Source organism: Acomys minous (genome assembly GCF_964271855.1).
Source record: "Acomys minous genome assembly, chromosome: 9".
Lineage (NCBI taxonomy): Eukaryota > Metazoa > Chordata > Mammalia > Rodentia > Muridae > Acomys > Acomys minous.
Genome location: NC_140490.1, coordinates 41,677,930 through 41,750,018, shown reverse-complemented (window position 1 = coordinate 41,750,018; position 72,089 = coordinate 41,677,930). Strand labels below are relative to the sequence as shown.

Below are 72,089 nucleotides of genomic sequence, written 5' to 3'. Positions count from 1 at the left end.
AACGGAGGCACTTCGTCAGTTGAGGTTCCCTCTTCCCAGTCAAGTTGATGACTAAGGTTATGTATCACAAATACCTTTACCATCTCCTCTCCCCGAGGCAGTGCCCTGGTCTGGTGTCTGTTGCTGCTGTGATACATACAGAGACCAAAAGTGACTCAGGAAGGGAAGGGTTTATTTTAGCGTAAGTCACAGCCCCTCACTGAGGGAAGCTGGGACAGGAACCTGGAGGCAGGAACCTGGAGGCAGGAACCTGGAGGCAGGAACCAAAGCAGTAACCATGGAGCCGCACTGCATGCTAGCTTGCTCTCTTGCTCTCACCTACTTTTCCTACACAGCCTGGGCCCATCCGCCCATGGGTGGCACCACCCACATTTGGAAAGTCCCTTGCTCATGCACACACAGCTAATAAGGAGCAGAGGTAGGCAGAGAGACAGGCCGTGAGTCTCCAAAGCTAAGCGGTGTGACTTCTCCTCTGTGGTTAGTGGTTCATGCTTTGGCACTGGACAACGTTCCTCATTCCTTCTTAACTCAAAGAGCCTTTGGTGTGATCTGTCTGTCTACTTCCGGTTTGGCAGGAGGACTGTGTGAACGTTTTTGCTCTGTGCTGCCATGGGAAGAATTCAGAAAGGTGGCATTTACGGCTCCATCCCTGTCCTTATTGCAGGAAGCTTCTCTCTGCTCTTGCTCCTCACCAAGCTCAGAGGCCTAGGACAGCTGGACACCCTGCTTTTTGGGCATAGTTCCTGGACCAAGGTACACACAATGACTCCACCGGACAGCCTTGAAGAGCTGCATGGTGGTGAGAGCCTTGAGGTGACCGACCCCAGAAATGAGGATCCTGGAGAAGGCCTAGTGTTGCTGGAGTCTTGTCCATTTCTGACAGGTTCTTTCACTTGCCCAAGCCTCAGTTTCCCCAGATGTAAGCTGCATCTCATCATTCCTCCTTCCTGGAGTTGTTGATGGACTTTGGAACTGTACATTAAAGTTCTCTTAGAAGGTAATGGCCCATCGTTTCTCTCTCTCTCTCTCTCTCTTCTCTCTCTCTCTCTCTCTCTCTCTCTCTCTCTCTCTCTCTCTCTCTCCCCCTCTCTCTCTCTCCTGCTGCTAAGCTTTCTTCCTCACTTTCTGACCTTCAGTGTCTCCACCTATAAAAAAAAAATAAATCACAAGTCTCCACCCCCATCATCATAAAGTATAAATGAAAGTGTCACATAAACTCTGAGGTACCGGGCACATCAATCAGACCTGAGTCACAGAGAAGCTTTTGGATGCACAGAAAGCATTTAATTTTCCTGCCAGAGAGGACCTGCTCCATCCTCTGCTTGCAGCTCTAAGGGGTCAGAGGCCGAGGCATGTGGTGATTGCTTGGCAAGAAAAGAAAAAAGACGAATGAAGAAAATTCAAACACACCTTTCTTGAACAGCATATCAAGAGAGAAATGGTTTCAGCTGAACTTGTCCGAAGAAATTACTGACAATTACAGGGTGAGGAAATTGAGTGGCGGATGTATTTTTAGAATATATTTGTATGCCAGGTTTTGCTCCTGCTTTGTATATTTTTGTGGAATTAGACACAGGAGTTTTTTTTGCTTTTGTTTTGTTTTGTTTTTTTAACCAGATCCCCTTTCCCTCAGTCAGCTCTTGTGCATGTTAGCAAAAGAGCCATATACATTGCCCCAGAGGATGTAAACTGTTCCCTCCCTCAAGCATTCATCTGAGGGGGCTGTGAGATGACACATCTAGAGAGAGGGTTATTGTTGAACAGGAAAGTACCTAAATTCAGCAAAGGGAACTCTTCCATTCTTTCTTATAACTGCCCCCATACATCAAAGCCAGAACCTAAGTTGTTGTGTGCTACGATTCTGTCTTGACAGGCTATTTAGGCCAGTATGCCTGTCCTCTGAAGCTGGACTATGCTTCTTAAACCCCTACGTGGTAGCATGTGACCTGGCATTTCCTCACCTCGTACCAGACATCGTGTCTTCCTTGAAGACAGGAACATTGTCCCTTGGTGTGAGGACTGTCTTGGGGCAAGTGCTTAGATAATGGGTTAACCAGTGAAGTGCAAGTGGACAACATGGGTGCTGTAACAACTGGGGGCAGGAGACTGCTGTAAAGGAGGGCAGATGGGGAGGGGCACCCGAACATTCTCTGGGAAGCCACTGTCTACTCTACTTGTCTGTTGCCGTGATAAAAACCATGACCAAAGGCAACCTGAAGAGGAAAGGCTTTATCTCATCTGACAGCTTACAGTCCATCATCGAGGGAAGGCAAGAAGCTGAAAGGAGGTGAGGCAGAGATCACAGTGGAATGTGTCTTACTGGCTTGCCCCTCATGGCTTGCTCAGCTTGCGTTCCTATATAATCGAGGGCCATGGCTGGGCAACTCCCATGTCGACCATATCAAGAAAATGCCCCACACGTAAGACCATGTGGCATCAGATGGGGTGGGCCTGATTCCCTCTTCCCAGGTGACTCTAGTTTGTGTCCAGTTGACAAAAACTAACCGCACAGCCCGCAACAGCTGTCTGAGGCACAGTCTGGGGGGTTGATGTCTTTGTGTGTCAAGTCAGCAAGAACAAGCGAAGGAGTCACCAGACCCGTTTCCAAAATCTCTGAAGTTGTGCCCACAACGGCTTTGAGCATCTGACCTCGTGGGTGAGTTTCTTAGTTCTCCTGGTTTCCTGGTGTCTTGGCTCCGAACCTCAATTTCCATCAGTTTTTTCCTAGAAGAAGTAAAATCTCGTGTCTCCTTAATACAGCTGTGTTTTAAAGACTGGATCCCACTCCTTCGTGGTGGCTGTGATAAAAACATTGAAGTCACCTCCAACCTCTGCATCCATTTGGTTACACAGATGACTGTTTAAAGCTCAAGTGTCCCCTGCCTGTGGGGGCGCTTACTCATGAAGGGCCTTCTGCCTGTGGGGGTGCTTACTCATGAAGGGCCTTCTGCCTGTGGGGGCGCTTACTCATCAACAGAGAAGCAGGACAGCATTTTCCAGCGGCCGGATTGAGCAGGATTTCCGATGTATTTACCTTTTTTGTGTAAAGAGACCTCATTAACCATTTTGCTTATAAGAATGAGAATCTAGGAGCCACCGCCCAAATCCACACACTAGCATTAGTAAGTGTGAAAAGACTTGAACAGATGATTTTTAAGACAAAAGAGGAATATGCTTGTCTTTTGTCATCAGAAGTAAAAAAAAACAAAAACAAAAACAAAGGACAGGAGTAGATGCGCGTTGGATGGCCAAATCAGTTCCATCTGTGGTGGCGGGGGTGCGCATGGCAGAAGGTGGATGATGGACTCTTCTGTGAATTGATAGGGTCCTGGAGTTTGTGCTTTTAAAAATTGCATGTGTGACTTAGGTGTGGATTTCTAAATGAGAAGCCCTTACCTATATATACATGCACGCGAATACACTATGCTAAATATATAACAATGCAAGGAATTCATTCTGAGATCCCAAGATAGCTGGGAGAGTTGAACTGGGCTCTGTACCCCAAAGCTATCTAGGTGTCTCTGTCATACTAAATTTAAAGACACACAGACAAGGTTTGGATCTTATTGAGAGAGACATACACAAATGAAAAAATGGCAACAGGGGATCCAGCCTTGGTTACCTAACTAAGTGCCCTGGGGAGGAAGCACACATGGATTTGGAATAATCAGAGGAAGGAATTTGAACTAAGTCTTGAGTGAGAAATATAAGCTTGCCACTTAGGTCAGGGAAAGGCAGCAGACTCAGGCTGGAGGAAGGAGTTCGGGTGCAGATTTGAGCATACACGTCATCTCAGCATTGGTACCCATTTCTGGAGCCTTAATGTTCTCATTGATAAAATGGAACTTAGAAGCTTATTCTCATGAGATGGCAAATCACTGAGAGGTGACCCGAACACGAGGACTTTGACTTAGTCAATACATGAATTCATTGGTGGCGTTATCATCTGATGACGTCATTGATAAGTGGGAAGCCTGTCTGGTAGAAGGAGGAGGTCATTGGGGGCATGCCCGTGAAGGGTGTGTCTTGTCCCTGACCTCTTGCCCATTAAGAGGTGAGCAGCTCTACTCGATGCCTCTCTGTCATTCCACTTTGCCTCACTACAGGCCTCTAAACAATGGAGGCAGACCAACATGTTCTAGAACAATAAGCCCAAATAAACATATTCTCCTGGAATTTGTTTTTCTAAGGAATTTTGTCATGAACTGAAAAGCTAACTTGTGCAGTGTCTCAGGGGTAATTATGAAGCTTAAATAACTGTTACATATGAAATACTTCGTTCAAGTTCTGATGCACAGTCAGTCCAAGGTACCCATCGAACAGTCATGTGTGGTAACTGCTAATAACTGCTCTGCAAAGTGCTCAGGGCACTGAGGCCAATCCTGGCCATTCCGATCCCTCCTCCCCTTGACGTTGAGCCTGGCCCATGGTGGGGGATTGCCTTTCAAATCCAACCCACGCAGTTACGGTGAGAACGCAGTGTGGGGACGAGGTCAGAACTTGACCACTCAGGCCAGCATGTCCCACAGGAGGTGGCCATCACTTGGTCCAGCCCAGCTTTATTTGGCAGAGGGCCGTACCATCATGAGCAATAAGCTGACACGATTTCCTTCTGAGGGAGAATCAGGCCCATTTGCACAAGGGACGTATGCACTATATTACAGAACAGGGGGATGGTATGGGGTGGCATGAGTGTGAACTTACTTACACAGGGCTCACTCATACAAATAGGCATTTCGGTGATGCTCATGAGTGACCACACATGCTGGAGGTAGGTGGCGCTGAAGGCAAGACTGGATACCGTCCAGCATCTCCCCACTCCAGGCCTGAGTATTACGTTTGACCTTCATGAGGCCTAATCAGAGCCTGGAAAGGTCAAGGACAGACAGTCCTTGTCCCCTGGGCCAAACTTCACTGAGGGGGTAGGTGGTAACGCTGACTTAGTGCCTGCAGCCGGTTCCTCTAACCTGGAAACATTGCAATGAGCAAGGAAGTAACCTGCCCAAGGTCAGGGTCATCTTGGAACTGGGTGTCAAGGTTTGGCCTGTCTCTCTGGCAGATGTCGGTAGAGCTCACTGTGGTAGGGAGGGTTGTGGTGGAGCCCTCGGGCTACGGGTACCTACACACACATTTCCAACTATTGAAAGTTCTGGGGAGCAACTCACCCTCACTGAGCCTAGGAAAGGGACAGTGAAATCATGGCTGTGTGTGTGGTGTATGTGTTCGTGGTTGTGTGCGCCTGTGTGTGCGCGCGCGCTCTCTCGTGTGTGTGTGTGTGTGTGTGTGTGTGTGTGTGTGTATGTTGAAAGGAGCACCAGGCAAGGAACTTCTACACCTGTGCTTTGAGTCTTCACGTACACGTACACTGGTGCCTCCTCTTTGTTTCCTTGGCTTCAAGGGCGGCAGATTCATAATTTAATGTGTCAGTCACTGTGGGAAGGGAGACTTGAACTCTGAGTTTTTAAGCCCAGCCACGGACCTGTGTGCAGTGCAGGGCCAGGCAGCGCGTGGGGTGGGTTGTTTTGTTTAAAAGGAAGTGTCTTCTTGGGGCTTTCCTTAACTGCATTCCATTTCCTGGAGTAGCTCCCCTGGAAGCAGCTGCCCCCGCCCTTCGCTCTGGAAGCTTCATTCTCATGTCTAATTGCCTTTCTTCTCTGTCATTTTCCAAATTAGACAAGAAGTAAGCATATTTAAAAACCCGATGTTTTTGTTTTTTTGTTTTTGTCTAGTTACTTGAAAGGAAAGAGGCTAAACTTTGGGAGAGGGGACAGCAGTCCTGGGTAAGGACGTTGTCTGCCCCGGGGTGCTGGGGGACAGTGGGGAGAGGTGGCTGAGGTTGCAAGGTTGCACTGTGGGAGTGATGGAGACCATCCTAGGCTGGAAGCAGGAGAGTTCAGTATTCATCAGCAAATCCTCACTGTGTGAAAAGTCAGGTCTAAATCTTGTTTAAAAAAAAAAAAATCTCCCCTCCGGGTCCTAATGGAAGCTGACACCAAGAGGTTCGCTCAAGCTCCTATCTTCTCATTCTCAAACTGGCCGGAGTGTAAAAAAGCGCTCGCTGCACGTTTAATATCTCTAATATGCGGCTGCCTCTTAGCCTCAGGAGAAGGACAGGTATTCATTTTCATAGATTACTTTTTAACCATTTTTTTTTCTTTAGAGTGGGGGTGGTGGTGGTGGTGGTGGTGAAAGAAAACAGAGACAGAACAGATGCCTCCAGCCCTTTGATCAACTTCCCTGCAGACAACCAGGCTGCCCGCTAGCACCTCTTTAACTACAGCTTGCCAGGAAGAGAATGAGTAGCTTTAGCTCTGCAATTACAGCGCCTGCTGAAGGCCTGTCATCGCAGCCAGGGGGACCTGAGCCCAGCAGCGCAGCTGCCCCAGAATTACAACTGCTGGGCACAAAGTTAAATACCCCCTGGGCTGTGCAGCTTCATAGGCCCAGAAGTTCAAGCCAGTCTTCCCCCACCCCCCACCTCCTACCCCCAGGCACTATAAATATGAAAAGCTGAAAGCGTGTATGCAGGCCTGGCCAGGCAGACCGGGCAGAAGGGAACAGGAGACAGCGGCCTTATCTCCTGCCTGGCAGTAGGAGACTGCAACTGTGGCAAAAGTTGTGGAAAGAGAAGACGGAAGGGGATGCTTGGCACGTCAGCTGACTGTGCTTATGTGGGGCAGTAGGATAGATTTGGGTCAAGTGGGAAAAGAGACAATGGTCATATGACCCTGCCTTAGGCAGTTTACCCACCGACGTCTACAGCAGATACTGTATTATCCATGTGCCTTGAGGCCTCAGTCTTTGACTCTGCCCCACCTTCCTTTGCTTGTGGATGGGCACTTGTGATATCCTCAAAGCACCCTGGCTCCTGCTGCTGGCTCTGTGTAAACGCTGGTCTTTCTGCTCAGAGCCCTCTCCTTGGCTGTTTTTCAGGGGGCTCTCTCCTTCCAGGGATCTCTCTCTCTCTCTCAGCCGCTCTAGGAGGAGGACGCTGTGGCTGTAGCATTGTCATGAGCTCCTTAGAGCTTTGAGGTTTTGGTCATGCCGCCCACCCAGGGCTGGACACTGTGGCTGATACAGGCAGAACTTGGAAACGCTTTGGTTAAATTAACCAGACAAATGTTAAGTTTATAGAAGAGGAAATGGAAGCTCACAGACATTCAGTGGATGGGGTACCAAAAGTGAGACTGAGGGCCAGGTAGCCTGAGTACAAAGTCAGTCTTTCTAAAAGATAATGCTACACGTGTGAGAGATAAGGCGGTACACTTCTCAACTAGACACTGCGTGTCTAAGACTGTACCTGGACTCTTGGGGCTGGGACATGGGAAAATACAGCACTGGATGCAGAAATCTCCAGGGGCATCCATAAAACTTGAATACCAAGCTTCCAGAACCAAAGCGAATGCCAGACTCACAGTGAACACAATATCAGGTTCAAAAATACAGACAGGATTTGCTCTACTAAAACTGTGCTTCAGGGTCAAATAGGATGCCCACTGGCTTTGAATTGCTAGGACTTTAGCGCCCCGCCCCCCCTCTCTCTGCCCGTTTCTCAGCTGCACCCTGGGCACAAACTAGAGGCTTATAAGGCTTATTGTAGGCCCATTTGTTAGAGCAGAGACTCAAGTCCTGGCTGGTCTGTCAGTGGCTTCTGGTACATGGTATAGGGAGCCATGGGGGGTGGTTCCTGCCCTCTGTAACCACGCTGCTGGGGCAGGTGTGTGGATGAGCCCTGAGTCCTGCCCCAAGGCCGCCCTCCTGTCCTCTGGCAGCATCTGGCTTGAGTTCCACAGGCGACTCCCGAAGAATGCACAGAGAGGAGCTGGTGACGAAGATCAATTGCAGACATGACACGACATTGGTATTTTTTGGCTCCATGGGGCCGGGATGGTTGAGGGGACCTCTCATGACTTTCCATGGCTTTAGCGATGACAGCTCCCAGTAAAGTCACAGATGGCTCCAGCCAGTCCCCCTGGGGTATGGGCTCTCCATTCATGTGGCTTTTACATTTATTTCTCTCGGCTCATCAGCAGAGATCCTTTTATTTTAAGAACAATGAGAGGGGACAGCTGGAGAACTGCTGCACTTATTTGCTGAAATTCTTTTGACGTTTGCTCATTGCTTCGTAATTACATCTCTGACTCCGTCTTCTCCCACAAATTAGGGCGATAGCTCAGTTCCAGTCCTTCACTGGCTTCTTCATTTGTTGATTCACTTAAATAAGTGGTTGCTTGTGCCCGAGGAGACGAGAAGGGACTGACATTAGCTCAGTGTGCAATGTCAGCCACTCCTCTGCTGACCAGAGTGGGCCCAGTGTGTGCCTAACGCCTACTATGTATATGCATCAAACAGGAACCCAAGTGTGCACCGCACACCTATTGTGCACCAGGCCTTGGCCCAAGCTCTGGATTTGCTATAGACTTTTGGACCCGCCAGTGGTACAATAACAGCATGGAGGCCTTCAGCTCTTTATTACATCCAATAGGCAAGTGAGGAAGGATGAATAGTTAAGAAATAAAAGACCAGTGACGGGCCATAGAAGCAACAATACTAACATCTGGCTAGTACTCAGCTCTCTGCTGGCTTAGCAATCAACAATTGAATATAAAGAGACACATCTTTACACAATGTACCCCGACACTTACCTAGTCCTGAGAGCTGATGTCAGGTTGTGGAGCACCGAGATTAAACATTAAGTAATCGAAAGTCGGCAACATCACCGTTGAAAAGAGCCAGGGCCAAAGATGCCTTTCTCCCTGGGCACAGTGCAAAGGACAGAGGAGCCTTTCCCAGGAAACATGCTTAGCTTGGCATGGTGAATAGTAGAAACAGGTAGTGTGCATCTGGTATTAAAAGCAGCATCGCCAGTCTGAGAAACTGAACCACGTTCAGGTGGCTGGAGCAGAGAATCCTGGCATTCCATGAATCAAAACTGGGAAGGTGTATCGAGGTGAGATCATGTGGGATTTCATGGCCCACAGCAAAGGGTCAAATCCTGACATTCTCAGTCCGTCTGCAGTCCTTAGTTCTGTTGTTGTTACTACTTTTCAAATGAAGAAACTAAAATTCAGAGAGGTTTATTACTTATCCAGACAGCATTAATGAATGCTTGCTATGTGTTCAAATTGAGGCTGTATCTATTGAGTGGATGGGCTGGGCCTGCGGGTGTGGAACTCCTATGGAAATGACAAAGGCAAGGTCCACCTGGGTCCTCTTGTTCCAAAGTCTTTGCTCTTTGCTGACATCATACATCCAGGACTCAGAGGTGTCCAGGGTTCTCCTCAAGTGCTCAGAGTCTAGCTGGAATTGCCTTTGGGGTTTGTTCATGGGACCCAGACAAGTATCCTAGAACCTACCCCCCAAGATCTTGCTCCCATCCTTAAATCCTTAAATAGGGGAACTGAGAAATGAGGGCTAGAAGTGTGGCCCTGGCCAGGAACGTGATGGAGGAAAGTTCTTTGGTCTCGTCACTGCTGGGGCAACCTCAGATCCATTCTGTTGTCTCAGTCTCATCTTTGTGGATTAAAAATGGTCAAAGAGGTGGCAGAAAGACACCTTGGACCTTCATTCTTGCTCAGCTGCTGGCTATGAGAAACCTAAGGTGAGACAGGCAAAGATGCACCATGGAGTCCATAGGCTCATGAAAAAATAGCCTATTGTCTGTCCTACTGCCTCTTTGTTGTTGATTTTTTTTGTTGTTATTGTTGTTGTCCTCCTCTGCCTCCTCTTCCTCCTCTTCTTCCTCTTCCTCTTTCTCCTCCTCCTTTTCCTTCTTCTTCTTCTTTTCTTTTTTGAAGGAAGGTAGGAGGTTGAGGGAGACAAGACCTCACTTTGTAGCTCAGGCTACCCTTGAACTAAATAGCCCAGGCTGGTCTTGAAGTGAAGGGGATCCTCCTAGATTTGCCTCCAAAGTACTGGGGTCCCAGGCATGCACCATCATTTTTAGCTGAACTACTGAATTTTATGGTACTCAGTTTTGAGGTGTTGCTGTTCAATAGCTGAAACTCCACTGAGCGTACCCCAAGAGGAATGTGAGGAGTGACCCACAGAGAAGGTTCTTTAAAAGAGAGCATGTGAACAGCAAGCAAGCATATGAAGAAATGCTCAAAAGAGCTAGTCATCACGAAATGCCCTCAAAACCACAGCGACCTGTCACCTCATTCCTCTTAGCTAGCTAGCACATGTCCTTGGTACTTCTGTGTCACTGTGACAGACTACCTGATGGAACACTTTAGGGAGGAGACGTTAGCCAGGGTTGGCATTCCAGAGAGGATGCCATCCATGACATCAAGGAAGCAGGGTGGAGTTCCTGGTGGCAGGAGTGTGTCGCAGATGAGGGACCAGAGAGGTCACTCAGAACCAGGAGTGAACACAACTTCCAAAGGCCCGCACCCAGTGACCTGCTGACACCGGCCAGGCCTTTCTCTCCAGCAAGTTCCACAGTCTTCAAAATACTGGCCCAAGCTGGCTGCTGAGCTTACAAAACTCAAACTCGTGAGGGATGTTGCAGATCCAAAGCATAGCTGCTATTTCCAAAACAAATCTTAGGGACTTGGGCTAAGTACTGGTGAGGATATGAAAGAGTGTGTGGGAACGGAGAGAGCCAGCCACTGTGGAAAGCGATATGAAAGTTCTTCAAATACTAAAAATAGAGCTATAAAAGGACCTAGTTATCTCACTGCTGGTTGCACGCCAAAGGAACTGAGCCAAGACTCTGAGTTATCTGGGTCCCCTGATCACTACAGTACTATTCCTAAAAGGCAAGGTCTGGACACAGCCTAATTGCTCACTGATGTATGAATGAAAGAAGGAGAGGTACGTGCGGCGTAATATTATCCTGCCTTAAAAAGTAAAGAATTCTCACCACTTGCAGCAACATGGATAGGCACGGGAGACAGTCTATTCAGTTAGATAAGAGGCAGACCAATCGCTACGTCCGTAGGGGATCTGTAACATAAGTCGCACTCTTAGAAGTAGATGGAGTGGTAGTTGCCATCTGCTGAGGGGAGGAAAATGGTTTCCTTTTTGTTGCTTGTCTTTGCTACTAGATCCCAGGGTAGTTTGGATGAGAAATGTCTCCTGTAGGCTCGGGTGGTTGAATGTTTGGTGCTCAGTTAGTGATGCTGTTTGGGGAGGCTCGGGAGGTGCAGCTGAGCTGAGCTGTATACCACTGCATCTCCAGCATCTCCAGTTCGCTCTCCTTGCTTCCCTTCGCAGGTGATGACGTGAGCTCTCTCTCAGCATCCCATTCCCTGCCATCATGCATGCTGGCTGCTGCCTGCTGCCATGGGTCCCACCATGATGGACTTTCATCCCTCTGGAACTGTGAGCCCAAGGAAACTCATGCTTGTGATATTTTATCACCGTCAAGTAACTGATAACACTCCCAGGCTCTGCCCCGTGTCCCACATGGTACCAACTTCCACCACTCTCGGATGAGACTGATCCTCCTCTTGCTCCGTAGGTAAGAGGTTAACTCAGGACTGGTGTGAGGGAGATGGGTATTTCCCAGGATGCAGTGATTGGCTCATAGGAGAGCACAAAGCTTGTCCCGAGGCGGACAGAGCTCAATCTCAGGGCTCAGAGGGTCAGGAAAGAAAAAGGTGGGCTTTCCCCCGCTACACCTGAGACTCAAAAGGAGGTGAGCCTGCAGCTGCTATGTGATATCTCATTCTCACATAGAGAAAGACTCTTAGAAAATGGAGCCTGTGTCAAAGAAAGCTGAGACACAGCATGGAGAAAGTGGAGACGTCATCTGACGGCTGGATGTTGCTACAATGGGAAACATGTGATTCCAGAGTGTATAGCTGGGAATCCACTGCTCTTTCCCTGTGATGGCCCTGAAAACCAACTGCCCAGGAGCAGAGATGATTGACAGCCCAGCTGGTGACTTTGCTTTAGACCCGCCCCCTGCTCCCCACCCCAATGGCCTGGCCCCAGTACTTTTCAGAATGCATTGCTGTCCTGGTTTTCCACTCACAGTTCCTTCTTTGCTTTCTTCTCCAAAAGTGTATCTTTGAACATTCTGGAAGCCTGTCTTTTTTTTATTTTCATTTTTATTTTTTAGCTCCTTCTTTGCTGTGGTTTCAAATGTTTGAAACCATCCCTAAATTCATACGTTAACGGAATTTGGAGAGGCCGCTAAGAAGTGGTCAGGGTTAGTGAGGACTCTGGGATGGCTGCAGTGGAAAGGCTTACTGGACAGTCCCTTCCCATATTAGGGTGCAGCGCAAGACCCCACCCCCACCCTCCCACCAGGTGCCAGAGCCACGCCTCCACAGCTGGCAGCAGAATACATTTCTATTTTATTCTTTGTCTCTCACTTAGTCTTGGGACTTTTGTTATAAAAACAGAAATATAGGCTAAGATACTCGTCCATCTGCTGAAAGGAATAAAAACAAAGCTGAATCCACCCCAAATCCTTCTCTGCACTATGGCGGTTTTCTATATGGTACAAACTGTTGCTATATGAAGACCAACCATTTTTTTTTTTTAATGAACACTAATGTCTTCCTCCCTGTGCTAATGGCCTGAGTAGATGGCGTTATATGGCGGAGGCATCTGACATTCGGGAATAGACCTCTTCTCAAGTTTTCTTCATTTTGGGGGAGAGAGGACATTTTACAGGGGGGAGGGTCACCATTTTTCTCTTGGCCTTTGGACACAAATCTCTTTTTCAGGCCATTTGCCATACTCAAATCCTACCTCATCTTGACTTCCCAAGCAGGTTCCCACTGATCACCTGGGTGCACTCTTCCGATCTTCTCCCAGCAGCAGACACTGTCTGATGTGTTTGGTGGTATATTCTGACTCCTCCTAAATTCACGTCTTCAACTGGCTTCTGTGTGAGCTGGGGACAGCGTGAACTCACTAGACTTTTGAAAAAGCGCACTGCTGTGGTCATTAGTGTACGGAGCAGGAGCCGAGCAGGATCTGGTTTCCCGGAGAACTGATGAAAATCAGATGTGGCCAGGGAGATCTCTGGGCCGTCCTGCTTGTGTAAAGGAGTGGTCGGCTACGTGGGGCTGTGTCTACCACTGTCATGGTCACTTTTCAAACACATACTTGCATCTAATGATCATAATAGCTGGTCTGAGTTGCCTTGGGCATTAGCAGAGTAAAAAAATAAAATAAAATAACAGGTCAGGCTTTTTAGGTTATTTAGAAATGAGTAAAGGAAAGAAAGAACAGGAAAATAAAGAGAAAAGGATGAGAAAGAAATGGGAGGGAGAGGAAAGAAGAAAGGAGGAATGGGAGGAAGTGATAAGAAGTGACAGGCACACCTGCACATCACATCACATTCAATTGTCCCAAAGGTCAGAGAGCGACCCTTCTTTACCTCCACTCTGCAGGTGAATCCAGACGCTCCTGTATGTAAAGATGGAGCCAAGCTTCAAACCCACCTGTATGACTGCAGATCTAACACTCTGTGTTTACCTTCATGACATCACACACACACACACACACACACACACACACACACACACACACACACACCAGCCACACTGGCATCAACTAGACAGGCATAGGGGGCGGGAAGGGGCTTGGGGCAAACTCCACAGTGAGCGGAAGCTGAGGCATCCTCAGAGCTGGGTTATGATGGAACACTGTGTGTCCACTCACACAGTAGAAACATGAGACATGAGACGTCCCAACCCAGCAGAGACCAGCACAGCCCACCAACAAGCCCACCATCTTCCTGTTAGCAGCCCCCATGCACCTGGTTTCATGAGTCATCAAACAACAACAACAACAACAACCCAAACAAAACACACACGAGGAAAGAAAAGGGGGGCAGCACAGGCAGTCCTGGCTCATTCCTACAGCTTTGCTGTTCCCTTGCCTTGACATATGAATAATTCTTCCCTCCACTCAAGCTTGTTGTAAGATGTTCACACAAATGTCTAGGGTGCAACTCTTGAGAAGTCCGCACTTGCCCCTTGAGTCTCCGCTTTTGCCCTGTAGGGTAACCCCCAACCCCACTGCCTACCTCGTCTGGCCTCTGCATTCTTTCTGATGGTGATGTGATAGAAACTCGGGCAGAGGTCTCATCCTTTCTTCCTAGCCTCACTCGCTGGCAACAGCAATGGTCGCAACAACTCAGATTGAAGTGTCATTGCCTCCTAACAGTGCCAGAAAATGGGACATCAGGACCGGAGAGTTGGCTCAGTAGTTAAGAGGACTCGTTGCTTGTGCCAGAGGATCCTGGTTCAGTTCCCAGCACCTACATCGAGGCTCACAACCATCTATAACTCTGGTTACAGGGGATCTAATGCTCCCTTTTGCCCCCTGTGAGCACCAGGCATGCATGTGGTATACATCCATACATGTAGGTAAACACTCATACAATAATGTGAATGAACAACAGTGAATGAATGAATCAACGAATGAATGAATGAATGAGGCTTTTAATGAAGCAATCAGGCCATGAATTCCGCCTCTTTGCACAGGTGAGCACCATCTTAAGAATGGACTAGTTACCACAGGAGCTGGTTCTTCCTATGAGGACCAGCCCTGCCATGTCCAATTTTCACCCTTTTTTCCCCATCTCCTACGGGATGACACACAGAGAGGCCTTCTAGATGCCGTCCTCCAGCTGGCTTTCTTTGACTCTAGAATCACGAATCAATTTGTTTTCACTGTAGATTGCCAAGTTGATGGCATTCTGGTAGTGGCACAGCACAGACTAAGATAAGAGCCTGTGCCTAGAACCCTTTCAAGTTCATGCCCAGGCCCTCCCACGCCAGAACAGGATAGCATCTCTGCCCAGTAACCATGGCACGGCTGCTGGGCTTCTACCCCGGGTGCCTGGGTACCCTGGCCTAGCTTCTTCTAGGCTCTCATGAATTTCTGCTACCTTGGAGGAGGCTCACAAAGGCCACTGCAGAAGTCCCCTGTTGTTGTTTTTTTTTTTTTACTCCAGCTCACTACCATAAAGTCGCTTTGTGTCCTAGTCACACACACAATCTATGGGCACTGAGTGGCTCAGGAATACCTCCATCAAACCATTCTTTCACCTTGAGCCCCACCAGCTCCACAGTTTCAGAAGGCTCCATCAAAAGTCTCTTATTGAGACCCAGAGACAAACCCAGTGGGACCTACCCTACCATGCCCAGCCTTGTACGCAGAACCACCTCCTAGTTTTCTTTTAGTAAAAAACAACAACTGACCCCAAACTGTCTCCAAATTGAGTTCTAGGTGGCCGGTTCTTGCCTGTCCCAAACAGGCTCAGGCTTGTCTGGCTTCCCAAGAGGGCCCAGTTTAGACATATACCACCAACTAGGATTAGGGAATTTGTTATTACTTTCTCAAAGCAGAATAATCCTATGAAGTGGGTAGGAAAAGCATTTCTTCCTTTTGCAAATGGAGATACCAAAGCTTGCAGGCTCACACAAGTGGCCAGATGGGGCCCCAGCTTCTTGGAAGCTTGGGGCCTTCCTCTTGCTCCCCAGTGCTGGCTTTCCTCTCCTCTGTTAGATCCTCTTCTGCAACCCTGGACTCTTCGCCTTGCATGACTCTCCTCAACCTGAATTGCCTCATCTCCAGATGCGAGAAGTCTACAAACATCTACAACGCTCAGCTCCCAGCATGCAGAGCCCATGTGCAGACCCTCAGCTCCCAGGGGACCGACCAGCACCTATGACCTCTGAATGGAAATTGGCACTGTGAGAGCCCTTCATTTTTCATTTGAAGAAATATCCTTGAACCCCCCAACTTGGCACTATTAATGAACAAGTACTGTGAAATGTACCGAATTACACAGGATTCTTGTCAGAATTAAACAACAATGAACATGACAGCCTTGGAAACTATGACAAATTTGATCAATTATTACTGTCACCACAAGCCTGTCACTAGGTGGCATTAGAAACCCCCTACCACCCTGGCATGGATTCCGTTGAAAGCTTTTTTTTTTTTTTTCTTATGGAGAACCTAAGCTACACCCAGCATCCCCTGGAGGCAGCGGGCTTATTTGCTCACCCTGGGCTCCTCTGAGGCTCAGAGGAACCTTGCCCCTTTTTCAGATGAGGGAACTGATGGCCAAAGAGGGGATCCTGTAGATCCAGCATAGCCTGGAGTGGAAGAAGGAATAGCCCCCCCTCCCAGCAGGGTCCCCCACAGGTTAGGCCCATGCTTAGCAGACCACAGTGTCCTTTCAAAGAGACACGGTAAACTGAATGTGACCCAGAGGTGTGCAGCCAGCCGTGCTCCCCAGTGTTTTCAGGCCTGGCGGAGAAATCTGATCCCACTTGTATCCTCAGTGTGTCAGCAACAGGGCTGAAGGTAACGTTAACAAGAGGCATCTGATTGCTTTGCAGACATTGCTGCCCTCTACTGGTAGAATGAAGATATGCAGCTTCAAGGGAGAAACCAGCACAGACTAATCAAAACCCACACAAGATACAGGGTAAGTACCCTTCATCCTGTGATGCCTGGAACCAGAAGTAGCTTATATCTCTGTTCTTAAATTTTACTTTAGAAAAATATACATAATTAGATATCGTATGGATGGGGTCCAACCCTAACACACACACACACACACACACACACACACACACACACACACACACACACACCCCTGATATTTTGTACGCCTTACACACAGGTGGGCAGTGGGCAGGTACTATAAGTACTTCCGATAGCCTTGTGCACAAAACACAGTTTCCTGGCGTGGAATTTTCCACTTCTGGCGTCATAATTTAAAACAGCTTATTCACCTGATCTTTCCAGAAGTGGAAATCACCTGCCGTTACTTCTAAGTGGCCTCACCTTGGGCAAACGGCACAGCTCCCAGCTTCAGGTGTTGACCAAAAGCTGGGAACCAGGGGCAATGCAGGCTCAGTTAACTCGGATGAGTGTCAGTGGCTCTCTCAGGTTCTGGTCACAGCCATCAGATGTGACTCCGTGCTCCCAACACCACGTACAGTCCGCACAAAGCCACACTGAAAGGTAAGGAGCTTGTGTGTCACAGGGTGCCTTCCCATCTTGTTGTCTAGATGCATGTCAAGAAAGGCTGAGGAAAGTGTCTTATCAGGCATTTTCATCTTCAAGAATGGTAGATTATCTGGGGGAAAAACAAAGAAAGAGTTATTGATGAAGATCAAACAAATTACGCCTGCTCTGTCCCCAGCACTGTTAAGGCACACGCTACCTGTGCTAATGGTTTTAATGCTCAGAACCTCCTCACCAGCTAAGTGCCACTGTCCCAGACTGCAGATTGAGACCTTAGACACCCTGCAAGGGCACACAGAAAACTATGTGACCGGACACACATCTGAACGGAGGCAGCCAGCTTCCACATTTACGAAGCCCTTCACCTCCCTGGAGGCAGCACACGGATGGTGGATGGCTTCACCCCGCCAGCTCTCTGTGGCTTCTCCACGCTGGCTGGCGTAGGCCTGGGACAGCATGAGTGCTTCCCTAAGAACCAGATCAACTTAGAAGACAAACTTCTGCTTGACGTCAGCACCTGAACCCACTCCAATCACCCTGGGTCCGGGGAGAATCCTTTTTACCTTTCCCAGTCAGGCAGGGCCGTGGCCAGCCCTCTGCAGAGTTCTTGGAATCTGGATCTTGAGTCTGCATGGTAAATTTTCATCAGTTACTGAAAGGAGATGAGCTATGTCATTATAGTTAAAGCAGAGCGGCTGCCTGGAAAAGGCCTGGTGTTACCCTATTCATAGTTCTTAAATATTTCGATTTTATCCCTACAATTAGTGTTTACTCTTTCGCTTTTTGCTCTAATACTTGTTTTTACTGTATTAGTTACTTTTCCGTGGCAGAGATGACCAGGACCAAGGCATTGGGGCGGGCGGGGGTGGGGTTACGGTGTTTGGGCTTACAGTTGCAGAGAAACAAGAGTCCATTGTGACAGGGAAACAGCAGGCTTCCTAGTGGCTGCTGGTGGGGGAAGAAAGCTGAGCAATCACACCTTCAAACACAGAAGTGGAGTGAGGCTATGTACCCTCAAAGTCCACCCCCAGTGACACACTTGCTCCAGCAAAGCAGGGCCACATCTGCAAATAGTGCCACCAATTAGGTAGCGGATATTCAAAAGCCTGAGCTTATGGGGCACATTTGTGTTAAACTACTATATCGTATATTAGTGTTTACTATTTAGTTTTAATTTTTAATACTGTTTTTGTGAATTAGATGTATTCATATTTGCCAGGTTCGATATTAAAATTGATGAAATTTTATTATTTTAAGGGATTTTCAAGCCTGTTATGCATTTGTGAAAAAGGACTTTAGTTTTCTAATACAAAACTGGCTAATGGTAAAGTGTCATTCTGACATACTTGTTCAAAGCTCGTTTATGCCTGCATTAATAAGAGACAGGCTTGCTCTCATATCTACTTTTCATTTAATCTGTTGTGTTCTGATGAAGGAAGTAAATGGAGAAAAGCTAGTTTTATATATTTAGGAAGGAAAGGGATCCATACTTTTTTATTTGAGACAGTGTCTCCCGTGTATCAGGCTGAGTTTCAACTTGCTCTGTAGCCAGTAACAGCCTTGAACTCCCAATCCCCACACACCATCTGCCTCTCATGTTGGGATTACTGTCATGCACAACTATGTGGCTAAGAGGGAATATTTTAACACCCCTTTGCAGATGGTGTTTGTATATTCTTTGATTTACAATATAAAATTGACAGACAGTTTCACATTCTGGGTTATGATCTTACTGTTCAACAGTTTTCTGCTGTTACATAAAACCCATCAACCTCTCTTACATGGATTTTTTTCCCCCTGTGCACGACTGCAATGCCATCCACTGGTCATTTGGAGAACATTGCTTCATAGAGCCACGCAGAGCTTCAAAGCATGGCACTCCTGTTGAGTAGGACATGGACTCTAGAGTCTGTGAAGCTCCGAGGTTATTTTAGCAGGAGTAGCCAGGGCTTGAAGGATCGCAGTGGGCGAGGAGGTGCCCTTTATGTAAATGTGGCACCAGAGAGAGAGAGAGAGAGAGAGAGAGAGAGAGAGAGAGAGAGAGGGAGGGAGGAGACCAGCTCAGTCTTCACATCAACAGACAGTGAAGTGAGAGAAGGGTAGGGACCGTGATCAGACTCCTTGCCTTCCCCACCAGAGGGGCCTTGTGTTGTCCTGAGGCTGAAAGGGACCATCACTTAATTCTCAATCAAGAAGCGGGGAACAGAGTGTGGATGTGCTCTAGTGTCTGTGTTTAAACAAGGATGGGCTGTGTACTCAAGTTAGTGGCAGAGTATTAGGGAACACAGACTGTGTGTCGACGGCATATGGTGAGTGACAACATGTACACACGTGCTGCTGAGGGTGTATATGCGAGCGTGGCACACGTATGATGGCAGTGGGTTTTTGAGTATGGTGATAGCATGTGTGTGAGTGCCTGAGACTGTATGACAAGTATGAAGTGACACAGGTGAGGGCTGAGAGTGTGTGAATGGGTGCCTAGTTACATGTACATGGGCCAGTGACTGAGGATGACTGTATAGAAGGTGTAGATGCGGTTACCAAGAATTTGGAGCACTATGTCTCATGAGTGTGACTGTGACTGTGTGTGTGCAGTGAATGTCCCTCCCTGGGGCCTATGTGTGAATGTAGACTTTGCAGTCATAGAGCACCTGACCATATATGAGTACGTAGGAAGTAAGTGTGTGTCTGTGTGTGTGTGTGTGTGTGTGTGTGTGTGTGTGTGTGTGTGTGTGTAAACTGAGACTGTATGACTGAGAATTGGGTGGATGTATGTGTGAATGTGTGTATGAGTGAAAGGAAGAACATCAGTGCACATGAAGCGTGTTCTGGCGTGTGTGACTGAGGGAGCATGAGTGAGTAGAGTGGATACAGTGATCCATTTGTGAGTGGGTGAAAGTGGGAGAGTAAGGAGTACGCAGGTGGCTGCGTGGGATGGGTGCGGATGGAGGATGGCTGTGCGTACAGATGACTGGAGATGGATAGCTTAGTACAGAGTGAGTAAGTGTGTGAGTGACCCGATGGGCGAGTGAGTACAGGGTGTGCATGTGACTGCGTGACGGAAAACATACGAATGAGAATAGAACATGTGTGTATTCCAGTTAAGGAGATTGTATGAGTGAGCTGGGAGGGTCTGTCTGTGAGCATGGACTCCATTCACTTACACATCCAAAGTCACACACACACACACACACACACACACACACACACACACACACACACACCTCTGCTCTCCCTCACTGACTCTCTACTTGGTCCTGCATTGGGCTCTCCAGCAGCATAGCTAGATTTTTACACAGGGAGATTTTCATATTGTTCCCAAGTAGAACTTGCTGAGGCTTAAAGGTTGGGGCTTAGAATGGGCACAGCATGACCCCCACTGTTTCTCAAAAGACAGGGAAGGCAAACGGAGGGGGCTACTCGGAAGCTTGAATTCTGTGCTGGTGGGATTCTTTGGGGCCACTGATGTGACCAATGACCACAGGCACGGAAACGGGGTTCTCTCTGTAACAGCAACTGCCTGCACTAACGAACTGAGAAACAGTTCAGCATTTCCCCTCCTTCACTGGCTTCTTCTTCTTCTTTTTTTTTTAAATGTTTATTTATTATGTATACAGTGTTCTGCCTGCATGTACACCCACACAGAAGAGGGCACCAGATCTCATTGTGGATGGTTGTGAGCCACCATGTGGTTGCTGGGAATTGAACTCAGGACCTCTGGAAGAGCAACCAGTGCCCTTAACCTCTGAGCCATCTCTCCAGCCCCTTCACTGGCTTCTTACTCTGAATAATGTTTGCGATTTCAACATACCATTTAAATATTATTTACTTATTCATTCTTAGCTTTCTCCTCATTCTTATTTTAGCTGGTGCACAATAATTGTATGTTCTTATGGGTAGAGTTTGGTCATGTGACAGACTTATGTGATACATAATAATCAAGTCAAGATGTTTCTTTGAATATAAATAAATTTGTTAAAAAAGTCTTACTACTGAAAATAAAGGTTGGGAACACAACTGTATTTTTTTCTTACATCCTCATTAAAGTAAGTACCCATCTATCTACACAATGCACTCTCATCACCTCTAAAGTCATTTCGTAATTACCGGGTACAAACCCGGCCCCCGGCTATGAGGTTGCAGAGATGCATGATAATTTGGTGTGAACCCAGTTTTATGGACTTCAGATCTGCTCCTCTATAATTTATCCCCACTTGACTCCACTGAACCCGACCTGATTCTCCCAGTCTGTCTGTCTATCTGCCCTACGGTATCAGATCAGTTCTCAGGAGAATGCTCCCCTGCCTGCCCAGCACTGACGCCTTGAACTCATCCTGTCTTCTTGAAGCAATGCAGCAGAGAGAGAAGGGATTCTGAAACACCCAGAGCGGCACACATGAGATCTCCCTCCCAGCACTTGGCTGGCAGATGTCCCCTTCTCCATGGTGACAGCGCTGTGCGCCTCTGTTTAGACAGATTCCCTTAACAGCCTTTGTTGTGACCTGGTTTTGAGGAGGACTTCTTAAACCTTTCTGCAAGCAGCTCCAGGTGCCTGGGCTTATAAAATAGGTATACAAACCAAATGCTAACTGATGACAAATCATACAGAAATTTATTATAAAATTATTCTTTGGTTGCATAGAGTATTAGCATTTATGAGAGTACATTTGCATGCTGGTAAGATGGATGAGGTTATTTTTTTTTAGAAAGAATTAAATATTGGCTGAATATTTGATGCTGTAGGATATAGAACATCTTCATCTTTAACATATTTCAGAGATGATAGCTGGAGTTTACGCTGAAACTACAACTACGCTGAAGCATAAATATGTACTACAAGGTGGTGGAAATGTGTTTCAGATCATTTCAGAAATGGCTAGAAATCCTAATATAATGTCAACATTTGGTCAACAAATTTTTATATAATTCCATTTAGGAACCCAAATAGTAAATTTAATTTACTTTAATTTGATTTTTTGAGACATGGTCTTACATAGGCCAGGCTGGTGTCAAAGTCGCTGTGTAACTGAGGCTGGCTTTGACTTTTTGATCCTCCTGCTGCCAGCCGGGAGTGCTGGCAACATAGGCATGTGCTTCCACAGCTGGTTTTCCTGCAGTGCTGGGGACTGAGGCTTCATACCTGTTAGACAAGCGCTCACCTGACTGGTCTTCAGCCTCACATACTCCAACAGCACCGTTTAAAGCAAAGCATCCTAACACGATGCTATTCACAGCTCCACATGCTGAGGGCAGACAACATGGTAAGAGTCTTTAGTTTCTGTAATTAAACCCACATGCTTTTGTAAGGGAAGACTTTGTACGTACAGCAAAGACACTGATTCATAACGTACCAGGGTCTCAAATCTGCCACAGTTCATGTGTGCTTGCTGGCATAATGTGTGCTGGCCTAGTGTGTGCTGGCCTAATGTGTGTGTTGTATGCTCAGATCCCCAAGCCTCAGTGAGGCCGCTCAAGGCAGCACCCCGGGTTCACTGAGCTCTTACTTTTGATCTTCCCTTTGGTTGCTGCATGTTGAGAACTGCCATTTCCAATTCTCCATATTTTCTTTGTTCCCTACTGCATTCTGTTATGTCACTTCTATAGGGTTGTGAATTAAACTCTGAGAAGCTGTAGTCTCGTGTCCATGTAAGTCCAGAGAGACAGCTGAGGAGACACAGTTCCTGAACTCACACTAACATCCCGATTCACTTTGGACTTACAAAAAAACCAAAAAACTAAAAACAAAAAACAAAACCAAAAAAGAACCCTCCTTCATAAATTGCTGAGGAGTCCATATCTCATCTTTCCTTCATTCATTTTTTTTTTTTTCATTACAGAGGACCCATTTTGGGGGTATATGCTCAGGAGTGGTATATAGCTAGGTCTTGAGGTAGAGCTATTCCCAGTTTTCTGAGAAAGCACCTGATTGATTTCCAAAGGGGTTGTATAAGTTTACACTCCCACCAGCAATGGAGACGTGTTCCCCTTTCTCCACATCCTCACCAGCAAAAGATGCTTCACCATACAACAAAGATATTTGCTCAACTCTATTCATAGCAGCTTCATTTGCAATAGCCAGAGGCTGGAAGCAGCCCAGATGTCCATCAACCAAAGAATGGATAAAGAAACTGGTACGTTTACACTGTGGAATACTACTCAGCTATTAAAAACAAGGAAATGATTAAATTCGCAGGCAAATGGATGGAATTAGAGAAGATTATCCTGAGTGAGGTAACCCAGACCCAGAAAGTCACATGTGGTATATACTCACTTATAGGAGGAAATTAGGTGCATACTATGGGATAGCTACGTTACAATTCACAGACCCCAAAGAAGCTAACTAACAAGGAGGGTCCAAGGGAGGATGCCTGAATCTCACTCAGAAGGGGAAATAAAACAGACAGCGGAAGTGGATGAAGAGAGGGAACAGGATAGGAGAGGGAGTGCGGAGGGAGATGAGGGTGGGGGTTCAATGTGGGGAGAGCAGGGGTAGGGGGTGGGGAGACAGAGGCCTTGCAGAGAGAAAAGAAACCCTGGGTAGGGTCATCTCTGAGACAAACTGGAGACCCGTGACAGAGTAGCCTCCTGGGAGGATATGGGGGCGACTCTAGCTGATACTCCTAGTGGCAGGGGTCTGGGGACTAAAGAGGCCCCCCTGTAACCACACAGGACTTCTAGTAGAGGGAGGGGAATATCAACCCACGCACAGAAACTTCCATCCAAAATTTACCCTACCTGCAAGATGTGCAGGAATAAAGATAGAACAGAGATTGAGGGAAGGTCCAACCAATGTCTGGCCCAACCTGAGACCCACCCCGCGGGAGAGAGCCAACCCTGACACTATTAATAACACTCCGCTAAGCTCGCAGACAGGAGCCCAGCGTAGCTGCCCTCAGAGAGGCTCCACCCTGCAGCAGATTGACACAGATGCTGAGATTCACAGCCAAAGACTGGGTGGCGCACAAGGAGCCTTGTGGAGGAGTGAGGGGAGAGGGTAGCAGGGCCTGGGGAGGGGGCAGGAGCAAGAAGACAAACAGAGTCAACTAGCCTGGGCCAAGGGAGACTTGTGGAGACTGAAGCATCAACCAAGGACCATGCATGGACTGGACCTAGGCCCCCTACACAGATGTAGCCGATGGGCAGTTTGGACTTTCATGTGGGTCTCTTGTAAGGGGAGCAGGGGCTGTCTCTGACATGGACTCTGTTGCCTGCTTTTAGATCACTGCCCTCTGGTGGGGCTGCCTTGCCCTACGCTAGTGGAAGAGGATGTGCTCAGTCCTGATGGGACCTGATGTGCTGGGGTGGGGTGGTAGGGGAGGGAGGATAGGAGGAAGAGGGAGGGAGGGAGGGTGGGACTGGGAGGAGGGGGTGGTACTATGGTCAGGATGTAAAGTGAATAAATAATTTTTTTAAAAAAAGGACAAATCTTTCCTTTGCTCCTGATTATTGTAAATAAATAAGTCAAAACACATCTATTTGCTGACAGAAAGAGGAATCTGTGCCTCTATCCTCTTAGTACTGTAGGAATAGAAATGATACAATTGGAAGGTTCTAGAGAAGAACCCTTCAACACTAGGTAGTCAGTCACTAAGGAGTGAAAACATATGCAGGCCAGTGCTTGTAGAAGTTTATTTTCCATTGCTAAAGTAAGATGTAAGTGAGGGTGGATAATTTATAAAGAATACAGGTGATTGGGGGTGGGTGGGAGGATGGTGTTGAGGAGCCATTGCTAGGTGATGGCTTCTGGGGAAAGGGAGACTGTTATTCTTTCCAGTCATGCTCCAAGGGATGGTCCCACTCCCTCAGCATATGGGCATCATAAGATTTAAAAAATGAAAGAGGACATGAAGTTAGGAGAAGGTCTGGGAGGAGCTAAGGGGAGGAGGGAAGAACACATATGATCAAAATTCATTGTACGCGTGTATGAATTCTCAAACAATCAGTAAACATATTTTAAAAATACAGATGTATTTGTTTGTGTTTTGGTAGGCTGGTAAATAGTGAAGACTTCTTCCTTCATGGACACCACAAAGCGAGATGGAGCATGTGTGTGGTTCAGAAGTCTCTCTCCTTACAAAGCCACTAACACCCTCACTGGAGTCCTACATCATGATCTCATCAACGCTGGTTACCCCCTCCAGACGTCACCAATGCATGACTTTGGGTATTATGTTTTCAACACATCATGTTTGGGGTACACATTCAGACCATATCAACCACTGAAAAGCGACAGAATCATCTCTGTTTATAATTCTAAAGGTACTATAGTTTTACTTCTAAAATGAACACAAGGACATCAGATATCTAACTGGGAAACATGTCAAGAAACATGCATACACACACACACACACACACACACACACACACACACACACACACACACATCTCATCCTTAGGGTTTGGGGGTCATGGCTGAGTGAGAATATTAACAACAAACTGCAAGAGCTTCATTCTTTAAGGGGTGCTGCTATGGCATTCCCCCAACCCCGAGCCCTCATGCTATACCCACACCTTGAGCAAGGCTCAGCTGGTTTCAGGAGCCCAGACACACTTGGGATGAAGCTGGCCTTACTCCTCCTTATGTGCTTTGGAGGAATCCAGCCTGACCGGATGAGGTTACCCTAAGATGCAGTAGCAGATCTTGGCATTTCTTTGGATTTAGACTCCTCTATACTTGCTCTCTGGTTGCCGACTCCAGCTGAGTTTCTCCCATAGGCTGGGGTGGTGGCATGGGCCACCAGGGCCACTGGGTGGGGCTGAGGAGGGAGGCGGGGTCTGATCAGCTTTGGAGAAATCTGTGTTTAGTGTGTGGCTTGTCCAGGGAGGTTTGAAGTTTCTACTAAGCGGTAGATATTTGTTCCCACTCTTCAGACTGCTTGACGGCTGTGGGCTTAAAAGAACAGGATTACAAAGAAGGGCAGAGAAGGGCAAGCTCTCTGTTTGCAGAAAAGCCTGGCTAGAAAAGTGGCTTTCCCTGCTCACAGGGCACCTATGGAACGTAACCATGCCTGAGGCACTGGTGCCCTCTAGTGAAGCTAGTGGCACATCCCTCTGAGAACCTCCAGTGCTGCTGCTGGTTAACTTGAAATACTATTAGTGGCCACTAGGCTCTCTTTCCTTTGGTGAGAAATAGATATTATTTCTGCCATCTCTTGGTGTAAGTGGTAAAAGATGGCAGAAATCTCCAAAGCCCTGGAGCAAAGAGAGCTGAGGTGCTGTGTTACCACCCAGGGTCCTTGTACAAGTCATTAAACTTTTGTGCAGACTCCACTTCCTGGTCTGCACAATGGGCACCTCTGGGAGATCTTGAGCGTGGTCTGCGTTCTCTGTCCTTTGGGGCCCTGCTCTTTTTGGAGCGTACCCCGATGGGCTGAAAGAATGGCCCTACACAGACATGGCTGAGAAAACTAGTGTCCTTGTTAAAATGAATAGGCAGCGGTCTTTTGGATAGAGGCTAGGCCTGGACTCTGTAAGGCTCTCTAGCTTTGTCTGAGTGGGGACCGAGGCACAGCACAAAGAGCTTTAATCTGCCATCTTCGCGGGCATCTGCCTTCCTCCAGGCTGTGAAGTCTCTTCCATAATCTGGGCAGCTGGGAAACTTGATGCCCGAGTGCAGAGCATCTCTGTCCTGCCTTCTCCTGACCACTGGCTTTGAACGTGGGAAACGTGTATGTAAGGCATGTGCAGGTTTTCTGAGTCCCCTCTGGCGATGGTTGACTCATTCATAGCTGCCAGCCCGATGGCAGGTAGCACAAGCTCGAGGGCACAAGCAAAACCTTTCGCTGAGTGCGGAGACGTGTGAAAACGCATTAGTGTATACCTCGAAATATCCTTCCTGACATGCTGCCAAGAACCCTCTCTTCAAGGAATCCTGTGCCAAAAAGACTTTGGAAGGCAAGGAGCTGGCACACCATTCTTATTCCTTAAAACAGGGCTACCTACATTATTGGTTTTTTAATAATTACTTTTTTTATTTTTTGAAAATTTCATATATGAGCACTATATTTACACCATTCCCACCTCTCCTCCCTCCAGCTCTTCCGTGTTCTTCTCCACTGCCTCTTAAATCCATGACCTTTTCCTTTTTAATTATTATTGTCACATTTGTATAAACATATGTATTTTTGCACATATGTATGTATGTATGTATGTATGTATGTATGTATGTATGATCTACTTAGTCCATTTAGTGTTCTTTGTGTGTGTGTGTGTGTGTGTGTGTGTGTGTGTGTTGTGTGTGTGTGTGTGTGTCTCGGGCTGACCACTTGGGAATGAATAACCTATCAGGGGCCCAGCTCTGAAGAAAATCGATTTTCTCTCTCTCAGAAGCCATTGGTTGCCCATAGTTCTTAATCTAGGGATGGGAGCCATGTGAAATTTTCTTCCATCCACCCTGCCATGTCCATTGATGTGGTCATTACAAAGGTCATCATTTTGTTGAGATTTCATGGGCACAGCATCATGTTGCATGTCTTACTTCCCATAGACATTTCTTTTAAAAAAATATACAAAGACATAAAATTTCTTTTCTTTCTTTCTTTTTTTGTTTTTGTTTTTGTCGTTGTTGTTTTGAGACAGAGTTTTTCTGTGCAATAGCCCTGGCTGCACTGGATTCGATTTATAGTCCAGGCTGGCCTCGAACTCACAGAGATCTGCCTGCCTCTGCCTCCCAAGTGCTGGGATTAAAGGCATGCACCATCATGCCCAACTTGAGACATGAAATTTCTATGGGGGTGATGGGCAAACTGTACACATTGTGTGTTTTGCAGTGGATCAGGCATTTTTCAAGAATGGGGAAATAGTATGGGGGAGTAGGTCACTGCCTCATGGCACTGTCCAGGTAGATGCAAGTGATAAGCAGCATGCATATTCTCCAACAAATAGGTGAAATATCAAAATACAGTCAAGAGAAGTCAAGGGGCCAGAGGAGAGGAAGGAGCAGCCCTCTTAAACAGGGTACATATGTGATAAAGTCTGTGGAAAAACCAAGATTTTTTTTTTAATGAGACAAGGTTTTCCTGTGTAGCCTTGGCTGTTCTGGACTCCCTTTGTAGACCAGGCTGGCCTGGAACTCACAGTGATCCACCTGCCTCTGCCTCCCAAGTGCTGAGATTAAAGGCATGCGCCACCACGCCAGGCTGGAAAAACCAAGATCTTAGCATCTGAAAGCTTCCAAGAGCCTCCCAGGTCCCTGTCTATAGTATCTTCACCATCCCAAAGGCCAGCACATTAATTTGTCTCCCAGTGCCTGGGACTGTATAGCTCACCTGGCCATGGTGGTCATCCTCTAAGACCTGGCAAGAAGGCCAGCCACTGAATGAGATCCACTGCTAGGCCCTGGCACTGTGAGCGTGCATGATTCCAGCGAACATCACGAGGTTTATCAAGCTGTTCTTGTGTCCTGGCCTTTCAATGAGATCAAGGGCAGCAGAAATGTGCGAACAGCTCAGGCCATCGTCCATCCATGCAGCAGCCACAGCCGCCGCCGCCGCCGCTGCAGCCGCACTGTTGTAGTACAGGGAGCCAAGGCACAGTGAGCTGCCTGGTGGGGTTTCTCAGTGGCCTCTGAACACCCGCTGTCCCATTCTGTCCAGAAGATTTGACACCTTATGCTCTTCTGCCTGGAATTCTCAGTGTCTGAATTCACACACTGTATCCTTCAGTGGGAAGACTCAGAGAACCGGCAAGGGTCCGAGAGCCACACCGTTTTCCCTCAGTTAGATCACACCTGCAAGCAAGCAAGTGGTCCTTGGGACATGATCTTGGAGCAGCGGGGGAAGGCCAGCATGGGAGGAGGTGCCGTGTTGTAGGGCTTAGCTATTACTCTAAGGGTCGGGGCACACCGTGGAAAGCAGTGGTTTAGGTCTTCGCTCTACTGGTGTGGAGGTGAGGAAGACAAAGTAACTTTTGTGACAAGCAGACAATGAAGGACTAGAGGAAGGTGTGGCAGGAAGTGGAGCAGAGGCTAAGCTGTGGGAGTTAGAACCGGTCGGGTCCTGTACTCAATGCCTCCTTAACGCCGCCGTGGCAAGAAGCAACCGAAGGCAAGAAGGGATTGCTTGCTTTTAGGTTTCCAGGGCTGCTGTCCTTCATGAGAGGAAAGGCGTGGCTGCAGAATCAGGAGAGAACTGGTCACGTCACACCCGCAGCCAGGAGACAGAGTGAATGATGCTCATGTTTAGTTTCCCTTCACACTTTTACTCAGTCTGGGACCCAGCCTAGCTAGGGTGTATCTTCCTGCCCTCGACTGAAGGGAGAAGGTCCATCCCAGGCATGTCTAGGCATTTGTTTCCATAGTGCTTGTAAATCCCATCTAATTGACAATAGAGACTGACCATCACAGATCTCAGGGCTTAAGCAGGCGTGTTCTAGGTTGACTTCCAAGGATCTGGCCTGGGGTCAGTAGCAAGCTTTATTAAGAGGGACCCAGAGAAGGAGCTGGGTTTTAGGAAAGATTGCTGTTTCTGGAAAGAGCTGCCCAAAGGACAGCCTAAGTTGGGACCAGAGCTCAGAAGGGGCTTGTTGTGTGAACAGATGCTCTGGAGAGAGGGTTGTAGCACACAGACCTCGCTAGGGCAGCATCTACAGATAGTGGAGGTCTGGAGGATACAAGCACCGGAAACTCACCCTTGGTCTAGCCCATCTGCCAGTTTGTACTGTGCACATCTCCCTGCCTCGCCTGCCTGCAGCTGCAGCCTCCACTGAACACAAAGCGGAGAAGTGCGGCATCCACACAGCTGCTTCTACGGTCTCACTGAGCCTGTCGCATACAGGGCAACAGATAAACCTCCAAATGTGCTGAAATCTTTCCTTTCAGATCCCTTCTCTGTGGCCAGGAAGTGAATTTTGCCCATCTCGGGTGTATGAAGTATGCCATACTAACATAATGCAATATTCACACACAGATGGAGGCCTCGTTCTTCTAGGATGAAGAATTTATAGATAGCCATTTACTTCCTATTCAGTTGCCCTCAGGACCCACTGCTTTACCTGAGGCAAGGATGCCATCCACAACTCCCAGGGGCTGCTTCTCTAAGAGCCTGGCTCCCTGCCATCTCAAGCTACAGCCCTCCAGGTGTCCCCCCCCCCATATTCCCCAGCACAGGGAAAATTACTTCTTGTTTTCTTGTTGCCAAAGAAAAAGCTGAGACAATTGTTGCAATTCTAAAATCACAGCAACAGGGTGTTTCTATCTTTGATCTCTTTTGAGCAAACCTTGTCAAGCCCAGAAGTGCTTTTGCTAGGCTTGTCACTGTCACTTTGTCAACCTTCCTGTCTGCTTTGCTATTCTCTTCTCTCCAGAATTGTGCTTCCATCGCCCACTCGGGCTTTCAGGTGCCTTTACTGAGAAGGGAAGATGAAATGGGGCTTTGGTGGAGACAGGGGAGAAGTTGGGCGAGGAAGTAAACGAACAGGCAGTGGCACAGGACAGAGGGCAGTCAGGAGGAAGTACCTGGGCCAGGAATGAAAAGGGCGGAAGTCTATGATAGCCTGGGTTCTTCAACTCATTATGCTCCCAGTGGGAAGAAGGGATATGGGACTTGAGGGCTACAAAGAATTGAGATCAGAAACATGCCCCTCCCCCACGGCCTTGAGCATGTTGCTTAGCTGTTTTCGAGGTGCGGCTTTCTGTTAATAAAACTGAATGAGTAGTCATGAGCCCCATACAGATATTAGTCAGTAATGAACTGTGCATATGGTGGCAGTTTCTATGGTAATGCTAGTGTAAACAGACCTATTGTGTATCAAGTTGTAAATACACCAAGCACAGTTATGCACCGTGTATAATAAACACTTAACACTGAGGGACAGTGTTACTAGTTCGCGTATTGATTATATTTTCTACTGCTGTTTTAGAGGGGTTTTTTAAAATTCTTTTTTACTTATTAAAAAACAAAATTTAGAGTCAAATGGTGTAAGAGCAGTAGCCTGGCAGTTCTGTTGTTTTCACTGTCTTTCGATCATAGCATTTTCTCTCTTGCTTGGTTTTATTGCACATGGTTTAGTTCATATAATGTACAGCACAGCCTAGGTGTGCAGTGGACTAGGCTTAAGCACTGTGCTAGTTCCATGGTAAAACCCCTAATGATAAGTTCCGGAGAACAGATTTCTACTGCCAAGCAACACATGGCTGCATCATCTCGAGGTGCTCTGGGGAAGAAAGACCTGTCCAGTTTTAAGTTACTGTTTGGAGCACAATGTCTCTTGCCAAGCTGAAGGAAGCATTTGTAAGAGAAGCTGCACAACAGATGGCGGCAGAGGCCTCACACCGGCTCCTTACACCTGGCAATAATCAGGCTACACCATCAAGGCAGCCTTATTCTCGCTCCCAGGAGGGCCTCCTGGTCACACCAGTATCTGAAAGATCATAGCGCAGAAATGGAGAGGGTGTGGAAGTCAGTCTTACAAATGTGAACACATTGTTTACCATTACGTGGAAACTGCTATGATTTTTTTTTAAAAATGAAAAGGGTTTATATCAGCTTATAGTCAGTCAGTCCATTATGTAGGAAGTCAGGGCAGGAACTCAAGTAGGAACCTGGATGCAGGAGCTGATGCAGAGGCCATGGAGGGACACTGTTTACTGGCTTGCTTCCCCCAGGACCACCAGCCTAGGAGTGGCACCGCCCATAGTGAGCGGGGCCGGTCCACATTAACCATTAAGAAAATGCTCCTGCAGACTTATTTACGGGCCAATCAGATGGAGATATTTTCCCAGCTGAGGTTCCCTCTTCCTAGCTTGTGTCAAGTTGACAAGCACAAAGTAAAATAAAGCAAAACAACAACAACCAAAGACAATCAACTAAGCAGCAGGACTTTATATCCCCATCAGAGGACCTGCGCTAAGCCTGCACACAGGCACAGGGATCCCCTGGCCCCCTCACTTCCACTCCGCATACCCTCATACATCTGAGGGCCTGGCAGATGGGTTAGTGGATAGCACTTGTCACACAGGAGTGAGGACTAGAGTCCAGCCCCCCAGAACCCACATAAAAGCCGGCCAGGCATGGTGTCTGCCTGTAGTCCTAGCACTCAGGAGGCCGAGACAGCAGACGCTAGAGAGCAGCTGGCTACCTAGAAAAGAGAGAAGTGGGATGCTTTGGGTTCAGTGAGAGATCCTGTCTCAGTGAACAAAGTGGAGACTGAGGAGGACACCAACCTTATATCTACACACACACACACATGCATGTGCAATACATGTAACATTCATACACATGCACACTCATAGCACGCATAGACATGGAAATGAAACACAACATTCTGTCATGTCCTCTTTGGCTTTGTTCCTACTCCCCACCCCACCCCACCTTTATAAAAAATATAAAGAATAAAGAATTTGTGGAGCATCATGGCATCTAAGTTTTTGTCCCTAATGGACATGGTTTCCTTAAGGTGTGTGGTCAACCCTCTAGCATCTTCAGATTCAACCATTCTCATGAAAAAAGATGTGCTAGAAAAAAAATGTGTTATGCTGAGTCTATTTCTTGTTGTCATTCTTTAACTAATACTCTCTAACAACCTCAGACATGGCATTTGTCTTTGTTAGGACCTGAAGGTGAGCTGTCCCCCAGGGGCTCATGTGCTTGAACACATGTGCCCAGTTGGTGGTACTATTTGGGGACCTGTAACCCTTTAGAATATGGGCTCTAGCCACTAGAAGTGGTTCCTGGTAGGAAAGGGTTAAAGGCCAGGCCCACTTCTGGTGGAGCTTTTCTGCTTTCTGGTCCATAAAGATGTGAGGAAGCCATGCCCCGAGCTCCCACCCCAGTCAGGATGTGGCTTACTCCCTTGCCTCTCCCCTCAGGAAGCCCTCAGCCAAGGTCAGTCTTCCCTTTCTTACCTGCTTCTTGTCAGATGTTTGGAGAGATCAAGAAAAAGTCACTAAGACAGCATTGTGTTGGGGCTTGTAAGAAACCCAGAAATGGCTTCAATTAGTATACAGGAGTGTGTTGCACAGGTTATGTGCAAATACAGTGCCATTTTATGTAGCCGTTCTGAAAGTCTGGGATCAGACGGAGTCTTGAAGTCAAGTGCCTGTGGATACTGAGGGACAGATGCTAGGTGCTCGGATCCCCACTAGATCTGAGGGTAGATGCCCTGGTGACTTACACATCTAAGGTTGTCCTTCCTACGACTTTTTATACCCACCACTCATTTAGCACTGGGCACATCATAATTTTAAATGACAACAATCAATTTGTATTCTACAGATAAGCAAACTCCATCTCAGGTCCTACAGCTGGAGGATGCCCATGAGTGTCATATTACAAACTCCTTACATCTTGTTCCCTCTCTGGGTCTTACTCATCTGGAGATCCCCAGGGGTTGTTCCATAAACAAGTGCCTAGTAGGATGCCACCGATATCTGATGAATGAACGCAGGGAAGAAGAGGAGAATGTACAAATGAGTGACCGTCCTTGGAAACCACTGGGGGCCAGAAAACTGTGTACCAGAAAAGCATGTTTAGGATTTGTGGGTAGGAACAGGTAGTTCACCCTCCCACATTTCACAGTTGATTAAAATGACTCCAGAGAAGCAAGCAGAGTGAGGCAAGAAATGGTAGAAAGTGCAACGTAGAAATAGACATGAAATAAATAGGATGTGAAATATCTGGGCCTTTTGAGTGAATGATCAAAGAGCAGGCTGCTTGCCCAGGCCTCCTTTAGCAAATTAAAAAGGTGAAGAATCCCAAATTCATATGAAAATTTTAAACCAAGTGGATATAATGTTTTAAATAGAATTCAAAGATTTCAAAGTAGGTAACAGCTTTTCTTTCTTTCTCTCTTTCTCTCTTTCTTTCTTTGTCTAATTGTAAAGGAGATTCTTTCATCTCTCATTAGATGGGTGTCAAGCTAAGCAAAAGAAAAAAAAAAAAGAAAAAGAAAAGAAAAAAAAAGAAAACAACCCTGAGCCTCTAGGTTCACCCTGACAGGGGCACAGGTACAGATGCTGGTTGGGAGTCAGTGATGACGGCTCTGAGAGTGACATTTAAACAGACAAGAGGATGCCTGGTATTTTGAAAATAATGCATACGCTATCTGCCCATGGGCTGCACTCTGTTTTCGGGTGTAACTGGTAAGTACAGAGGACCTGGCTGTGGGCGTTTGGGACAGTAGACTGTGAGTACTGACTCCTGCACATCATTGCTAACCAACTGCAGGGGCAGGCTAACTGCACCCTTTATGTCACAGACTTGTGAGTAGGAGGAGGATAATAATGCCATGTCTGATGTCACTGACTTTCATTTTTATGTTTGAAAAGTATGCATCTCAGGGAAATGCATCTCGGGAAAAAGTGCCCGACTGAGATCACACAGATAAGATGTGATGAACCAGAAAGCAAATCGGGAGCCCCCCCTGCCTCTCCGGTTCTCCCCACCCCTACCCTACACTTCTCTATAGTCTCATAGGCAAGCACTCAGCTGCCACACATGAGAGATTGTGGAGATTCATAGCTGTGAAAGGAGGAGGCGGCTGTGTGGTCCAAGGCCCACAGAAAGCAGTCATAGTGTAATTGCATATTTTAAAAATTGCTGAAAGTGCCCATTTAACCAATAATTTGGTTTCCAAGAATATATATCCAGGGTGTTCACTTAGACTCAGCATGCGGCCTGAGCAACAGCGCCCTTTAAAACTGTTACCCAACTCCTGGTGCTGAGTTAATTAGTAATTTGGCAAGCAATAATTTCCTGAATCCTGGTTACTTTTACAAAGATATAGAATCCAATTTAATAAGCACTTTTCAGCAGTATGTGGCAGTGTTCATGTAAAACCCTGTGTCTGTTCACTGAGGGGATGCAGGAACAGGGGAAAGAGCCTCTCAGAGCAAAGTGCCCTTTTTTGCACGGCTCCAGCCCCGGATCTCTCACTGCTAGTGAAATACACACTGTGGCCAGTAGGTGGGGGCGTTGTAAAGCCAAGGGCTCAGCAGCAGCTGGGTTCTAAGGAGCAGTCACTCCTTGTGTAGAGTTAGTGACAGTCTAGACTTAAGTCTTCAATGCTTATTATAAACAAGAGACCTTTAAAAAAAGATTTAGCTATATGTCATTTCATGTGTGTGAGTACTGTGCCTGCATGCTTGTATATGCACCAGATACCATGTGAGTGCTTGGTTGCTGCAGAAGTCAGAAGAGAGGGTTGGATGCCCTGGAACTGAAGTCACAGACGGTTGTGAGACACCATGTGAACCCAGCTCCTCTGCAAGAGCAACAAAGTGATCTGGACCACTGATCCTTCTCCAGCCCTGCAAAAGAGATTCTCCATGCTTCCAAACCACCATCCCCTTATTACAAGCAAGGGAGCATCCTTGAACATTTTGGTATGTTCATTCTATGATTAAAATGAGACCAAAGGGCCTCTTTCCATACATGTATGCAACCATCCACCCATCTATGTATCTTTCCTTCTACCATCTGACAAATATTTAAGAACATTTTTCCACATATCAGGCACTGTGCAATGCTTTAGGGATATATCAGCAAGCCACCAAATACAGACTTTATTCTCATGCAATGTTTACATTCTAATGGAGATTAACACTAAGCAGAAATTAGGCAGGTGGCAATCACAGCCCAGAATACAGATTGGGAGAGAGAAAGCTTCTAGCACCTTGGGGGAATATCACCCTCAGGGATCTGGTTTTCTTGATAATACATTGATTTGATGAGGTTTGTAGGCTCAATTTTCTTAACCAATATATTTTATTACAACTTATTAACTGATCGTACATCACTTATAACCTGACTAACCAAAACCATAGGAAAAGAGGACTAAAGAATAACAAAACCATAAAGATATCAGTTCCGAGGATATCTTCTGCTGGAACCAGGAGTAACCAGAACCCAGAACTTCAGCAGGAGCCCAGAGCCCTGAAGCCTTCCCTGGAGTGGTTCTCTCTAGGAGGGTCTCGAAGTGGAGCGATGAACAGCCAAAACTATCCCAAGTCTCCAAAAAGCCCCGCCTCCAGTTCTGGGCTCCTTTATATATCTCCTCCCAGAGTCTGTTCACGGGATCTTTTCAGCTGGCAACAATCAAGCTCCCACATGAGATGGTTGGTCTTCTAGTGGATTAATTTCACCTGTTCTCTCATAAGACCGTTCTGATCCTGAACTTGGGATCCTAAAAAACAGGTTTATCTCACCTCCAGAGGTGAGAGCCTATGATGAGTGAAGATAAAATATAAAGGTTTTACAGCTGAGTGGTGCATGGCAAAGCCAAAATAAGTCTAACAGTGACAGTAGAATTGTGGGAAAGGAATATGGGGATGTAGGCAGGGGCTGGGTAACGCTGGCCACTGTCTGGAGTTTGATTTTTGTGTGTAATGGAAATTGGGGCATCTCCATCATCTTAACTTGGCCCCTGTAGCACATCTTCTGCATGTGTAAGTCAGACATTGAGAAGTTTTCTCTTCATTCATCGTCTCATGTCTTCATCACAACTGTAAGGAAGCTAATAGTCTTTCTATTTTATAAATGAGGGAACAGAAGGATAAAGTGGTCCAGTCACTTAGCCAGAGTCACAGACCTTGCAAAACAAAAACAAAAACAAAAACAAAAAAACTGCTGGGATTTGATCTGATGATTTCATTTCATGGTTTAACCCCTGCACTGCAAGGGATTTCCAGGATTGACATTGATAGTTTCAGGAGGGTTGTGAGCCCCCCACCCCCACCGTACCCCCTTTCTCACTTTCCCTTTCACCATTGTTGCTTCTTTTATGGATGACAACGCAGAACAGAGGGTTTCAAGTTTACAGTTTCCTGCCCTGTTGCAGAGCTTTGCCTAAGACAAGTCCTTCTCTTCACCATCACTTCCCGTGCTTGTGAGCCTGTTGAGTGAGGTGCTGATGACGAGAGGCCCAGGGTCCGGTCTCTTGGAAAGTTCCAGAATCCTCATACTCTTTACACACTTCTAGGTTGCCTTAGGCTTGTGCTATTTTCTAAGTCAGAGATCTCTAATCCTTAAACAGAAGCCCCACCCCCACCAACACTGTACAGGGATCAGGCTGCAGTCACCGGCAGAATCCACAGTGGCAATAGAGGTCCCTGAGCTGTGTGGGGAAAGCTTGGACCATACCTAAAGGCTAACTAAGCCTTCAGGGATGGATGTGGAAGGATTCCTCGGGCATAATCAGTGGCAAGCTTAGCAACTCTTTGTCCCCAAATGGTAAGTGATTTTTCTCGAATTCAACAATTACTGTTTTGGATGTTGATAATGAAGAGTTGAAATAAAAACAAACCACAGTTTAAAAATCTCTGAGACATGAATATACGTTTGTTTAGATGGGGCTGGCAGATGGTAAATCTACACTCTAAGAACTCAAGTGTTTTGATAAAAGTGAATCATTTGTTGAAGATATGCCTACACTCTCACATTGATAGCAGCGCTATTTATAATAGTCAAGGTACGGAATCAGCCCAAGTGTCTTGTGAAGGACATATGAATAGGTAAAGAAAATGTGGTGCTTATACATAATTGAATATTATCCAGACATGAAAAGAACAAAATCCTGTCATTTTTGGCAACATAAATGGGACTGTAATACATTACACTAAGTAAAGGATGCCAGCTAGAAAAAAAAAATGTGTTCCCACTTATGTGCAGAAGTTAAAAAAACACTGATTCCACAAAAGCAAGCAATAGAATAGAGCTGAGGAGAGAAGGGGAAAATAGCACTAGGTAAATTTGAGTTTCAGAACACAAACATGCTGCTGTTATGTTGGAGGACTAATTTCTCATGTTCTTTATCCTAAACGGTGGCCAGAGTGAACAGCAATTGCTTGATTGTACGCTTTAAACTGGCTGGCTGGTTGGCTGTGTCTCTAGGATGGTTCTGCCCTGTGGCTTTGGCATTCTCACCCCAGGAGCAGTGGGCACAGAAAGGCCCGGGAAGCAGAAATGGAGTCTGAAACATCTGATGATGTGGCTGTCAGCTTCACAGTGGAGGAAAAGGCTGTGCTGGGTCCTTACCAGAAGGACCTCTACAGTGATACGACACGGGAACCATTCTGAACCCTCGCTAATACAGAAACAAACAAACAAAAAAGACCAGGACATTGAAAGTGACTGTAAAAAAAAAAGCCAGTAGAAAGCTGTCCCTTGCAGTTCCAACAGGCCAAGAACTTGTGTGTGTGTGGGATGTGCAGAGGGAGTGTGGGGAGCGTGGCAAGCCTTTGGTTCCCATCCCCCTGGGGTCCTGAAGCACGTGACAACTCATACTCTCCAGAAAAGGACATCCATCAACATAGGAAGCCCTTCAGTACTCAGAGTTGTGTTCAGATATAAAGGAAGGTTCACACTGGAGAGAAGCCCTGGCGTTCAAGCAGTGTGGGAAATGCCTATGACTTTCACGGGCATTTAAGGACACATGATCACAAACAGTGGAGATAAGACTTACATGTGCAGGGAAAGTGTTAAAGCCTTTTGCTATTTTCTTCAAGGTTCATACGCAAAATAACTCACAATGTACAGGAACTCATGTATAGAGCCTGAGTACTTGTCATTTGTTGGAAAACATGGTATCTTTTGCTTTTCTTTTTCTTTCTTTCTTTCTTTCTTTCTTTTTTTTTTTTTTTTTTTTTGGTTTTTTTTTTTTTTTTTTTTTTGGTTTTTTAAGACAGGGTTTCTCTGTGTAGCCTTGACTGTCCTGGACTCACTTTGTAGACCAGGCTGGCCCTTGAACTCACAGCGATCCACCTGCCTCTGCCTCCTGAGTGCTGGGATTAAAGGCGTGTGCCACCACGCCCGGCAAAACATGGTATCTTAATGTATATGCATAATGAAACAAATTAAGCCGCTTAACACAAGCATAGCCCCACACAGTTATCACTTGTAAGGCTGTGTGAGAGATGAGGACTTTCGGATCCACTTTCTTTGCAACCTTCAAGTACGCAAGCCATTGCTGTTGACAGTGGTTTCCATGGATGGAGAACTTCCTGACAACCGATATATCCCTTTCCTTTATCCTTTCACAAACATCTCCCCATTCCTCATTCACTGAAGTGGAAGAAGTGATGATGTTGGAGGTCACAGTCCTTGTAAGAGGAGGAAGAGGCAGCAGGACCCAGACGTACCGGGTAAGGACCGTGGGAGGACACGGTGAGGAGCTGGGCCTCAGCAGGCCAAAGAGAGGCCTGTCCTCGCTCTGGTCTTAGATCTCCAGTCCCAAGAACTGTGTGAAAAATCAATTTCTGCTGGTTAAGCCCCAGATGGAGACAGTCACATGATGCATACTTTCAACCAAAGAAAGACCGCATGTTCACTTCTTATGATTATAGTGGAGTTGAAAAACACTTTTGCTTTGCCCAGTGTAATCATGGCTTTTGTGCCATGGTGAAATGCATCCCTTACCATTCAGGGGTGATGCAAACCCCTGTGACCCCTCCTACAGGAGCACATTGGACCACATATGGTGTGTACATGGCAAAGGTGTGTACATGGCATGAAAGCGAAGGACTATACTACATTTTGGTTACTATTACTGCTTTTTGAAATGTTCTTTCATTGGTTCAACAGGATAATGTGTTACACATGGCTTTTGATGATACTAGAGGATACCTTGCGTGGCCAACCTATTCAATCTAGGTTTGCACAAGTAAGTTCACTAGATGCTATTTACACCATAATGACAGCACCTAGCAACACCCGTCTCAGGGAATGTCCTTGCCACGGAAGGGTGTGTGATGATTTCTTGTGTGACCCAGGAAAGCTGACATATGACATGTATGTAGAGCTGAGAAGTAGAACAAGTGTGTGTGTGTGTGTGTGTGTGTGTGTGTGTGTGTGTTGGGGGGTCCTTGAACAGAAGAATGTGTACACATGAAAAGCAGAGGCTGTGCCCTTGGTGGACAGACTGGTGGAAGAGAGAACGGGAGGAGAGTCAGCCAAAGGCATCAGGCAGAGGGAGGCTTGGTTATATTTTTCCCCAAGACAAATGCATTCCCAGGATCTGTGTTGACTCTTATTCTTCTCTGTTTCCCTCTTAAGGACAACCTATGTGTTTGCCATTCCTTCTAGATGCTTCACAACTCTTTAGTCTCATCCCAACAAACAATGAAATCTCTGGAAATATGTGTTTGATGTATAGTTTGCTAAAAAAAACAAAAACCAAACAACAACAAAACAAAAACAAAAACTCACCACCACCACCACCAACAACAAAAACTCCTCCATACGACTCTAGTCCATCTGGAAATAATAAAACTAAGCTAAGGTGGAACGTGTCCATTTTGGGGGAAACTGAACTGAAATGAGCATCTGATATTTATTTGTGTTCCTACCTGCCTGCTTGTAAGTTTCCAGGCAGCTGTTATGCTACCTTTGTTGTTGTTGGTTTGCTTTTTGTTTTGTTTTGTTTTTGTTTTTTTTTTTCCTGTTCCTAAAATGAGCCAACGTTTCTGGAAAAGGCTATAGCATTCATCTTTGGCAATTTTGAAATTTTCCCAGGCTGAGACTTTGTTTAAAAATCTATATTTGGCAAAGAAAACATTAAGAGGTCACATGTGGTCCAAGTCTCCATGGTGACTAATGTTATCACAGCGTCTTCTGAAAGGATTCCCAGGGCGTGATGGAGACACAGGCATCTTTGGCTATGGCCACAGATATGGAGATCTGTATTTCTTGGTGACATGTAGTACACATGAGCAGTCTTGGGTATTTCACTGCCTGTGGGATGCCAGGGAGCACAGCTTCTCCTACAGTGGCTCCTGAAATTGCCTTCACTCCCTGACTTCAGAACAAATTGTGTAATGATTTAGGGTTTTGTTTTTTCACAAAAATTTTTAGAATTTTAAGATGGAGAAAATTCTTAGTGTTTCCTTCATCTTTCTTTGGATTAATTTACTTTTTTCTTTAGAGTTAGTTAAAAGAGTTAGTTGGTAAAAGTGTACATAGTAAATTGAGGCATGTGTGGGCATTACTCCTCATTTTGTCATTGGCTTAAGTAGGAACCTGGACAAATTATGTAAGCTCTGAGTATTCTAACTTATGAAAGAACAGGGGTGATGAAAACGTTAACGTAAGAGTTGTTATGGGGGCTGGAGAGGTGGCTCGATGGTTAAGAGCACTTGTTGCACTTGCAAAGGACTCAGGTTTGGTTTTTAACATCCAGGTGGTGGGTCACAGCAGGCTGTAACTCCAGTTCCAGTGGCTGTCACCCCCTCTTCTCACCCCCACGGGCACCAGGCACACACACCCAGAGAGAGCATAGGCATACATGTAGGCAAAGCATGCACATACATAAAATAGAATAAAATATTTTTAAAAGCTATTATCTAGATGAAGGGCATTAATACGTGCAGTGGAGGACCCAGAATGCAGCGTAATTTAGAAAACTTAAACTATTCATTTCATTTTTAGTTGTTCAATATGTGCATTTCTGGGCAGCCTGCTCTTGCTAGTGTATGAGTACATGCTTTAGTGACTGGGCACTGAAACGAGGACTTAAACTTCCAGAAATCTGCTGGCTCAGAAATGGAGAGGACACATTTGATTTAGTACTGCTTACCTGGCAACATCCAGGCTCTTTTCAGCCACACTGAGCTTGTAGGCTGCGCACTTTTCCTGAGAACAAGTGTCCAGAGTGGACCATAAAGGGGCCTGCCTCACCTTCCCCTGGGCATTTATCCTAGACAAAGCTATGTAGTTCCAGGGAGAGCCAACTCTTGATCCACCTAGATCTGGTAAAAATGTATTTACCAACCATCCCAAACCAAGCATTTACTTATAAGGCATCCAGAAGCATCCCAGCATTTTATAAACTGTGTGGGGAAGTGGGATGCCTTCTACTTTTATCGGATGGCTTTCTTCATTGTTGTATGAAGAAAATGTTTTCATACCTCGTACTATTTGTTTAAGTCTGATTTGATATTTAGGTCTAGTATGGCTTGAGTGTGTTTTTTCAAAGGTTCCTGTGTAAGAAACCTGGTCACTAGGGCAGCTGTGTTAAAAAGTGACAGAGTGTTCAAGAGGTGAGGCCATGTGGAAAGTAATTAGGTTATTGAGTATATCACTTTTTTTTTTCTTTTTGAGACAGCATTTCTTTATCATAGAGCTCTGGCTGTCCTGGGACTTACTATGTAGACCAGGCTGGCCTCAAACTGACAGAGATGCTCCTGCCTGTGACTCCCAAGTGCTGGGATTAAGCACCATGCCTGGCCTGGATAAATCACTCTTAAAGGGGAGGTGAGTGTTTCCGTGCAATGAGTTAGTTCCCACAAGAGTTTTAAGGATGAGCCTGGCCCTCCTGCCCCAGCTCCTTTGGCTTCTTCCTCCCTGCGTCATCTTTTTCTCTCAAACATATCTTTACTATTGGTAAATCACATTCTTGTGCTTTTAATATGTTATAGGATACGTGCAAACATATAAATTGAATTTAAAGCATATCAGTAAAAATAAGCAGAAATTAAGTTTTAATACTTTCCCCCTATTCTTACCATATATTTACCACAATCCATACTGTGTACCTGCCCCAACCACGAGGAGGCAAAGACAAACATAACGTTGAGCACTGGAGAAGAGGCACAGCTAATCCTTCCCTGCATGATAGGAATAAGTGACAAACAGAAGGCCATCGCTAAGCTAGGTTTTAAAGAACAATCCATTTTTCAGATTATCAATTAGGAGCCAGAAAAAGCCAAGGAAACACAAAAATGTTCAGGGCACAAAAGTACGGTCAAGGAGGAGCCATCTGGCAGAGGCAGAGCGGCTCGGGCAACCTTGCCATCACAGGGCCACTTGGGGCTAGAGCCTGAAATAAAGACCGAGACAGGAGACACGGGGCTAGTCCAGAAAGGGCCTTGGATTTCAAGCTGGGGAGAGGACCCATCATGCCGCGGGACAGGGGTTAGAAGCCACTCTTTGGGCTGTGTGCAGGCCGAGGTGAGGGGGAGGTGTCTGCAAAGAGTGCTGAGAGCCTAGGATAGTGCGCTAGACGCTGAGGAGAGTGGAGGGGAAAGTCGCTTTGAAAGATGGATGAGTCAGAATCATGCTGTGATTCCGTGAGTTTGGGAGAGAGGGGAAGCGTGTAACGGTAGACACAGATAGGACCTTCAACCAGGCTGTATCCAGGCCTCGTAAGTTTAGTTTTGGATTTGTGAAGGACTTTATTGAGTGAAAATGTCAGCACGCCGTTTAAAACATTATGCCAGCTCACCAATGGAGGTAGATCCCATCAAGGGCGCAGCCTTCCCCTCTCTGCATCTCATTCATTAAATGGGTGGGTCTGCCTGCACCTTGAAGCTGAGTTTGATCACATAAGTTTTGCTTTGCTTGGAAGAATGAGATAGACACCACAGCAGTCTGACACTGACTGTCCATCCACACCACGTCTGCCATAATCACGGGTAGTCTCTCTCTCGGGCTCGTACACTGATCCTCAGTAATGAGACCTGCAGTCACAGTGCTCCAGCAGGGTCTGTCCTAGAGATGTTTCCAGCTGGCCTTCTTCAGGCCTATGTGACAAGATGAACCAAGAGCAGCCTAGGTCAAGTGTGGAGCTTATTCACTTAATCACATGATCCATGGTTTAATGAGCTGTAATTGATGTAGCTGCCCAAACATATGATGATGATCACGTAACAACAGGTAACCAATGTTTCCTTGCTCTTAAGATGGGCGTTTAACGCACTGCAATACTCAGAGGAGCTGCTTGTCTGTTCTAGAAGTGTCTCTTTATTTTTTTCCAAAGCTCCAGCCACACTGGTTCTCTTTCTGCTTTCCAGCACACCATACCCATCACTCTGAGATGCCCGCCTGTGTTTGGAATGCCATGCATGACCTTTACCTCCTGGTATACACATCAGGTTTACACAACCAACTTCTATTTATTGTGTAAAACTCAGCTCAATCTTTCTTTCTCAGAGAAGCATTCTCTGATCTTTGTGTCAAAGTTAGGTCCTCCCTTTACATTTTCAGCATTCGATGCTTTTTATTTGACTAACCGTTAATCTAATTATAAGTTAGTGATTACCCCTATAGTTGTTTTGGCTCTGTTTGTAAAGAGCGTGCTCATTTTCTGTTCCAAATGCTATGCCTGGTGCTCCAAATGAAGCGAATGAAAAGGATGAGTTTGCGAGGAATGAACGAGGGCTACAGTGGGTGGAAGCTGGGTATCGTTTCTGATTTCTGAACAGGAGTGTCTGTCTACAAAGTCCCCGCTGTGGTAAACTTAGAGAGCTGGTGGGACCTGTCAGGGAGGAAAGAAGACAGATAGTCACCAAAGTAGATTCAGGCATGCCCATGCACGCACACTGTGCTCAAACGCTTGCCTGTGAGCACACACACCACATCACAAACACACGCACACACACATACACCCCACAAACACACACCACACACACGGACACACACCCCACAAACACACACCACACACACCACATCACAAAACACACATGCATATCCATATCACACACACACACACACATGCACTCATATGCATGCACACTACACTCAAGTGCTTGCCTGTGAGAACATACACCACATCACAAACACACACACCATACACACACCAGATCACGCACACACATGCAAGCCCATATCACACACACATGCACACACACACAAACACACCATACACATACTACACTACAAACACACATACATACCCATACCACAACACACACACACACACACATACACACACACACGCACACACACTCTCTTGTCACTGGTCATATTTTTCTACTATCACAGCAGAGGCTGAGGGTTCTTCAGGGAAAGAGAACCATGTCTATACAGCTTCTGGGAGGAAATCCTGGATCCAGTTTGATGAGAGACTTTTACACGCTTCCCTTCTGTGCCTTTGGTTACAAGTAGGCACAAGATATTTTGTTCAAATAATTCCACCCACGATTAAGCAAATGAGTGCTTTGGAGTACTGTATGTATTTTATGAACGTCTTTCAAATCCCTCATTTTCTGTGACTCCCCGTTCTCTGGGAATTATCCTTGTCAAGATATTAGTGTGAAGAAAGAAACTTTCCATTTCTGGATGCCAGAAGACTCCAGATGGGCTGAGTGACAGTGACAGTGGCAGGCTCCGGAGCGGAGCAAGCTCTGGGCTTCCGTTCTGCCTATTCTTCCTTTTGTTAATATTTCTCTCGCTTTTCCCCTTGACAAATTCTGACTGAGAGCCTAATCTGAATGCCTAACTACAGAAGTGGAGCCTCGGAACGTGCAGGATTCCTCCTGGCCTCCAGACTCTTCTCTGTGTTCTAAAATCCCAAAGTTGCTCTCTCTCTCTCTCTCTCTCTCTCTCTCTCTCTCTCTCTCTCTCTCTCCTGATTTTCCATTATTCTCGCTGTAGTAAGACACCCCGAGGTCTCTGCTGAAGCTCAAATGTGCCAAGTTTATGAACTTTTTCATTCTTTCCTGCACAGCACATGTCCTCCTCAGACGTCCCTTGATGTTTGGGGCTCAGCTCAGTGTGGCCCCCTGAAAAAGTCAGAAAGGGTCATCTGCTGCCCCCTCCCTCACCCTGTTCTCAACTATACTGCCCTTTTTCCTTCTCCATTCCATTTGCTGAACCCATCTTAAGGTGTTTAATTTCTTCTTAATGACTTCTTTTCTGCCTCCTTCAGGGGAGTGCAAGTTATTCAGGAGAATAAAAATTTTGGTTGTTTGGTCACCCTCTGTGGCCCTGATGCTTCAGAACAGGGCCTAGGACATGGCAGACCTCAACAAAAACCATGTAAATCAACTGACATTTCTAAAGCCTGGGAATTAAGCTGCCCTCGGGGCTGGAAAAGCTTGCAAAGCATGCACTGGCAAGCCTGTTCTGGGCGGAGCTAGTTTGGGATTAGTAATTCACCCATTTCTAAATAGTTGTAAATGTCCAAAAGATTTGACTGTAGCAGCCAAGTGTTTGGCTGTATGCCCTAAACCAAGAATATATTTTCATAAACTCAAACTCTCAATCAAAACGTACAGCTTTTAATGATAAATGCAGTCTGGTACATTTTGACTCTACAAATTGATCGTGGCAAGTGAGTTGATTCAGAATTCCCAAACGTGTACCAAAAGGCTTAGTAATGTCCATCCAGAGGACATGGAAATAAATAGATTTATACACAGTTAAATTTTAAAGAAGTTGTTCAGCAAAACAAAGGAAGCAAGAAATCAAACAAAACCCAGAAACTACTCAATAGTTATCACAATCGAGAAGTTGGTGAAATAAATTGTGGTAGATTCGTGTCACTGAGAGGCATGGGTTCCCCTAAGTTCATATGGAGAAGAATGCTCATTTTCAAACACTCCAAATTCATTTTGCATGTTTGAGGAAAATATTCATTCCACACACTGCTAAGCTATTTCAAAAGAAGCAGTACACAAAACAGAGCAAAGCTCTGTGAGCCAAGTGTTGTAGATGAAAGCAGAAACTAGTTATGGGAAGAGAAAACCCCAGGAGCATCCATATTAGAAACGCTGAAAAGATGACTCAGTGGGTGAAGGTTCCCAGCAGCAAGCCCAACTTGATCTCAGTCCCTGGGACCCACATGGCAGAAGGAGAGCGCTGACTCCTGATACAGCAGAGGACCAACTTCTATTACTTGTCCTCTGACACACAGTAAGTTACCAGTGTCTTATAACAATATGGATTGTTTGAATTTGCTGCTTTCCCCCTGTGTTTGTTTTTACCTTATGCCCAGGCTATACATTAAAATTAAAGCATGAGATGTTATGAAATATTTCAAGCACCTAAAGTGACCCCATTGTTTTGGCTCCCTAATAAAACAACAGTCAAGTGTTCTAGACTCTGAGGGATTGGAAGGCAGAAGGCCACTTGGCCCACCAGTCGCAGTCTCTGATGGCTGTAGTGAGTGGGTAGGAAGGAAAACACTGAATAAGCTGATGACATTCAGTGGCCCCCAGCACTGGTGTCATTGAGTTCCTATGTGAGGAGCTTCCATGGCCCTGGTTGAGCTCTGTGTTGGCATGGGGTGAGCTGGTGTCGGATGGGGGTGGGCCTTCGAGAAGTGGCCATACGATGAGCAGGTGATTATCTGTTAAGTGGCTACATCAGTCACCTGTGTCTTCTGCTGGAACGGGTAGGTGGGGAGCACTGTAACTGTACAAGGGAGGACTTCTGAGCTACCAGGTAACCCAGGGAGGACTTCCTGCGGAGAGAGAGGGTACTGAAGATGCACTCCAAGAATATGGAGTCTGAAAAATCGCAGAAGTAAGACACCTTGCTAAAGATATAAATATTAGTCCATGGTTAGACTCTGGGATATGAAGTAGGTAAGGCATGGGCCAAAACAAGGAAGATCTCCTGTGGCCAGACAAAGAGGCTTCAAAAGTCACACACACACACACACACACACACACACACACACACACACACACACACACACAAACCCCATGAAATGACTTTTTGCATAGTGGGCCGATAGTCATATTGATATACTCCAAAAAGATCCTCCAAGCTAGGACTAGAGAGATGGCTTAGTGGTTAAGAGCATGGGCTGCTGTTGCAGAGGACTCAGGTGTGGTTCCCAGCATCTATTACCTGTAACTCCAGTTTCAGAGGGTCTGGTGCCCTCTTCTGTCCTCTTTAGGCACTACACTCAGTAGCACATACTTGTCCCCACCCCCCTAATTTAAAAAGTAAAATAAAAGTGAGCAAACCCTCAAGTTATAACAATAATTAGAAAGTTAAAAGGAGTTTATGTGATATTGATGATGCAGGGGATAGGCAGCGAGGTAAAGGTCAGTGAATGGTCTCACGAAATGGTGAAATGCAGGAGGATCAGGAGGAAGAGACCCAAGGAGACACTAATGTTCTGCTCGAGCACCTTGGAGTGGCTGAGAAAAGCCTTGCTTGTTTGGAGTGTGTTGATGCACCTATGGGCCATTCTGATGAGGCTTCCCTAAAGATGGAAACACAAGAGGGAGATTGTCACTTGGGAGCCACCAGCACAGAGAAAGTTACTGCAGAAACAGGAAGGTGCAAGATTCAAGGGAAGGAAGTGCACAATGAAAGGCAGCCAGCCAAGGAGCAACATAATGAGCCTCCTTGAAAATAATGGACTGGAAAAGCCAGAGAGGACAGAAGGACAAAGGACTGTGCCTGGCCATGGAAGGCAAGGGCAAAATTCAAAGAAAGGGTCATCAGCGGAAAAGCCAAGTGCAGAAATTACACACACACACACACACACACACACACACACACACACACACACGTGTGCGCGCATATATGCACACACACATATGTATGACTGTTACAGGGCCTGCTCCTCAGGATAGAATTCATGTTCCATACTGGAAACTTGGTCAATAAGCCACAGCTATGGAGGTCATAGGTTCTAGTGTGGAACCCACTATTGCTTTTCAGCTACATGGACGTGGTATTAAACTGTCTTCTAAGCATTATATGCTTATACCCATTGACCTAGGCTGCTGTCAGCCTTGGATGGCAACCAATGCAGAGACTGATAATTGCTCAAAGCGCAGAGAATAAGTGGCTGAGTGCCCAGTCCTACATAGCCTATATCTATCAACACCCCTGCCCACCTCGGGGAATATCATTGAAGTGGAAAGGACGTAAGAGGGAGGGGTGGGAAAGAGTGCTGTGAAACGTCATCTTCTGGCTATGACAAGGTTACTGTACTCAAGAACTCACAGCAGCTGTGACTACGTGCACAAGATCTGTACCAGAGGAAGCCTGTCCACAGCCCAGCATGGGAACTCGTGGAGCCCCACCCCCAGCTGAGGAGTGAGGGTGATCATGTTACAATGTATACATGCACAAATACACTGTATACATTCACCTCAATGATGAGTTCATTCAAACGCCAAGGAATCAACAAGAGAAGGAGAGCTGGGCATTGGGGGGGGGGCAGGAGGGGTTGGGGGTGGGGAGGTGGGGAGGTGGGGGGTGGGAATAATTGGGTGAGGAACGAAGGAGGCAGGAAGGGAGGAGGAGACCCAGTCACTGTCACTGGAACCGGGGCTGCTCAGAGCAGATGTCGCTACCTTTGAAGGTCTGCTCTCAAAGCCTGCTGGTGTTTTTTGTCTGAAGCTGGTTCTCATGCCATAGCAGGCGAGGTTTTCTGCCTCTGGTGTGTGGGATGTAACGGGGTAGGAGACAGGAGAAGTATTGAGGAGTCTGAAGCAGCCCCAGTGGAAAGAGGGTGTACACCCTCATGACAGTCAACCTGAAAAGCGCCAAGACACCTGGTGAGGCCGGGGACCTCAGCATATTAGTGGCACCAGTGTGCATGGTAGTGAGAGTTCCTTCCCCGTCACCTGGCAGCCAGGGCTTGAACATGGAGGAACCAGACATCAGGGCTGGAGGGAGCAGACAGGCGTGACAGAAGCATAGTAGGTTCCCTGTGCTGAGCCTGCTGGCCACAGGATATGAACATCAGGGATTTAAAGGTCTCAGTTGATGGAGAAGGAAGATGAGCCAGGACGCATGGAAAAGGGGCTTCTTACGGTAGAAAGGAAGCCTGGAGCATTGATGAGATAAGACATTAGGTTTGCAGAGCCACAGCCTTGGGCTTAATAGTTCTTTTGTGGAAGAACTCCATAGGGAAATTCCGGAGTCACCATGGCAACGAGTCAGTGAAGCAAATGTCAGGGTCAAAGTGCACATCAGAAGAAACTGAGCTGTTGGATAGGTGGGTGTCTGTGTGGACTCTGGAGTTAACTTGGACGCAGTAGGTGAAGAGCCAGAAAGCTGAGCCTGTAGCAAGGAAGGGAGAAGGTAGGCAGCCCTTAGTGAGGAGGGATAAATGCTGTGAAATACAACAGTGTCACTAGAGGAGCCGGAGGGTTTTTTTGGTTTGTTTGTTTGTTTGGTTGGTTGGTTTTTTTTTTTTTTTTTCAACTAAAGAGGGCAAAGTAAGAGGGAAGGGTGTCACATTGTCCTGGCTGGTCCCGTGCCTGTGGAGTGAGTGCGTGCAATGAGTAGGCATCACTCAGGAAGCTGCTGGCTGAGTACTGCTTTCAGGATGGAGCAAGTGTCTCAGGAAAGGCTGAGGCTGAGGCTGAGAGGAGCCATTTAAGCAGGATTCAAGAAACCGGAGAGCAGTGGGAGATGGACACACTGTAGCAACACTGCAGTAACACCAGCACGGGGAAGGCAGTAGCTGGCCTCTGCTCTGTCCCAAGTCTGGGCTGGAAATGCCCTCGTGGCTCCATGTGTTGAAGGCTGTGTTCCCAGGTGAGGCAGAAGGGAGAAGCTGAGTCCCAAGACCATGTGCCCTGGGAGAGAACTGTGGTGCCCCAGGCTTGTCTTCTGTTGCTCCTTGGCCAAGTGAACATTTTGTTCCGTTGCGTGCTGCCTCCCATGTCTCATGCATGCCCCAACACAGGCCTAATCACAGTGGTATGATATCGATGGACTGAAATAGTCCCAAGTGACCCAACAGTGAGTGAAGGTTCCTGCTACCAAGACTGATGACATGAGTTCCATCCCTAGGTCCCCATGGGGAAAGGAGAGAACCAATTTCTGCAAGTTGTCCTCTGATTTCCATGTGTGCCCTATAGCACCTGTGTGCGTGCGCTCTCTCTCTTCTCTCTTCTGTCCTTCTCTCTCTCTCTCTCTCTCTCTCTCTCTCTCTCTCTCTCTCTCACACACACACACACACACACACACACACACACACACACACATACACACATAAAATAAATACAACACAATTTAAAAATTTAAAACATGAAATCACAATGTATGTCCTGAGGTTTTTCGTTTTTGTCAATTTGACACAGGCCAGAACATCTTAAAAGAGGAACTTCAATTGAGACAATCCCTTTGTCAGGCTGGCCTGTAGGCACATCTGGGGATCTTCTCTTGATTAATGACTGATGTGTATGGGCCCAGGCCGCTCTGGGCAGTGACACCCCTGGGCAGGTGGTCCTGCCCTAAATAACAAAGCAAGTTGACTAAGCCAGGAGGATCAAGCCAGTAAGCAGCACTCCTTCATGGCATTTTGTCCCCAAATGTGAAAGCCCCTAAAGGTGGGCAAAAGCAACTATTTATGTAGTTTCTATGACTTAGATATGGCTTGAGCATGTCCCCTAAGGGTTTACGGGCTGAAATGTGTTCCTGTGGTGAAGTATTAAGAGAGTGAACTTAACCCAAAATGATCTAGTTCAGAGGTGGGGCCTATACATACATACATACATACACACACACACACACACACACACACACACACAACACACCTCTTAGATATGTGATGGCCCACACACCTTAGGGCCTCTGCCCACTGCCTTTCTGAGCTTTATCTTAAATATGGATGAAGGCCATGTTGAGCTTTAGTAATGTCCCAGAGGAACAAGAGCACTATCAGAATGCACTAGTGGACCAGAAAGAGAGAGCATCACTGTGTCCCCAAGGTCCACAAAGGAGGCAGAAGCAGGTGGATCTCTGTGAGTTCAAGGTTAGCCTTGTCTACAAAGTAAGTCTAGGATAGCCAGGGCTACACAAAGAGTTCCTGTCTTGAAAAACAAACAACAACAACAAAAGAGTAATATAGTGAAGCAATAGTGAAACAGAGAGCATTTCCCCCCAGCCAATGTTCCTTCCTGACTGAAGAGGTGTGGCCTGTCCAGCTGGCCCCTCACTTTGGAGACAGGGTCTCTCTGTGTGCTCCTGGCTAGCCTGGAACTCATTTTGTAGAATAGGTGGTATTGAACTCACAGAGGTTCACTTCTCTCATTCTCTCAAATCCACCACCATGCTTGATTCCAACTCTTTTGTTGTTTTCGATAGATTTACTTCGTGTGTGTGTGTGTGTGTGTGTGTGTGTGTGTGTGTGTATGGGTATTTCGCTGCAGGTATGTGTGTGGTGTGTGTGGACCATTTGTGTGCAGAGCCCTTGTTGGCCAGAAGAGGGTGTCAGATCTCTGTCTGTATTTTTCATTGTGTGTCTGAATAAAACCCTTTGCTACCTTGCTATTTGAGCGTGCATCTTCAGTTCTTTGAACAAGACAACAAGAATGTGGAAACACCCTGACAGGTGTCACCCGTGACCTTCCCATTTGATTCATTGGGTTACAAGTTACAGCTCAGTCTTTAGCTCCTTAGAGGTTGGTTGAGCTCACTGTTTCTGAGGACCTAAGGGAGTATGGAGGTCTGCCCACATGTGTTTACCTTTTTCAGCCCCATAGGACATACAGAAAGTTCCATAACAAACATCCTTTAATTCTGACCCTTAGTTTCCACACAGCCTGCCCTGGATGGGTGTGTTGTAAGAGAGGCTTCCTCAATTTCAGACTCCCTTGGCATGCTAGTGTCTGTATTTACACCATCCATGATGCTTGCATCTGTGGCCATCAGGAAGTGGCTCTTTCCAAGTTCTAAGTCTGTTGTGCTCTCCCTGCAGTCCTGAGTCCTTGCTCCTCTGGGTGATAGCAATAGTGGTGATGCTGGGATTGCAGCTCTGTCAACTTCAGACTCCTGTACCCGCTTCCTGCTGCTGCCTCGGATGCTTACGGTGCGCAGCCGTCCTCTTCTGGTGGGCTGAATTCTCCTTTCAGTTCAGGGTACTAGCAATGTGAATTGTCTCTTTCCACAACTGTCACTGCACCTGGTGCTCAGAGTCCTTGAACACACGCACACCCCTAGCAGGACGCAGTTCAGTGTGAGTAGAGCAGTGTGGCTAAAAGCACGAGTTGGCTTCATTGTAGAGAAAATTCTACCTCATCTTATTTCTGTTTCCTATAGCTCTTTCTTCTGTTTCTATCGGTGGCTTTTAATGATAATGCCATGACCTCGTGGGCGTGGCTTCTAGCCTGCCATCTTGTCTCTGACCCCAACCCTTGTTCAGTGCTCAGTTCTAAAGGTTAGGAATCATTTAACTTCAAAGGCCAACAGAAATTTAAAAACGATAGATGGAGTTTTAGGACCCATCTCTTGGGGGTGGAGAGCTTTATCACTGGAAAATGAAATACTTCTTTATTGGATTCCTTTAAGATGAAATGCAATAGATGAAAAGCTACCGCCTTATGCCAATTAAAAATGATCCTGTGGTTTGCATAGCTGTGGCTAAGAAGAATCAGTTGGCACTTGAGGGCAAAGAATGGGGAAAAGAATGAGTCATTTCTTCAGCTTGTTCCAGTGGGTTTCCGTTTCCATGTCTCGTCCTTTTGGAGTCACCTCAGTGTCTGTGATGACTGTGCCTGTCTTCAGAGTCATGGCAGAATTAAAATTAGTATGTTTCTCCCACATGAGCATTAAGTGTGCATTGTTCCCTCAGTCTCAATCTCCCTCTTAAATGGCTGTACTATTGGGTCCTGTAACTCCATGTCGACATGCAGGAAGCTGTCTTCGGCTACTTCAAAGGTAAGGACCATCTTGGTGCCCAAAGTGACCCACTTGAAGAAACATGCCTCGGCATACATGCGGGTGAAGTAGCCTAAGGCTGTGGCCAAGAGAGTGGCAAGGAGCCCAGAGGTCTAGAGAGTATTATCACTGTAGGGGCAGAAGCTGAAGCCACCAAACATATCTCATATATCAACCATAATTTACCAATCAGGCTATGTACATTCATGCCAGTTGCATTATGGCAAAGATTCCACAAGTACGGATCCTGGTCTTCCGGTCAGCTCTATTCTGTCCTCTCTGGATTCCTTCTGGGCTTGTACTCGTGTTCTTTCCTCTTTTGAGAGCTGAAACAGTGACAAACTCCCTCACTGTTTCACTGAACAAGCTATGCACAAAAGAAGCTGACAGTGACACCTTTCCCTCTTCTGTTTGGATAATTGCATTGTCAAGAATTACTTATCATACACTTAACACTTAATACCTATTTATTATGAGTTCATGTAACTGCTATTTAAAGAATAATCGGCACTAACTCCTTTCTCCTCCACTTGATGCCACTTTGATTCTGTAATTGCTGGTTTCTGCGATATTATGCCACAAAATTTGAAAGCATAATTGGTTGTTTCATTGTAGACAATACATTTTCAAGAGACTTAAGGATTAACTGGCAGGTTTGAAGCCCAGGCAGAGGCAGCAAGGCAAGCTCTCCAAGGCAAGACTGGCCCAGTGGAGTAATTTATTCAGGAGGCTCACAGGACGAGAGGGGAAAGTGCTTCAGAAACGAACAGGCGGGAGCAAAGTTCTTTTGTGCAAATTCTTTAAGTTCTCCGTTGCTGTCAGCGTTTCCTATTGAGAAAATCAGCCCTGGACACCCTAGTGCAGAGAAGCCAGATAAAGAGTGGCACCTTTCTCTGCAAAGGGAAGCCTGGAGCCGGAGAAGGGCCGTGCTTTGACGTGCTGTTCCGTAGATAATGCGCCTGGTCCTCTAGCCAGTACTTACAGGCCCGACTCTCCCAGTCTAGCTGTTAGGACTCTTAAGTCACGGCTCCTGAAAGTTTTTACTCTCTTTTACCCCACAATTCTGTTCCTTCATTATAATCAAGAAGAGATTAGACTTCCAATAAAAACTGAAGTGTTGGAGTTGGGTGTGTATGGCCCGCATCCACCTTCCCCCTCTGTTGTTTTCCTTTTTCTCCCTCTCATCCTCATGAGGTAGGTCTGTGCTCACAGAGAAGCCAATCCCCGGGTGTCAGTCAGCACAGAATCTCATAGCAGGGTTTTCCGACTGTATCAGTTCTGCTCTTCTCTTAAATACGCTTCCTACCACCCTTGGCTCAGGGAGGAGCGAAATTATTTGCCAAGGAGAGTGGGGGCGGGGGTGGTCCAAACGGTGTTCTTGAAGCATAGAAATAAGCGCTGCTGTATATAACATGATTGCAAATGTATGTCTTAGCTATAAGAACACCGTGAAAAAAATTAAAACATCACTGAATAAATGTGCCATTCTAGGTTAGTGTGTTTACAATTTTTTTTTTTTTTAAAGTTTGGCTAGAAAAATAAAGTGCCAAGACTGAGTACAGCACAGCAGCAAGAACTTTCTAGCTCTCACAGACAGTCTCACAATCTTCCCCCAAGTAAAAAATTAAAACCCTGGGGCTGGAGAGGTGGCTCAGCTGATAGGAAGACCAGGAGTCAATCCCCAGCTCACAACTGCATCTATGTCTATGTGAGGGTATTGGGTCTCCTGGAACTGGAGGTCGAGACAGTTGTGAGCGAAGGAGTGAATGCATTCAAGCGGCAACTGTCACCTGTAGCATGCACCTCTAGCTGGAGTGATGGGCACAAAGTGGAATTCAGGCAGATCCCGAAATCTTACTTCTTGTTTTCTGCCAGCCTTGCATCTGTCTGTTGTCCATGTCTGTTAGATGCCACACTTTAGTGATCTGTAGGCAGAGCTGCTTGGGATCCTCTGTGAAAAGGCATTGCCAGTACCGCCTTCTCCTTCTTCCCCCTAGTAGACCCTCCTAAGGCCCTGAGAATCTTGTCACCTGCACTATTTACAAAGAGCTGGTTAATTGGTAATGGGTCCTGTTGATAGAGCTTCCATTTTAAAAAATTGTGTGATGTGTATTTACTATATGATAGTATCAACAAGAATAACCACCACAGAGAGTCCCCAAAAGCAGTATTTGTCAACTTGATACAAACTACAGTTTGGGAAGAAGGAATTCAGTTGAGGAAGCATTTCCCTCAGAGTGGTCTGTAAGACTGTCTGTGGAGGCATTTTATTGATTAATGAGTGAGTGGTGGGAGGGCAGCCTCCTGGGGGAAGTGCCACCCCAGGGAGGTGGTTTCCTGGCTTCTACAAGGTAGCTGAGCAATCCAGAGGAAGCAAGACACTAAGTGGCATTCCCCGTGGCCTCTGTTTGAGTCCCTGCCTCTAGGACCCTGCCCTGACTTGTCTGGATGACGTCCTGCGATGGGGGAAGAGTAAGCACTTTCTTCTCCAAGTTGATTCTACTCAGGGTGTTTATAGCAGCAACAAAAAAGTAATTTGAAAGTAGTAATTGGGAATAGTGTATTCAAGAGACTGAGGGAAGGGGTAGGGTTAAAGGATTTTACATCCTAAGCATCTTCATCTGCAGAAGTGGAAAGGATCCTGATTATCTGGAAGCCTATGCCTACAGCAGCGCATTCCATTCCATCATAAGACTTCAGTGAGAGTCAGAGAGAAAACGACCACGTTGTTCATGACCCACCTGCCCTGAGTCTCCAAGGGAGGTTTCTGGACCAGTTGTTTTACATTACAGAAGAATTGATACTGTGGGGTCCAGCTGGTCCTCAGGCACCTCACTACTCTAACACCACTCCAGTGATCTTGCTGACTGAAATAGAAGAGCAATGGTTGACTTCCTCACAACCATTCTCAGCAGGAAAGGCAGAGGCAAGTTATGGTCCTTCAGATTTTCATTAAAAAGCAAACCTATGTGGGAACCCATGCCACATTCTGCCATGTCAGAAATCCTGTGCTTAGGCTGTATGCCGTGACCTTCGAGTTGCTGACCTTTACCTCACCACTGTTCTAGGCTATCCTTGGACTATTTACCTTTGAAAAAAGTAGAGAAGTCTCAACTTGGAACCACCCAGAGGATCTAGGAAGTTCTTACAAGGAACTACTCAGAGAACTAGGAAGTTCTACAGGGAGCGATTTAGGCTATTGTATTCTTGCCTGGGGGCTAGGGTGAATGAGATTAAAATAAATCCTATTGACCTTGCTCTATATATGTTCCTGCTAGTCGGCAATAAAGTGAATCTTGATCAGAAATTTCCTGACATGGCTGGTTATTTCTCGCGTCTCTGTATCCTACTTTCAATCCCCACTCCCTCTTTCAGATGAACCCTGATTCAATTTTTCCCCGCGGTCTGGGACCCGACACAAACCATTTCCCCCCATCCTCACACCCCCTTTCTCCCTGCAGTACTAAAGACCATTTGATGGATGGTCAGCTGGTGGATGGCTCTTTTTTAATGTTGTTTATGAACATAGCTATCACAGCGTTGCTAAAAATAGCGTAACTCTCCCCCCTAACATTGCTGCAGAGCTTGTGTTGCCGGAAGCTTTTAATTAACACCTAATAGAGGCTGATAGAGCTTTCCTGTGCCATGGGCGTCTCTGGCTCAAAGCCAGAAGTTGCTTTTAGTGCAGCATCTCCTCCCATTTGCCGTGGAAACATTTGGTATTCGTTAGCGAGGGGCTTCTCAAAGAACAGGACTTTTGCCGGCTCTTGTGCTTAGCTGCTGTTCACAATGCCGTTTTCAGAGCCTCCAGGATGCTTTGACGATAGCCTTCTAGCAGACTGCTAAGACTGAGGTTGCTCAGGAACAGCTCCCACTCCAGGCAACTCAGTACCAAGAATGGTCTGCCAGCCTTCAACCAGTGACTCAGTCAGACCAACCCCTAACAGCTTAGTTTATGTAACTGAAAAGTAAACACCAAAGGCTGAGCAGCAGCAAACATTCTTTTCTTCCTTCCTTCCTTCCTTCCTTCCTTCCTTCCTTTCTTTCTTTCTTTTTTTTTTTTAACCAAATTTTTACTTAATTTATTCAGATTACATCTCAATTGTTATCCCCTCACCGGTATCCTCCCGTTCCTCCCCTCCCTCCCTCTTTCATCCTATTGGGGTTCGGCAGCGCTTACCTCTTAGGGAAAGCCCTTTGACCTGACTCAAGTCAGTATGGACCCTCTTTATGGAGTGCCATGATGCCCCGGACTTAAAAAAAATAATTAATTAATTTACTTTACATCCCGATTGTAGCCCCTCCCTTCCCTCTTTCCCCATCCCCCTCCTTCACGCCTCCGAAAAGGGGAGTCCGCAGTACCGACCCACCACCATGACTGAGTGCATCTTCTTCCCCTGTGGCCTGGCAAGGCAACCCTGCCAGGGGGGAGGTGATCACACAGCAGGCAGCAGAGCGCATGTCATAGACAGTCCTCAGTCCCCTGACTGGGGGACCCACATGAAGCCCAAGCTGCCCATCATTTGCCCAGGTTCTTAATGGCACCAAATTTGATGTTGGGTGGGAATGGCAGATGAATGCAGGTCCCGTTAGAGGACGAAAAACATAGAGATGGTACCTTGTGAAAGTGAGGACGTTTTAGAAAAATTCTACCGCATTTACCTCACTTATTCCCTGCTTCTCTGTGTAGGAGTGAGAGGTAATTTAAAACTCCTGAAAATTTCCCTCACTGTTAAAAAGTGTTAAAGTGTCACAATGATGCTAATGCATGGCAAAGCTTCCTAGTGAAAATTCTTCTTAGTGATTTGAGACAAGGCCCTCGGATGCCTAGTGCTATCCAGCATCGAGAGTTTTATTGCCCTCAGTTCCGTCTTCACTTATTTCTTTTATGACTTTTTATTTTGCACTTCTGTACACGTTTGGAAGCAACACACTAGTTTCCAATATAACAACAGCAGCTATGGTTATTTTTAGTGTGTGTGTTGGTGAGTGGTGTGTGTGTATATGTGTGTGTGTGTGCAGTGTATGTGTGTGTGCATGTATATGACACTGGAGGATGATGGGTATTCTGTTCTATAACTCTCTGCATTGTATCCTGAAGACAGAGTCACTCTCTGAACTCATGGCTATGCTGGCAGCCAGCAAGCCCAGCAATTCTCCTGCTTAGGCCCTGCATGGAACAGGGGCTGGAGGTGAGCACAGCCACACCAGATGGTTTACACCGGCAGTGGGGATTTGAACTCACGTCCTCATGTGTTTGCATCAAATACTCTTTTTCAGTGAGTCATCTTTCCAGCCTGTTTACTTGACAATTTTCCTAATACATAATTAAACTGCAAAGTAGAAATTACTCAAAAATCCTTACTCTTTCCCTGAAAAATATCAAACCTTGAGATGAATTTAATTTACCCATCTCTTGATGTAACTGTTGTTATAGGTGACGTTCTCATTCTAATTTTAAATCGTAGCACCTTAAACATTTATACAACTCTTCCATATAGTCACTCATTTCCATTTGCCCAAGCACGTATGTAACGCCGCCTTACTCTTTAGAGCCATCAGGGTCACTTTCTTCCTCAAGGTCAGTCCTTTGGAGTGCTTCCCACCCTCAGAAAATTTCCACAGTCCAGATGCAAGGTTTCTCCTTAAACGTAATAACTCTTTAGTAACTGCAGATGCTGGGTCTGCGCCCCCCCCCCCCACTTTCCTGTAGAAATGAGACGCAGCCTCTGTTCCTCCCCTAACTGAACACTTTCCTACCTTCCCACTCTATTTGCTGCCCTTTCCTACTGCACACCTGGATGACAGCAGTGCGTGGCAACCAGGGATAACAGCCTCAACGATGTGCTTGAAATTTCCTCATCCGAATAAATGAGTTCATTACCTTTCAAATTAACTTCATTCGACTTCTCGGGATATGGGGGAAGCAGGCAGATTCTTTGTCAGAATGTAACAGGAATGACCTCAACCACCGGGCCTTGATAGCGCCATGCTCTTTATGCTCGGAAACCCAATGCACACTCACTAACTAACATTCAGCTGCTTTCTTCCGATGCCATTTGGTTCAGGATCTGCTGCCTAAGGGATGGCGCCACCCCAAGCAGGTAGCTCTGCCCACCCTAACCAATACAACCGAGATAACCCCCAACAGAGGAGCTCAGCAGCCCATCTCACAGATGGCTTCCATCAAGTCAACAGCACCAGCCATCACAACAATGTGTCCTTCACAAGATCCCAAGTTTATGGGGAGGGTGGGTGACCTGATGTCTTTAGATTTTTCCCCCCCTTTTTGCTGCAGTTTCCTTTGGAGAAAAGACAACCTCATTGCTTTTCGGCCGACCTGTGCTTCAAAACAAACGTTTTTCTTTTCAGGCAGTGTGCTGTATGCTTCATTATTTTCAAAGGGAAGTTATCTAAATAGTTTAGCTTGCCAATATCAGAAACCAGAAGACCCATTTGGAATTTCTAAGATAAACATTTCACAATTAAAAACAATAGCATACTGTCACATAAAGATGCTCAGCCCAGCAAAGCACATCCTGCTGATGTTCTATTTCCCTCCAGAAAAGACCACAGTGTGGCTGCAGCGGAAAGCTACCCGGAGGACATTACACGGCACACACAGTGGCTAAGTAAGTGCCATGGATAGTCAAGGAGGCTTTTAATAAAGTCAGAAGCCCAAGAAAAAGCCTGGAACGTGTAACTTCTGTACACAGAACCTGCACTGGAGATAATCACCACGATGTTATAAAAGTGACTTGCCCCATGGCTGAAAGAATCATTAGAAACCCTTCTACCTCTTGGCCTTTGGGATATGTCAATCACGAGACATCAAGATGAGCTTTCTTGGTGCTCATAGGATGGCAGGCCCAGAGGGAAAGTTGAGCTGAGGTGATTAAGGGATTAAAATAAATGACTCACTAGAGATTGCTACTCAAGTACCCACTTAGTTTAACAGTTACAGAAGGTTAATGCACATCCCAGGCAGGCAGCCAGGTGCTCTCAGCTGGTTTGGAGCCAGCAGGATTATGATGAAAGGTGATGGTGCCTTTCGGGTGATTCTGGACCATTTGAGAATGTGAAGCAAGCCACTATAGGTGGACTCCGGGACTCTCAGAAGGAATGAAGGAAGAAAAAAAAAAAAAACAAAAAACAAAAAACAAGATAGTGTCAGAAACAAAATGGACTTGGTTAGGTCAGTGACTTCTCTCTTCCAGACTTTGGGTTTCATGCTTGTTTTGGTGTTGGTTACAATCGCACTGCTGTGGCCAAAACAGCTATTCAAAGAAAACGTTAAGTTGGAAAGGTTGCTCTGGTTCAGGGTTTCACAGGGTTCCATCCACAGTTGCTTGGTCCCTGTGCTTGAGGAGAATCTGCCACAGTGGGGGGCTGGGCGGGTGGCAAAGGATAGATGCTCACATCACAGCCAAGAGTGAGATAACTCACGAAGGCCTACCCAGACCTGCTTCTGCCAGCCAGGACACCTTAATAATCCTAAAGAACTCTAGCAGCCGGGGAACAATATTACAAAACAGGAGCCTGGTGAGGGCATTTCATATTCAGGTTATTGTTTGGGTCTGTCCACAATTCACTCCCGGCCTTGAGGGAGGAACCTACCCTTGCTCAACCTGAGTAATTGGACAGAGGATGGGTCCTGTAGTTAGGGATTATCTTGAGAACAGGTGAGTGAGCAGAGGGGTTGCCTTCCCTCCACAGGTTCCTTCTTAATACATTTCCCATTTCTGGGTGTGTCTTTCACCCACAAATAAATCACAACCCTCAGAATCTGGTTCTAGTAACTGGCCCTTCCAGACCCCAGACTCCTGTCCAACAACTAAAGGCTGTGTTGTTTCTGCCATACACTGGCCATGGTCCTGTTCTAATTTGCAGTGGTTCAGGTGGTCTTGAATTAAAATGTATTTAATCTTTCCACATCAGAATAAATTCTGTGGACCTCATAGTAACAGTGTTTAGGGCAGTGGTACAAACCTGGATGGTTTTTCAATAACCGCCATCCTTATCTGGAACATTTGGCCCAATATCCAGAGATGTTTGCTTATTGCTTCTGCTTACTGCTTCTGGAGTACAATGCGTATGGGCTGATGGGCTGGGAATGCTGAAAGACAATTTGCAATGCACAGAACAATCTCTGACAGCAATGAATGACCTGTCCTTAGCTGTCCATAGTGTCAGGGTTGAGACTTCCATAGTTGGCTGTGAAAGCTAAATGCTAGCATGTATAGAACTCAAAGAGCATAGCGACTGCTGTTGCTATGGTTACTAGTGTTTACATTCTTGCCTAGGAAACAGCTCTCATTCATCCATCCATTGAGCTTATCCTCTAAGTTCATTGAGGTGACTTCTAAACCTGTCCAAAACTGAACTCCCTCTCCAAGCACATGCCTTTCTTTTCTAGCCTTAGTTATTGTCAGCTTCTTCTTTCTTGGTCTTCTCCTTTGGGGGAAATAATGTCAGAATTTTCCAGTCGTGTGACTATAGATATCTTTCTCTTTTTAGTTCCTGGGACTTACCCATCATCAAGACCTGTTTAAATTTCTTGACTACACTCATATCTATGTATCTTTATTGTCATTCTTGACCACACCCAAATGACCATTTTCTCTCTCCTGAATAGCCACAATAGCCTAAGTGGCTCTGCCATCCCATGCCAATCAACCAGCTACCAGAAGGATCTTTTTAAAATGTAAGGTGGATGCCAACCCTTTGCCTAAAACACTTTTTTTTTTTTTTTGGTTTTTTGAGACAGGGTTTCTCTGTGTAGCTTTGGAAGTCCTGAACACAATTTGTAGACCAGGCTGCCCTCAAACTCACAGAATCCACCTGCCTCTGCCTCCCAAGTGCTGGGATTAAAGGCGTGCGCCACCACTACCCAGCTTTAATACCTTTTAAAAGAAAAACATCCAGTGTCTTTTTATATCACATGACTTACATCATACTTGGTCCTGTCTGCCTTGTCATCTTCCTTCTGTGTCCTTTCCTCCTTAGCAATCTTCTCTTGCCACCTCCCTTTAGTTCCTTGGTCATACCAATCCCTCCCCTCATACAGGCTTTAGTTCCTAGAATGTTCTTCTGTCTTCTTCAGAAGTTCTTCAAGCAGCCTCTGAGAAGCCTTTCCTCAATGCCCAGTGGGCACTCAGCTCCTGCTGAGCCTCGGGTGCAGCATAGTGTGTCGCCCCCAGAGGTCTGGGTGCTGCCCTTAATCCTCAGTGCAGTGATGTTAAGTGATGCCAGAATTTTTAGAAGTTGGAACCTAGAGGGAAACCACTAAGGGAGCTGCTGTCATCAAGGGTAGATCGCTCCTGTGTACAGCCAGTTAGTTATCAAAAGAGTGGGTTGGCATAAAGCTTCTCATCTTGAAAATCATCTCTCTTTCTTGCACCCATTCCAACCATCATAACGCCATGTAGACCTCACCGGAGCCAAGCGATGTCCTGAGCCCACAAAACTCAGAGCTAAATAAAGCCTCCAACTCTATGACTTAACCAGCTTTAGGTTTTTCATTATAACAGAAAACAGGCTTATCTGTGCTGCTCCTGATTTGCCTCATAGCCTGTCCTCCTGTGGGCTGGCAGCATTACTCTCTCCCCATCTGTAATTTACTTTTATTTGTTGATGTGGCTGTAATCAGCCTCCCTGTTATTAGACTGAAAATGCCCGGGAGAGCTGCTCGTCATGCATTTTTTGGTGCCTTACATTATACTGAGCCCACAGTCACAGAATGGTGAGCGAGGGTCACAGATTCTGTGAGCGATGGAGCAGATAGAAGGGTGATCACGGTGTCGGCCAGATATGGTGAGCCTTTGTTCTGTTCTGATTCACACTCGGTAGTTCCTCGGAGGCATTTGAGCCTCTGTGAGCAGCCATGGGGCAACGATTTCCTCCTGGCATGGCCTGCTTGTCCGGTCCCCTCACCGAAGGCCCGTGTTGGAAATTCTGAGCTCTCGAGAATGCCTCCTGGCATTTTCTGCTCAGTGAGCCCATCCATTCCCATTTATTTCAGAGGGAGAAAGAGATAAATTGGAAAAGAACTTCTTGTACATTTTTGTGAGAGGGAAAATTCATGAGCAGGGATTCTTCTGGTGGCCTCTCCAAGGAGTGCTAGGGGATAGAGGGCTCCCCTGTGTACCCCCCCCCCCCCGATGGAGTTGTCTTGGTAGCATAGTTCAAATCACTGTGGCTGGACAAGTATGGTGGGACAGGGGACTTGTGCCGCTTCCAAGCCTGGATGTGGAGACCATTGGGATAGAGGGATGGAGAGAGTCTGGTTTGTGACACAGCACAGTGAGACAAGTAGAGGACACAGATTGTACTCATCTTAGAGTCTAACAGTAAAGACTGAACAGGTTTGGGGAACAACTGCAGGCAGCATAAGCCAGATGGAGTGTCTACTCCTTGGAGATGTGGCCTATAAAAATGGAGTTCCCAGAGCATCAGGAAACCTCAGAGTGGGAGCGAATCAGTGTTAAAAATTCCCAAAACCTGGCAGTAGAAAGGAAGAACTCGTGTGAGACAAACCATGTTTGGGAGTCATAAAAACCTATGTCGGGGTCTTGATCATTCCTCTTCCTGGCCACGCGTGATTGGACACATTGTGGAGAGCCACAGATAGCAGTGCCCCCTGCTGCTTCCCTGGTGCAATGTGCCCCTTTTGCTCATGCGCAATGTGCCCCTTATGCGTATGCGCAGTGAGTAAACCTTATGCGCATGCGCAGTGAGCAAGCCCCCCCTTATGCGCATGCCTGAAGGCATGGCGTGAGGTGGCGTGATTCGAACAAGGCATAGCGTGAGGTGGCGTGAACTGAACAAGGCATAGCATGGGGTAGCGTGATCTGAATGCACCAACCAGGAGCGACAACGTGGCAGTCTCTGATAGGACCAGGCACACTATAAAGGTTCTGTGGGAGCTTTTCCCGGGGTCACTCCGGTAGTCCAGGATCCTGAATAAAACTGCGGCAAGAAGAGCTCCCGGTGTTGGTCTTTCCTGCTGGTCGGGGCGGCATCGACAACACGTCTCTTTTGAGCTGTGAGGTGGGCAGAACACCCTGGCCACAGAACGATTGCATTCAGTTCACGGAAAGCAACACCCAAAGTGTAAACACCAGCACTCAAATGGTTCTCAGCCACTGGCAGTGCCTTATACACAAGGCTGTAGAACGAGCGTTGGGATAAACTTGTGACGGTGGCCGGACCCAGGCCCTTGCAATAAAAGGATGATGGGATGTGTGGTCATTTTCACTGGGATCGGCTAGGATGCCCCATGTCCTAGACGCATCGGTGTAGCACTTGGCTAGGAGGCCTAGGGTGCCCTGGATCTCCTAGTGCCGATTCCTTATTCTGTTTTTTTTTCCTGTGGACACGTCCAGAAGTTGTTCCCGGCTGGATGGCAAGAAAGATATGAAAATTAGGGTTAGCAGTGAGGGTAGAGATGAGTGTTGAGGAGTAAGAGGGCTCCACCTCTAGAAAACCTTTGTGCTGTTTGTTGTTTGTTTGTCTGTAACAATTTCTGGGGGAAATCACTGCATGATTGCAGTGGTGAGCTCTTTCTTTGGAACTGCCTTGACACAGTCCTTACTCATTCATTCTTTCCCTTAAACAGTTATCTATAGAAATCTGCACTCAGGCACTCTACACTGGGCTGATGCAGAAGCAAGCAACCCAAGGACAGATAGGCAGAGCACTGGTTCCAAGGATCAGGATCTGGTTGAAGACTGCCGAGGGATGGGAGAAGCCATACGACACTCGTTGGAGGTGCTCATCTGGGCCACTTGTGTCATAGAGCCATGGAGCATGAGTTGTCATCTCATTTTGTTCCCACCTAGGACTGCTGTGACCATTGAGTGTAAGCGCTTAAGCGATGCTTGAAAATATCAAATTCTCGGTAGATGTAAGAAATGAAAACGATGATGGTGGTGGTACTGATGGTGGTGATGGTTGCGGCGATGATGATGAATGTGGTAATGATGGTGATGGTGATCTTGGGTGTGAGGTAGTTAAGAAAAATGTATTCCAGGTAAAGCCTTTTAACATGTCTTTCTTAAAACAATAGATTTACTCATTTTGTATAGGTGCTTTTCCTGCATGTACTGTATGTGTATCACATGTACACCTCGTGCCTGAGGAGGCCAGAAGAGTTTGTCCAGTCTCCTAGAATTAAAGTGGCAGGTGGTTGTGAGTAGCCCCGTGAGTGCCGGGAACTGAACCCGGGTCCTCTGCAAGAGTAGCCAGTGCTCTTCACTGCTGGGTCATCTCGCCAGCTCCCAGCGCCCCCACCTCTGTCTTTCTGTCTCTCTCTGTCTCTCTGTCTCTCTGTCTCTCTGTCTCTCTGTCTCTGTCTCTGTCTCTCTCTCTCTCTGTCTGTCTCTGTCTCTCTGTCTGTCTCTGTCTCTCTGTCTCTGTCTCTCTCTGTCTCTGTCTCTCTCTGTCTCTGTCTCTCTCTGTGTCTCTGTCTCTCTTTCTCTCTCTCTCTCTCTCTCTCTCTCTCTCTCCCCGTCTTAAATGATGCATAAGGGACTAGAAAGTGGACAAGGATGGAAGGGACTGTCTTGGTAGAGAGCCCAGTGGGTACCAAGCTGTGAGGCATTACATGGCCACAATAACCAGCTAGGGGGAAGCAGTGCCTGAGCTGCGCCTTTGCTTTGCTTCACAGAGGAGCAGTCAGGTTTGAACTTGAGTTTCTAGGGTGAACATCTTACCACCACCTATCTTCCCCCCCCCCCCCCACACACACCAAGAGACAGATTCTGAGAGCTTTATTCCTGCATACCATCAAAGCCACCTTCTGTCCTCTTGGCCTGGGAAGCTGGACCAGCCGCTAGTAAATATTTATGTTGGGGTATTTGGAGACTGTACAAAATGTGCAGATATTTTCATCCTTTCTTCGCGGTTTACACAGTGTGCCACCTGCTTCTATGTCTTGAAAATGAAAGGCAGTTTTTTTTTTTTAAGAAAATGGGTTGGAATGAGAGCCTAGAAGTCATGCATTATACAAAAGCTCAGTGCTGAGCTAACAGAAGTGCAGGCCACTGAGCCCAGGAGAGCAAGGTCCAGGTGGCTGGAGGGCCTGTTGGCCAGTGCCCTCAGCCATTGCTCACCCGTTATCTTTTATGTGCCCCTCAAAAATCCAGTGGGAGGACAGCGCTCATGTCACACTGAAAATTGGGAAACAGAAGCAGAGAAAGACCGCGGGACCACCTCAGTGCCTGGGAAAGGCTTAAGTGTAGATCTGTCTCCACGCATTAGGAGCAGAGGCACTGCAAGTCAGAAGATAAGGAAAACTAAACAATTGTGTGATGTTACTATGCCACTTTAATGAATGTTTTCATAACCACCATTTCCTGCAAGCAACCTGTTACCTTGTGCAGAACAACCATGCCTCCCATTTCATCCCCCTGTGGGTACATCTCATATAGGTTTTCCTCTTTCTCCACTCTGCTCATCCAATCTCACCTGCTAACTATTGGGGCGTGGCTATGCCTGAGCTCCTGAGTCCCCCTATGGAAGAAAATGGCTAGACTTGATCCAATTGAGTTTTGTACATAAACTAAATACCGGCCAAGGCCAGACATTCTATGGAAATCAGACGTGGACCTTGAACCTGAGCCAGATTGGCCTGTGTTCTGGGTCGCTGTGTGGAGTGTATCCTTTCCAGACTGTGACCGAGGCTGGGTGAACACTAAGGAACCAATGCATGAATCATGCCCCACAGACACTTCTGAGACCTTGTGGATCTCTGAGAGGCCGAGAGACATGGATGCAGCTGGATATTCAGAGCACAGGGTGCATGAGGTACGGGGACAGGAGGATGGGAGGGAGATGAGTGAGAGGCTGCCTAGAACCTAGAATGCTCTGTTGGGGGCTGGTGTTTTAATTCAAAGGCAAAAAGGAGACCCTGAAGATATTTAAATAGGACAGACCTGAGCAAGTCACATATGGGGACCTTCAAAGGAAAAAAAAAACAAACCATTAATTTGGAGCACGGGAGAAAGGCCCAGAAGTCAAAGGGTTAAAGACAGAGGGCTTTGAAATGTCTTGTTAATTTTGAGAGTAAAGACTGAGCAGCATGGTGGAGATGAAGGTAAAATTCAGTGTGAACTTGGAGCCAGTTGCACCTTTTTTGTGTGGGGGGGCTTTGAACACTGCCCCTTCCATCTTCCATGAGCTTGTTTGTGAGCCGCAAGGGTGCGTTGGAAGCTTCACTTGGGCCACAAGTTAACGGCAACTTGGGGGCAGCTTCAGATATTTCTTGTACCCCGGCATCTCAGTTTCCTTTCCACTGCTATGATAAAGACAACACAAGGGGAGAAAGGTGGTCTGTCGTCTCCGTGGTTGTCAGGGTGGCAGGAGTTTGAAACAGCTGCTCACATTGTACTCACAGCTGGAAGTCGGAGGAGAGTGGCGCCTGCCTGCTGCTACTCAGCCCTCTTTCTCCACAGATCAGGATCCCAGCCAGCGAATGGTGCTGCCCACAGGGGGCGGGTCTTTGCCCCTCATTGAGCAGCATCAAGACCGCCCCCATCAGGGCGTCCCCAGAGGATAGTCTCCTGGTGGTTCTAAATTCTGCCAAGTTGACAATCAAACTGCCACTGCCAGAGACTGTTGTGTCTGAGTTTACAACTGTATCCATACAAGTTCTGCATTTAACAGATGTGATCGTATAGGAGCCCTCATTGCACTGTAGTCCAGTACAATTTGCCTGGCCCTCTGGCACTAACAGAGGTGAGCCCCACAGGCTCTCATGACGGGCGCTTTTCTTAAATATTAGCCACTATGTAGAATTACACCCTCTGAAGTAAGCTGTGAAAGTGAACCATATTCTTCCCAGTATTACTATAGTGCATCTCTATTCATGCCATCCACTTCTTCAGGTTTGTTTGTTTGTTTGTTTGTTTTTGTTTTTGTTTTTTTGAGAGGCAAGCACTAGGCCCTGTCCTGGGAACAAAATAACTAATCAAGTACAAAACCCCCACTTTTCCAAATGCTTCCATCTGCTTCATCTTCTCACCGCTTACGAACAGAAATTTGTATATTTAACTGAGGTTCAGAAACTAAGCAAGTCTCCTTATATGGAGAACTTGGAGACTTGGTGTATAACTGGTATGAATGGGAAATTGTGAAAACACTATGAAAACTAGTTCTTCAAAAATAACTAGCACTAAGCCGGCTGTGGCGGTGTATGCCTGAAATCCCAGAGCTCGGGAGGTAGAGACAGGTGGATCTCTGTGAGTTACAGGACAGCCAGGGCTACACACAGAGAAACCCCTGTCTGGAGAAGAAGAAAAAAAGAAGAAGAAAATTAGCACAAAAACTATCTACCATTTATCAATCCTACATCTTGACATTTATGTGTGTATATGCATACACACCCTTATGCATATTGAAGACAAGGTCTTGAATAGTCTGCACACTCATGATTATAACAGTATTGCTCATATTTTCCACGGTGGAAACAATCCAGATGTCTACTGACAGATGAGTAGATAGAAAGCATGTGGTATACACACATAATGAGATATTCTTTAGCCTTAAAGTGGCAGAAACTGTGTTATATGCTACCACATAGGTGAACCTTGGTGGTGTGATGGAGCGTGAGCCAAGCTTGCCATAGGAAGACAACTAGCCCATGATTCCACTTCTGTGAGGAACCTAAAACAGAGATTTTTGTTGGGGTTGGGGGTGGGGATGGGGACTATTGTTTAATTGGATTAGAGTTTCAGTTTGCAAGATAAAAAAAAATACATTCAGAGAATGGATGCACATCAACTTAATATTCTGTATATTGAATATTTTTACTACAATGTGATGTGGAAATATCTTTCCTGGTCTTGTCTATTTGGTGGTCTGTGTGGCTCTTGGGCACAAAATGGGCTTCTCTTTCCCTAGATTTGGAGTTGATTTTTCTATGATTTTCTTGAAAATATCATATGTGCCTTTGGCCTAGATTTCTTTTTCCATGCCCTTAAGTAAAAGATTTGGCCTTTTCAGGGTAACCCAAGGATCTCCCATTTTCTGCTGATGCATCTTAAATGTTATTGCTTCTTTCAGTGAACAATCCAGCTCCTCCATCTTGTCTTCAAGCCCTGGTGTGCTGTCTTCCACACAGTCCTCTCTATTGCTAGTGGCTTCTGCTGGGCTCTTCAGTTGACTTGTTGACTTTTCCATTTCTTAGCGTTTTGGGTTTTCTTTAGTAATTCCATTTCTTTATTAAGTGTACTCTATTTTTATACTCTGAATTTGTTTCCTTATTTCACTTAGGTGTAGCTTGCACCCTCTTAGAATTTATTCAGGCTTTTATCCCTTTGTTATTTAAATTCATCAAGGCATTTTCATGTCTTGTTTGACATGAATGCGCTTATAATTGCTCTTTTGAGTTCTTCATCTAGGGTTTTGTCTAAGTGTCTCTTATCAGGGACCCTTTGGTGAGATTGGTAACTTTTAGAGGAGACACAGTGGCTCACTCAGTCATCCTTGTGTGGCTTTTCTCTGGGATTTGCACATCTAGTTAGTTCATTTGCTGAGTCTTTTTGGTGCACCTGTGTTGAATTAGCAATTGAATTGGTGCTCGGCATTTACTAAACTAGGCTGGTCTTGTCTTGGGTAGGCAATGCTAGGAGCTCAGTTGTGGGGGTGGTAGTTGATCCGTGGGTGGTGTCTGAGGTGTTCTTCATTCCACTAGGGGTGTAACTTCTGGCCTCTCCAAAGGGGTCTGCGGGGCTCAGGAGTGCTGGGAGCATATTTCACTATCACCTCTGAGCTTGAGAGATAACGTCCACAGTATCAGTGAGCTGATGACAATTGTTGGGGTTGAGGGGTTTTACATCTTTGAACTCACATAGGACAATTCAGTGTCCTGTGGGCCTAGACCCATCACGGAGATGTGCAGCAGGACATGATCATGGGCCACTCAGTCAGCTTAAGCCCTTTGGGTCTTCCTTCATATTGGGTCAGTAGAAAATCCTGTGGGTCCCAGCAGGATCCTGGAAATGGGCTAAGGGGATGGGGCACCAGGTTGTAGATCTCTGACCTCGTACTGGGTCACTTTGAATTCCCATGATTCCCAGAAGGAGCCTAGAAACAAGAGTGGGAATAGAATGGGGCATCATGGTCCGACTTCACATAGGGTCAGTAGTTGCCACAAGTGTTTTCACAGTTTTACATTAATACCAGCGGTACAGCAAGCTTCCAAGTTCTCTCTTCCAAGGAGCCTGGAGGTGAGTGGCTAGGGAGCTGGGTCACAGATCTCCAGCTTGACTCTGGGACAGTCAGTGCTCCTCTAGGTACAGACAGAGATACAGAGATGGATGAGGGCACAGGGCACCTGGACATGCCTCTGACTTGACACTGAATCAGAGCCTCCGTGGGTACCAGCAAGAGCCTGGAGACCAATGAGGCTAGGATACAGGCTGTGTATCACAGACCTCACACTGCCTCAGTCAGAATGTCTGCAGGGCCTTGCAAGATAGGAGAGACAGAAACAGCAGGAAGATGGGCAAATGGGTTGTCTATTTCTGCTTTACTCGGTCAGCCAATTCCTGCATTTCTTGATAGGAGTCTAGAGATCAGGAGGGGATAGGGCACTGGGCTGTGGAAATGGGTCACATCCTTTGACTTCACACTGGGTCAGTCAGGCTTCCCACAGGTTCTGGCAAGATTATGGGGAAAAGTAAAGGTATAAGAAACTGGGCTAATCACTATTTTTTTTTTAAAAAAAAAAAGAACTTTCATTACATTACCAAACCTCCACTCTGCAATTAACTCTAATTACACAAGCAATTAAATTGAGAATAAGACTATTTTGTGATTTAAACCTATTTATACTTGTACTGCTTTCCTTTAATTAATTCTCATCTCCTCGTTACAACTGCCATTTTAATTAATAGATTTTTTTTTTCCACCCTGAGTGTTATTTGAAGACCAGTTTCTCTGTGTTCACGAACCTAAACAGAACATGGCTACTTGGCTATGATGGATGTCCCCAAAAGGAGACAAAAGAAGAGGGAGAACTGAGCAATCAACAGAGTAATCTGGGCAGGTTAATGCTTCCGCGGAATTCTTTTCCCACGAGGGGTACATTTGTACGTTGATACATTTGCAAGCTGCTGGTTTCGAATAATCATTTGCATCAGGCATCTTTGCTGGAAATGTTAATTATTCTGGTGGACTCCTTTGGGTCTTTAGGTAAAAATTGTGCCCTCTGCAAACAAGGATACTTATCTTGTTTTCCTGTCTGTATTCCTTCATCTCTCTTTTCTTGTTGGTCTGACTAAGGCTCTCATTGCCACACTGCGGAAGAATGGAGAGGTCGGGCACCTTGTCCATCGCAGATACTAGGAGACCCACTCTTCGCTTTCCTCCACCCAGTCTCTTGCACACAGCCCTTTTTACACTGATGTCTCTTTTATTCCCAGTTCTTTTTTTCAGGACTATTATCCTGATCCCACGTTTCACTTTGTCAAATGCCTTTTCTGCGTCTATCAAAGTGAATGTGTGATTCCTGTTCTTTAGTTTGTTTACGCGATATAATTATAATTTATTTGCCTATGCTGAGCTAACCTCTTGCATCCTTGAGATAAAATAAACTTGGTCGCGTCATATGATCTCGTAGCATTCTTGGATTTGCTTTGCAAATGTTTTGTTAATTCTTTGAGAATTTTGTACCGTGTACCCTCTTTGTACATATTTCACCCTCTTTCCCAAGTCCCCCCAGATTCACCCGCTCTTCTCTATCTACAAGCTTTGCAACCTTGCTTTTTATTAAAGCCTTAAAGCTTATTGTGATGCTGGTATCAAGAATATAAGGCATTGTAAATATTTATTGAGAAATTTAACTTC

At 46.3% G+C, this 72,089-nt stretch overlaps 1 long non-coding RNA gene across 1 annotated transcript; it reads right to left on the bottom strand.

Moving 5' to 3' along the window:
- Nucleotides 1–43,019: 43,019 nt before the first annotated feature.
- On the bottom strand, nucleotides 43,020–61,451 carry LOC311604734. Its single transcript, XR_014781637.1, has 3 exons — nucleotides 61,230–61,451; nucleotides 55,982–56,107; nucleotides 43,020–44,136 (listed from the first exon to the last, which is right to left on the bottom strand). It is a non-coding gene; the product is annotated as an uncharacterized lncRNA (long non-coding RNA).
- Between the last annotated feature and the right edge of the window lie 10,638 nt (nucleotides 61,452–72,089).